Raw genomic sequence first — 60,948 nt, forward strand, 5'->3', positions numbered from 1 at the left:
TTAAAATGAAAGTGTTTATTGAAATATTGAACATTTCAATATCTTATTTTTTCCTAAATTTATTGTAGGCAGATTACATGAAAGGTGACACCCTGATTCTAATGTGTACTGCCTAATAGTTCCTTTGTGCTTTGACACACTGCTGGCAAGATGCCATTGCTGAAACCTTTTAACATTATTTATTGCTAATGGTAATTCAATGTGCACGAAATAATCTGTCAAATGAGTCATAGCCTATGACACATCTTTCAAGAATCTAAATCAAAAGTGAAAGTACACTTTCCCGGTATGTCATCCTCTGGTCAACGTTTTAATTAAATTAGAGCTAAAATAGGTCTTCCAAGAATCTGAATCAAAAGTGAAAGTACACTTTCCCGGTATTTTTTCCTTCAGTCAAACCCTCAAATTCGGACCAAAACAATAGAGATACTAGTATTCGGGCAAAATGAACTTGGCTGAAACCTTTTCACTATGTATTTCCATCACTCTACCCACAGTATTAGATGTAATCCATGTAAAAATGCGTACTGGTTCGTTTTGAACCGTATATTGGCATTATGAATGTGCATGTTATTCAGCTTCGGGCATTTTCGTTTAATTCGGGGGAAAATCAGCCTGCCCCACTACCAAAATGGGAGCCTAAAAATCAGCCTGCCCCACTACCAAAATGGGAGCCAAATTTTATGTAGGCTAAGATGACATAACAAGTCTCACCTATTATGTTTTGAGAAAAAAGTTACATTTTAAGTAGGGGAGGGGAGGTATTAGTAAACTTTCGAAACAAGGTAAACTGTAAATAAAATTAAAATTTAATAAAATACCGATCTTTTCGACAACCATTTATCAAGAGACGATATAAAATTAATATGGATTATCCTTTGGTGTGTCCTACAAAAACATTAAAGGTGCTGTCTCAAAGGTGTATAATGGTGGCTTCGCGCCAAACTGACTGATTAACTTTTACTTTAAAAGTTAAGCATTAATCTTCAACCCACAGAAACTTACAACTTAATAATTTAATTTCTAGTAGAAAAACTAAATTAATTTTGGAAATTTTGCTACTTGCAGAACGTGTTGAAGCGAGTGTCACTCCGTAACGCTATACATTATCAGGTGGATTTTCGATAGATATTCCTGAGTTATTAAAGTTAGTCTCTGGTTATCACATTATAATATCATGTACAAATATGAAATACAAGCTATGAACGGAAATTGTCTAAAGTATATGCTCGATTCGCCGCCTGTGCCGCCATTGCTCGACAAAGCACAAACGATAGCGTGCTGTCAGTTTCAGTTAAAGGGACATACCCTAGTTGTTGAACACTAAGGCATATTTTTGAATATCAGAGCCGTTTTTGATAACTGAAATCACACTTTACTTAGATTTTATTGTTTAGATTATCCATTGTTCAAGTGTTTTTGGTCATCCTGGTGTTTTTAATACCACAAAATGCATTTTGCATATTTTTAAAAACGCACGTGCGTCTGAGAAGTAACAGTTATGGAATCGAGTTTTAGTCTATTTTTAGAGGGTATTTTAACGCTTCAAAGCCACAGACTCCTGTTTCACTCAATTGTAACTTTATCTAAATGTGTTACAGGTTTGTAGATTAACTAAACTGACTGTGCATTTTCGTGGGCTAAAACTAGAGTATGTCCCTTTAACACGTGCATTTGAATCATTTCGTATACCCTCGGCATAATCCCGAATGTTTTCAAATTCTTTTTAAATCACTGGCATGATTTTGCAAGTAAGGTTTTGATTGGTCGAATGAAAGGTCAACTGGACAGGTAACAGTAATTAACCAGTGGAGCTAATTTTAATTAGATTGGCTAAAATCGACAAATTCAAATAAATATTCTTTCGTTTGGAAAGGGAAAAGTTAGTTTATTTTGGTTAACGACTTCAGTGTTAGAGCATATTGATTTAATAATCATCTGTTATTGGATGTTAAACATTTGGTAATTTTGACATATAATCTTAGAGAGAAAACTGGTGCATGTGCAAGGGGAGGGAATTGGGGGATCGAAACCTTTTTAGGTCTAAGTAATGAATATAAATAACATATAGTCTTGATAAATGTTAAGTAAATCGAACACACCACCCTCTTCCTCTACCCCTTGAGCGTTACGTAATTATTAACACCCCCTTACATGTAACGCGTATGCCAAAAGCTGGCCACTGTCAAAATTTGAAGGCAAATTCCCCACCGACCCATGGAAGGTTGTTGTACAATACATCTATGGAAATAAATATGTTTTGGAGATATGAGACGACCCCTCAATAAAGACAGTTAAATTTTTCAAAATCATGTGAGAAGCTCAGCGCCTGCGCAAATCACGTAAAGTCCCAGTTCTACTGGGGTCCCGCTAAATGAAGAAAAACAAAGCTGGCCATTGCGTTTGTAGTTGACCTAGATAATGTAAATAAGCGAGCATTACAAACTATAGCGATGTGGTGGACCTTTGATGTATCAAACAGAACTGGATCATGTATTCTAAATGCTTAAATAATAAAACCATTCCAGGAACTGCAGCTTTAATGCGAAGACTGTACATGAGATCGATTCATTTGTAACTGTTCATCAATGGCGTAGACAGGGAGGGAGGGGGGGGGGGGGGAGGGAGCACGGGAGCATGTTTTTAAAAACTGTATTAAATTTGATAAAATCATACATACATGTACATACATACATACATTGTACATACATACATACAAACATACATATATAGTGTGCGTCCCCCCATATAGGTTGGCCACCCCTACGCCAGTGCTATTCATTACAGATAAAAGTGAAAATAGCAAATATGGTACTTGTAACTATGATATAGCACCTTTAAGAACACTTTAAAAAAACAGAAGGCCAATGTTTTACTATCAATTAAAATATTATTATGCTTTTTTAATTGGGAACTTTTTAACTGGTTGGGACCTGCCTATTATATAAATGATTCTCAAACAAAACAATTCTTAATATATTTTTGGCTGTTGCAGTGTTGGTAATGTTTTTTAGTATCGATATTTATAAAACTGAACAACATACATCAGCGAATGTCCCTGTGACACTACAGAGGGGGAGGGGAGAGGAGGGACCGCCTGCACTGGCAGGTGCAAGGGAGCACCAGCAGCCCGATCAAATCGGTAGCAGGCGGGTGGGGGTGTAGCCCGAGTACTCTGACTGTAAGAGAGCTAGACGGACATTTGGACATAAACACGCTCTCATTACATTAGATCGCCGAGCTTTGCAATTGTTGCGACGGAGTGTCACGAAGCGTAGCTGAATGTGGGTGCTGTCGGGTTTCTTTCTGTAGTAAGTGTATTAGTGATTAATATGTGGATTTTTTTGTATCACTTAACTCGAAAATGATTGATGTAAAGGTATTTGACGTCAAACATAGGATTGTTGTGGTATTAGAGCGGGACTCGTTGCCTACCGTGTGGTAGTCAGGAATTGCCAATAAAAGACATAGGCTGGTCTCTGACTGTAATGAGAGCGTGTTTATGTCCAAATGTCCGTCTAGCTCTCTTACAGTCAGAGTACTCGGGCTAGTGGGGGTGGTGGTGGTGCTATGGAATTTGAATGGAGCAGTTAAATGCCGAAGAGAAAAGTGTGCGCAATTTTGATCGAGGGAATTTGGCGCAATTTTGAACGGTCGGTCGAAAGGTAAATGGCCGAGCGAATATATGTTTTTATATTAGTGAATACCTTGGCCACGGGATCGTAGCCTATAAAAGGTTGCAGAGAAGTAAATTGACCAATCAGCGTCGTGTTGAACAACATATATCAGTGAATGTCACTGTGACACCACAGATGTCTTTTTTTTATTAAAGGGACATTCCTGAGTTTGCTGCATTGTAAGATGTTTCAAACTAATAAAATATTTCTACGATTAAACTTGCATAGTAAATATATTTTCTTGTTTAAGAATATCAGTGTCTGTATATTCAATGTGTTTCTGGTCGTCTTAATATTTGTAAGAAACCCCAACTAGATTTTGTCTTCAAATAATTTCATACGTACGAAAAAGCAATATTTTAGGAAATAAGATGAAATTTAACCTAGTACAAATATTAGAACGATCAAAAACACGATTAATATACAGCCACTAATATTTTATGCATAAAAATATATTTGATATGTAATTACAGTCGTTAAAAAGAGTCTGTTAGTCGATAACATCTTAAAAATTTGCAAAAAAGTCGGGTATGTCCCTTTAATAATATTGAAGTATAGTACTTAGTTTACTTACCTCCATATATCTGGCGTCGTTAAATAAGACATTTCCTTCCATTCTTCCTGGCCACGTCGTGCGACCGATCAACGTAACCGGTAACTATCCCACGTGACCACTGCTGGTTAACACTGTAGACGAATGGGAATGGGAACTATATTAACGTGCCCACGTCCTTTCGGTCCAGGCACGCCCACCTTGGACTCGGTCTCTGACTTCGCCAGTGGCCGATTCCATGGCGGGAAGGTTGTAGACGAGCGGGGAGCGGGAACTATTTGACGTGCCCATATCCACTTAAGGTTCAGGCACGCCCACCCCGGATTTAACCTCTGACCTCGCCAGTGGCCAATTCCGGAGCGGGAAGGTGAGGGGGAAGGGGGAGGGGGAAGTTTTAAAATGAATGGGACAATTTCCAAAAATTAAATTTTTAGATGGTAAGACCGTTTCCTAAAAATAAAATAGGGAGTGGATAATTATTATTTTAATAATTTAGATGCACCAAAAGAAAAAAGAAAAATATAAAAGAATGAATACAGAGTTATAAAATTATTTAGTAGGTGCAATTTTTGATCGGGTTAGTCCAGAAAAATTAACTAATTTACACCAATTTAATATAAATTTACATATATTTACTATTTACTATTAATATTTAGGCCCTGGAGGATAAAGGTTAGCAAGGGGGGGGGGGGGGGGGGGCTTCGCGCCCCAATCCGGTCAGCGCTCTAACAGGCAGGAAAAGACCAGGGTAGCTGGTCCGGATTTCCACGGGGCAGGCGCGCCGGGGGGGGGGGGGGGGGGGCCTCCTACCAGGCAGTACTATCGGTCGAAACGCATACGCCCTACCGCACCCAAAGTTGCACCCTATCACGACGTCCCATCCCCATCCCGTCCACCCCCTAATTATCCATACAGCAAGTTAGGGCTATTCTAAAATGGCTAATGCAAGGTAGGCAGGAAGGGATGATTGGGAAAGGAAGGATGATGATGAATGATGACTAGCCCGCCAGTCGCCGCCCGGATGAAGTCGGTGGAAACGTATCTCTATTGGCCTGACGTCGATGTTGGTTAACTTGATAACTTTAGAGGCGTCTAACAAAGGTCCCCAAGCATTCGTGAGCATAACATCTGAAACAGATGCGTCACCTATACGGATGACTAGACGTCATTGCTATATAAACCTCAGGAACATCCGGGGAACCACTAATCGTTAGACGGATGCCCTGAGTATCAGCCGGTATTCTTCTCTTTTTTTTATTTTTTTTTTATTTGAAATAAAAAGCTGATCAAATTAATAACCTGTTAAAACCTATTTAATAGTTAAACAGAAAATAACATATACATAAAAGAAACATTAAATGTTAAAATGCTAAGAGAAATTTAACTATCTATATAAAACTATTTTAATAATATAAGTTAAAAAACACATAAAATATATAAACTCAATATCTAAAAAGGACATGGAAGGCCATGGACCGCCATCGCGGTCCATACCTTCCTGTCTTCTAATATCTATACATATATAACTATCTAAATATCAATAAATATAAAATCTAATACGCCATCAGGAACGTCGAGTGGGAGGCGGGGGGATTGCCAGATGTCCCCGCAACCATTACCCGCCGAGCCATCAACATACACGCACACATTCTAACACCAGGCTTTTTCGTACAAAAACGACGATTGATTGATTTCAATTTATTTTTGTGCTTATATCCAATTAAGGTTCAAGCACGCTGTCCTGGGCACACATCTCAACTATCTGGGCTGTCTGTCCAGGACAGTGGGTTAGTTGTTAGTTGGTTAGTGGTTAGTGAAAGAGAAGAGGGTGTAATGGCCTTACACCTACCCATTGAGCCCTTAAGAACTCACTCTGGGTTGGAGCCGGCACCGGGCTGCGAACCCTGTACCTACCAGCCTGTAGTCCGATGGCTTAACCACTGCGCCACCGAGGCCGGTAAAAACGACGAGAAGAAATATCCTCACGCGGACGTAATAGTGGTCACTTACCTATGGAGTATTTGGATCCTCTTTTGGATTCCTTTTAAAACTTCAACTTAAAATCTCCAAAGATGAACAAAATTCATCAAATTAGTTAAAGAGACGGATCCAACAAATATAAATATACCCCGCACTTAAAGGGGGCCCAAGAAATATTTTTAAAAAACCCAGAAAAAAATCAGAAAAGCACCAAATTTATCCCTATCACATCAATATCATTAAACCTAAAATTAAAGGTGCTCTATCGGTATTATAATAAATAGCAATCAATACTATATACAGCAGCGCCAGCCGTCTAAGAAGTGTTGACATGAGACTAGACATCCATCTCTGTAGTTTTAATAAAACTAACTAGCGCTTTATCTATTAAATACTTAGCTTCCTTGGGTGTGTGTGTGTGTGTGTGTGTGTGTGTGTGTGTGTGTGTGTGTGTGTGTTAAACATACAGATAGGGTTGAACGGTACTTTAAGTTTATGAAATACACCCCTCAACACTTCACGTTGTTTGTTATATTTATTTCAGTAAAATAGATAATGCCTAGCATTATCCATCCTACTGCAATTAAGACAATTAGGACTGTTTACTTTTCTTAGTCGAACCTTGCTCTTGTTAAGTCCCCAAAATACTCCAAGACGGAGTTTAATAATATATTTACAATCTGCCTTGGCCACGGGATCATAGCCTATATAAGGTTGGAGAGAAGTAAATTGACCAATCAGCGTCGTAGATAGTGCTTTTAAAATACACCCCATGTTTGAATAAAATAATTTATGAGTTTGAAAATAGGTAAGAAATTGGATCTTTGACAGGAATTGCACCTACATTTATGGTGCACAGTTGTGATGAATGAGATCTCACTTTCCATGAGTGATTTGTATATACCGAGTATGAATACATGGCCGGGATGGAGAGACTTCCTAGCAGCCGTGAAATGGCAAATTGGGGGGTGCCTCCAAAAATAAAAGATTATTTCCAGATTTAGGTTGACATCACCCAGTTCAGACACATTTGCTGCACAAAACAAGGACTGGCCATCATCACTACATGTGTGAGTCACCTGGGAAAATTCTCTTTTTCTATTTTTTAAAATTTATGTTAATATGGTGGACAGTATGTTATGATTTACTTCGCTGCTACCATAATATATATATATATATATATATATATATATATATATATATATATATATATATATATATATATATATATATATATATATATATATGTGAATAGTTGATATAGCAGCTATCCGGGTTTATATAAAAAAAAAATTAAAAGTAGGGGAACTCTAATAAGAATTTACTGTTGCCAAAATTGTAAGGTATATTAGCTGTGGGGAATGGTTCTATGATAATAGTGAATTAATTGGGCAAACATTACAACCGGTAGTTCATTATTACAGTAGGTTTTATGACCACCAAAAATCTTGAATGACGATTGGGGTCAGAAGTGAAATTTGAAAGTTGACATTTTTTTATCAGTAGTGGGTGATACCGCCACGATGTCAGACATCCATTCAGTCGACGAGGCATACTGCGTATGAGTCTCCCAATGGCCATTTGAGGGAGTCTGTTCCACTCCTCTTTCAGCGCCTAACCAAGTTCCGCTAACGTGGTCGGCGGTCTTTGGCGTTGACGCACACCTCTCCCTATCATGTCCCAGACGTGTTTAGTGGGGGAAAGGTCTGGGCTCATTGCTGGCCATGGCATTCGATAGAAGTTGTGCTGCTGGAGGTGAGCATTGACGATTAGTGCACGGTGAGCACAAGCATTGTCGTCCTGAAAACAAAACGTCGACCCACATGCCTAGCAAACGGGACGACAAAGTGTTTCAGTATGTTGTCCCGGTAGTACTGTCCAGTGACCCTTCCTTGCACAATATGGAGGGGGTTTCTGTCAGTAATAGTGATACCACCCTAACACCATAACCGATCCACTGCCAAATCTGTCATGAAATCACATTGTGACGTTGGCGTGCCGTTCATTTCGTCGGCGCCGGACCCGACCACGCATGAAGGTTTGCAACAATTTGATTTGCCGTTTGAGCTCGATTTCTTAGATACTGGTTACGGATGAATCGATCCTGTACTCCTGTCGTTGCCCTGGGACGACCTGAACGGGGTCGATCGTCAGCATTTTGGGTTTGTTGCTACCTGTTCCATAGTGTGCTAATTACTTACTTCGAAACATTGAAGGTGTTGGTCACTTCACGCGGACTTCTGCCCGTTTGCAGCATGCCAATTGCTCGTAGACGCTCATCGTGTTGCATACGCCGCATCACAAATTCAAACAATAAAAATGACCAAAAACAAAACAATAACAACTGTATGATCAACAGAATGAAAAAGATTGACAGAAATATGTTCCACAGCGATTAATCAACATTCCTGGAAATTGTCAAAATCGAGAATGGAATGACACCCCACGCACGTGTAACTGCGTGATGCACGTGCAAACTATGGATAGTGTTTCGGTGTGTTGATAAACAGACCTGAACGTTCTTTACTAGGATGTCTGTGGTCAAAACGTATGTTCGGTCTAATAGTTGATATTAACATTAATATTTCAGGTTCCCCTACTTTGTTTTTGAAGAGTATACATACCCAGTCGTCATGCATTATTATGGGCCAATATCAATTTGCTCAGCTGCCACTGCCAATGGATAAATACAATGGATTTACTTTATCAGTAACAATGTTATGACCACCTATATATGGTCATCTATATCAGATGGCGATGGGCCTCTCAACCACTGAAAACATTGTATTGTGTTGCGACTGTCTCCAAAAATAGATACATGTATATGAAGGAAGGACGCATTCAACAAATTTTATTTACGGTTATATGGCATTAGAGATATGGTTAAGGACCACACAGATATTGAGAGAGGAAACCCGTTGTCGTCACTTCATGGGCTACTCTTTTCGATTAGCAGCAAAGGATCTTTTATATGCACCATCCCACAGACAGGGTAGTAGATACCACGACCTTTGATATACCAGTCGTGGTGCAGTGACTGGGACGCGAAATAGCCCAATGGGCCCACGACTGGTATATCAAAGGCCGTGATATGTACTATCCTTTCTGCGGGATGGTGCATATAAAAGATTCCTTGCTACTAATGGAAAAATGTGGAGGGTTTCCTCTCTAAGACTATATGTCAAAATTACTAAATAGTTTACATCCAATAGCCGATGATTATTACATCAATGTGCTCTAGTGGTGTCGTTAAACAAAATAAACTTTAGGTGGGGAGGCGCCCCGCTTCCGCAACATTCTCTGCTCCTGTTAATTATTGTTATGCATTAATATGAATTTGTGTGTTAAAGCACGGGGACGTTTAGATGGGGTGTGGTAGCCGTATACCGGTTTCACCCCTAAAATAGGACCGCCGTGTAGATGACCAGCCCTCATTAGACCAGGCTATATACACGACCGCCGTGTATATAGCCATTTGTACTATGTTAAGTGACAAAGATGGCGGCTTCCATCACAGTTGAATTTATGGAATTCATCTTTGTACGCACTATTTAGCAAGATGTATGTACGGTAGTCGACTGTACGTGAGCGCAAAAAAGATCTCTGCGAGGTACAGCATCGGGTAAATACAAAGAAGTTTGCATTGTTTTTTGTTCTAATTCATTTCATTTTTAATTTATTTCCTTATTTTTATCTATATCCAACCCCATCGGTGGTCCCATTGGGCTATTTCTCGTCACAGCCAGTACACCACGACTGGTGTATCAAAGGCCGTGGGATGTGCTATCCTGTCTGTGGGATGGTGCATATAAAAGATCACTTGCTACTAATAACAAAATCCCCCCCCCCCCCCTGCTGCTGGTGCTTTCTTACACCTGCCAGTACGGGCGGTCCCCTCGCCCACCCACCCCAACACCTTTACTGCCCTGGACAGGGGAGCCACCCAAGGCCGGCACCTGTGCCCATGACAGCTTGCTCTGAATGTGCAAGTAAAACCCTATAACCTGACCTGACTTAATGAAAAATGTGGCGGGTTTCCTCTCTGCTACTATATGTAAAAATCACCAAATGGTTGACATCCAATAGCCGAGGATTAATAAATCAATGTGCTCTAGAGGTGTCGTTAAACAAAGCAAACTATATCCAAGATCATAGACATCAGACGATTCGAACAACTGAAGGGATCAAATATATGTTGTTTAAAGTATAATATTTATATTTTTTAAAAACCATCACCAAAACATTTTGGCCATTATGTAACTTTGATTCAACCCTTTTAAGGAACAACCTTTATTGCAAGCGGCTGGAGCGTGAACGCGCCGGAAGTCATTTAATGGCTGATTGGGGCCGTTTAGCGCTATGGAAGTCAAGGGCAAATAAGTATGTTTCTAATAGAGGCTATACTGCCGACTGAAGACCCATAGCATGAGTCACGAGACAAAGACACTCCCAAGTCGATTATTAACCTGCACTATACATGGATATGTACCAGTCTCGGTGGTGTCGTGGTTGTGCCATGGGACATGAGGCTGGTAGGTACAGGGTTCGCAGCCCGGTACCAGCTCCCACCCAGGTGTAAGACCACCACACCCTCTTCTCTCTCTCTCTCTCTCTCTCTCTCTCTCTCTCTCTCTCTCTCTCTCTCTCTCTCTCTCTCTCTCTCTCTCTAACTAACCATTAACAACTAACAACTAAGCTACTGTCCTAGACAGACAGCCCAAACAGCTGAGGTGTGTGTCCAGGACAGCGTACTTGAACCTTGATTGAATATAAACACGAAAATACGTTGAATACATACATAATGTGGATTGTCCCCCAATATAAAATCCTAGCTACGCCAGTGTGTGTGTGTGGGGCAGGTGGGGTGGGGGTGGGACTAAGTTCCATGGTATTTTTTCATGGAGACCATCCAGTAATACTTCTTATAGTTTATTTAACGACATTTTATTTGCGGTTATATCCAGTAATACATTCCAATATGATCTGAAAAGGGACATTTTGTCCCAAATTTTCAAGATCAAATAAAGGTCACCATTCGTAATTACATTTATGCTGTATATTACATAATGAGTGCCACGTTATATTTCTTACACCAACATATATAGGTTACATTAGGCAATTTTAGTCGTTTGTAAGTGGGTGCGATAGTTTCGTTTTAGAAAAATTATCTAAATATTGTGAATAAATTTCCTCAAACATGCCTCGACTATAGAAGGACACTGTACAATACATCCTTCCTGCAAGGTTTAAAGAGGACTGCCACTCACAGACGCGTTTACTAAACCAAAATTGGAACAGGACAGAGCTAATTGGAATAAATTTAGCTGTGATCACATGCAGTCGTGATTCACCGTCGGTGCTCGCGAAAAGGTGAGCATATCATGCCCTACCGGTGACACCCGTCATGAAAACTGCTACTACAGCTGTCAAGTCCCGTCACATCATCTAAAATTGAAAAATAGTTCAAGAGTTTTACCAAAGATATGAAAAAGGTTTGTTTTGTTATTGTTGTTGTTGTGTCCCCACCCTACCCCTTACCCTGCAGAAAAAAGAGTTCCAATCCAATGGGGGAAATAATTCTGTCCCGGAGCAGACCCCTGGCTATCCAGAGGCCGGCCCTGGGCTAGACATGCTCGAGGCTCTAGTGGCATGGGAGCATGTTAATACCGCACCCGAACCCGGGGGAAATAATGCGGAATATCCATATAAAATGTCAGATCTCTTGTAAAGACGAAGTATTAAGATTAGCAATATTATGTCATAACATCTAATATGTCCAAGTAAGTTCGTAACATAATATATAGGCCTACTGTTTGTCATTCACTTGGGTTGTCAGTCTTCTTGCCACCTTGTAGTGAAAGAAATCGTTTTTCAGTCATGTTTTATTTTAATTTATTCATATTAATTAACACATTGTCAGATTTAAAATATACATGTACACTGAATGTTTAGAGACAACTGAATCTTTAAAATGCCATTTTATCTTCCGAGCAGCCATTCCTGAGATATTAAAACACTGTCTTACATTCAATACTACACACGTTTAGCTTTTGTTTCCAGTCAAATGCACGCCTGATGCCCCTGTGAATGCTTCGTGAGTACCAACATTTGTTTTTTAATGAAAAGGACCCCAGTACGACTCTTTTCCGATTTCAGAAGGATGGTGTTCCATAATTAATTATCACATAGCTGTAGTATTTAAGTTTATTGATGAATGGACTCGATAGAGAAAACTGTTATACGTGCGTAATGAATACATGACAGTGTTTTTGTGTCTCAGAAATGGCTGCTTGAATAATAAAATTTAATTTAAAATATTTTTCAGCTGTCTCTAAGCATTCATTATGATTACTACTGAAAACCATATCAGGACAAATATACTCTTAATATGGTGAGTTGTTCCCCTTTACCAAAGACCAAACGTAACATCTTGTTCACACTGTCTGACAGGTCACCATGAGAAATAATAAACAAATGTAAGTGCTTTTCATTAGAATCACCCAAATTCAAGCACTTTTCAAATCTGTACATGAACCTCGACGAATTTCAAATTCTATGTAATTTAACGGACTTAATTACACTAGGGACGATTTTTAAAAAAGTAATACACCGACAAATTTTTGTGTAACATTAGTCTACAAAATTGCCTTTTTTTCGACTCAATAGAATGCACATTGTATAATAATTGTTGTAATATTAAATTGGATAAAAAGTCCATTCTTTAATGTAAAAGCTTAAAACGTCCATGTAATGATCATGTATTGTTTTCACAGAGTGGTCTTCATTTCAAACAATATTACGATTGGAAAATATTTCCGAACACCATTTATGGAAGACAATATATTTATTAAGTGCTTTGCACATATTTTCTCAGTTGTAATAGTTTGTAAAACAAAGATTTCGTTTTCAAACGTCTTTAAAACGTCATACTTGTGGCTTTCTTAGCCATTTTCATTTCAACTTATTTTTGTGCTTATATCCAATTAAGATTCAAGCACGCTGTCCTGAGTATACACCTCAGCTATCTGGGATGGCTGTCCAGGACAGTGGGTTAGTTGTTAATTGTTAGTGGTTAGTGAGAGAGAAGAAAGTGTAGTGGTCTTACACCTACCCATTAAGTCTTTAAAACTCCTTCTGGGTGGGAGCCGGTACCGAGCTGCGAACCCCATACCTAGCAGCCGATGGCTTAACCACGACGCCACCGAGAGCATCAACAGTCATTTAAGACGTAAGGGGAAGCACTGTTTGTGTACACATTTGTCCTGGTATGCTACCAGTCTGCTATATATCAGAAATTTACATCCTTCTTAGTGCCCATTATTTGCTGGGATAATGGGATGTGAAACATAGGATAAAAATGATGGCTTTTTAACACCTACCATGGTTAGAAAAATTACTATTTCTCAAAAGCAAAATTACCATTTCTCAAAAACTACTTGGAATACAGAGCCCACATTTTAGACTTATTCATCTAGATTGGTACACATTTCAAGTGAATCTGAAACCGAAGTGCATTTGTTGATTTGAAATGGAATTACCCTAAAAAGGTGTACGATATGTTCAATTTATTTCACGGGCTGGGTCAAATAAATATTACTAACAAAAACCAGAAACATGATTTTAAAAAATCCTTCGAAAGCAGCAAAAAACACGTCAGGATAGCGCAAAAGATGGTGCAATATTTTAATTTTCTGAGGGGAGGACAACCAATTCCGCTCCACCCGTCAAAGGGTTCGCGCCTTTTGCGCTCGCCTCGTCAGAATACGCCCTCCACACGAGTTCCGTCTGATTCAAAGTCGACCCCCCCCCCCCCCCCCCCCCCCCCACACTTGACACGTTAGTTACGGGCTTGCTTGACTGTCGAACACGATACTGTTTTCCTTCAGGCTTCTATATTTCTTGTGGTCCTCCTTATGTTCTCTCTCTTTAACATCTCAGACGACGATACTGTTAAAAACCAGCATATTGTAAACACATCACATTAAATCAAGCTCTGTCATCATATTCATAACCTTTTTTGCATTCCCACCACTGATATCGTCTCTTTTTCGAACTTCACAGTCAATTTGGCAAGCAGGTCTGTCAGATTGTGACGTCAATATGCCGCCAGACCGTCCCCCCTGATACTTGTTCGTTTGAGGGACACTGGCTAGAGGTTTCTCTTCAAACAAGTTACTGATCTGATCACGGCGAGATGGTTTTGAATTCCGGAGAACGTTCAGATTGGCTGATGCCATAGTTTCACAACCTGAAAAGATTTGTATCAAATTGTAGCTTCACAACCTGAAATGATTTATATCAAATTGTAGCTTCACAACCTGAAAAGATTTATATCAAATTGTAGTTCTACAAACTGAAAAGATTTATATCAAATTGTAGTTCACAAACTGAAATGATTTATATCAAATTGTAGTTCACAAACTGAAAAGATTTATATCAAATTGTAGCTTCACAACCGGAAAATATTTATAACAAACTGTAACTTCACAACCTGAAAAGATTTATATCAAATTGTAGTTCACAAACTGAAATGATTTATATCAAATTGTAGTTCACAAACTGAAAAGATTTATATCAAATTGTAGCTTCACAACCGGAAAATATTTATAACAAACTGTAACTTCACAACCTGAAAAGATTTATATCAAATTGTAGTTCACAAACTGAAATGATTTATATCAAATTGTAGTTCACAAACTGAAAAGATTTATATCAAATTGTAGCTTCACAACCGGAAAATATTTATAACAAACTGTAACTTCACAACCTGAAAAGATTTATATCAAATTGTAGTTCACAAACTGAAATGATTTATATCAAATTGTAGTTCACAAACTGAAAAGATTTATATCAAATTGTAGCTTCACAACCGGAAAATATTTATAACAAACTGTAACTTCACAACCTGAAAAGATTTATATCAAATTGTAGTTCTACAAACTGAAAAGATTTATATCAAATTGTAGTTCACAAACTGAAATGATTTATATCAAATTGTAGTTCACAAACTGAAAAGATTTATATCAAATTGTAGCTTCACAACCGGAAAATATTTATATCAAATTGTAGTTCTACAAACTGAAAAGATTTATATCAAATTGTAGTTCACAAACTGAAAAGATTTATATCAAATTGTAGCTTCACAACCGGAAAATATTTATAACAAACTGTAACTTCACAACCTGAAAATATTTATATCAAATTGTAGCTTCACAACCTGAAAAGATTGATATCAAATTGTAGTTCACAACCTAAAAAGATTAATATCAAATTGTAGCTTATATCAAATTTGAGCACGCCTTCGGACCCCCCTCTATAGTAAACGTTATAGGAAAGGCACTTGGTGCCTTACATACTAACGAACCTGATCATTGCCCCCACCACCTCTCTCCGAAGTTCTTTTCTGCTTAGTTCTGTGAGAGCATTTAAATTGTGGTTTTAGAACGTTTAGAACTCAAGATATTAGGAAAAACGCCTGATATTACATATATCGCGGCCATCTTGAAATCAATATATATGTTGTAACAAAGGACTGATTTGTTGACTCATAGCAAAACATCTAATGATAGAACATAAAGAAGCAGCAAAAAAAAAGAAAGAAAAAAAGTTGGTGTTTTTATCTGCTCTGTCCCCATCAATTAGTTAAGCTACTGGACTAACCGGAACCGGACAAAGACCTGCAGTCTCAAAGTTGCTTATCTGTAGCTATGCGCCAAAACGTTTGATTTGAAATGTAAATATGATACCTTCAACTATATGGCAATAAAAATTACAGTCAAATAATTTAAATTATTTATAGGTTTATACATTATTATTATCATCATCATCATCATTATTATTATCATCATCATTATGATTATTATTATTATTATTATTATTATTGGACATCACCAGAGGAAGATTGATAATGGCTGCGTTCATAAGAGGCGACCCGCCCCCCTCCCCCTCAACGTTATGCCAGGAGGGTGTGGCCGACACTCAACTGCGCAGAGTTTGGTGATTCATCGCTTTCATAAAACCCCCGAGACCACCGTGGACAATTTATTTTGAGACTCCATCCTCTCAAGAAAGAAGGAAACAAAGAAAATTAATATTTATTTAATGATGCACGCAGATGACATTTATATTTTCGGTTATATTGCGTCAGACATTTGATTAAGGACTACACAGATAATGAGAAAGGTCATCATTCCATGGGCTACTCTTTTCGGTTACAACACTAAATGGATCCCACGGAGAGGATGGTAGATACCACGACCTTTATTATAGTTGTGGAGCCTCGGACAGAAAGAAAAAATGTCCCAGTGAGCCTATCAACGAAGAAAAAGGAAGGAAATGTTTTATTTAACGACGAACTCAACACATTTTATTTACGGTTATATGGCGTCAGACATATGATTAAGGACCACACATATATTGAGAGAGGAAATCCGCTGTCGCCACTTCATGGGCTTTTCAATTAGCAGCAAGGGATCTTTTATATGCAACATCCCACAGACAGGATAGTACATACCACTGCCTTTGTTACACCAGTTGTGGAGCACTGGCTGGAACGAGAAATAGCCCAACGGCTCCACCGACGGGGATCGATCCTAGACCGGCCGCGCATCAAGCGAACACTTTAACACTGGGCTACGTCCCGCCCCGTCCCGCCCCGTCCCGCCCCGTCCCGCCTCGTCCTGCCCCGCCCCGCCCCGCGCATCAACGAAGACTGATCCTAAATCGACCGCGCATCAGGCGAGCGCTTTACCATTAGATTGGAAAGTCCTATCGTCATGGCCACGGTCATCAAATCACCTCCATCATCCTCATTTCACCGCATGTTGTTTCAGTCCACAGTGGTAATTAGGCTTAGACTTGTAGAATTATTTATACGCAGAGAAAAGTAATTATCTACCTCGTAAATAATGCACGTTGTTTACGAAAAAAAAATATTCCACCAGAAGGACGTTAGTATACCAGTTCCCCAACAATGTCAGTACATCTAGCTATACCAGGCGCCTGAAGGTTGACACAATTTGACACCTCCTGCAGGGGTGGATATAGGACATATTTTGCGGGGGTGTTGGACAGGGACTAACGGAGAAAGGGCATATGAATGATTTTATCAAAAGGGTTTTCCAATGAAACAAAATAAGTATTAAAAGAAAAAAAAGGGAAACTTGAATATCTCTAAGGGGGACAGTAGTAGTCGTAGTAGCAGCAGTAGTAGTAGCAGCAGCAGCAGCAGTAACAGTAGTAGTAGTAGTAGTAGTAGTAGTAGTAGTAGTAGTAGTAGTAGTAGTAGTAGTAGTAGTAACAGTAGTAGTAGTAATAGTAGTAGCAGCAGGAGTAATGGCAGTAATATCAATAGTTCAGTAGCAAAGTATATATTTGAAACTCATTTGAATACATCTAAATTTCAAGATGAAAGCGTTTTAAAACAATTTAATTTTTCAGGACCAAACTAAACTGTTTTAACACAAGAAGAGAGGCGGGCTTGAGCTAAAAATATAAATAAATAAGATTATATTTGTCTTTACACCTATGGAAGGAAGGAATGTAATGTTTTATTTCACGACGCACTCAACACATTTAATTTACGGTTATATGGCGTCGGACATATGGTTAAGGACCACACAGATATTGAGTGAGGAAACCCGCTGTCGCCACTTCATGGGCTACTCTTTTCAATTAGCAGCAAGGGATATTTTATATGCACACTCCCACAGACAGGATAGTACATACCACGGCCTTTGTTACACCAGTTGTGGAGCACTGGCTGGAACAAGAAATAGTCCAATAGACCCACCGACAGGAATCGATCCTAGATCGATCGCGCATCAGGCAAGCATTGTACCACTGAGTTACGTCCCGCCCCTCCCATAGATAGGAGTTCATAGATGGCGATGATCCTTCGACTTACTGCACCTCATGCGAGCTGTTATACCATTCAGAAATAGCCCAATGGGCCAACCGACGGAAACACATATGGTACCAATCTCGGCATTACAGTCCTCCGTTAAAAAACAAAAAAGGTAAAATAAAAAAAATAAAAAAAAATAAAAAAGTACAATTTACCCTGATTACATTTTGATATTCAATCTATACTCAACCTTTGGAAGGTTATTTTAACATGAAGCGCGTCAGTGCAAGGTGTGTGTGTGTGTGTGTGTGTGTGTGTGTGTGTGTGTGTGTGTGTGTGTGTGTGTGTGTGTGTGTGTGTGTGTGTGTGTGTGTGTGTTTGGGGGGGGGGGGGGGGGTAGTGGGGTGGTGTTCGACGGTTTTCTTTACTGTAAGATGTTACAGTTCTTGGTTTTGAAACAATATTAAATATTAGCCATAACATTCAATATGAAGACTTAAAAATTAAAAATCTAAACGATGCCTCTGAAATTTCAGACACCTACAAAAGTCTTCAAAATCTTCGAATCAGAAATCGTAGTAACATTTTATACGAAATTTAATCTATACTATAGAGTTAAAATGTGTTGACTTACCTTTGGTTCGCTTCGGGCACGACAGATTAAATGATATTCTCTTGCTATGATCGAAACTGTAAGTTACGAATGAATCGATATTTTCCGCCGACCGACTGACAAGAGTACGGAAGATATTGACGGTGCCCGAGAAATGGTATTACGGAAGCCTCAGTTTAGGACATCATGGTCAGTCGGTTGGGTACTCGCATAAGGTGCTTGCGTCGCAGGATCGAACCACCACGGTGAATCCATTCAACGGATTGGGTTTTTTCTTGTTCTAACCAACGCGCCACAACTGGTCAAAGGCTGTGGTATGTGCTTTTCTGTCTGTGGGAAAGTGCATATAAAAGATCCCTAGCTGCATTAGGAAAAATGTAACGAGTTTTCTCTGATGACTACGTGTTTGAATGACCAAATGTTTGACATCCAATAGCCAATGATTGATTAGTCAATGTGCTTTAGTAGTGTGGCTAAACAAAAACAAACTTAAAAAAAACAACAAAAAAACAAACAAGCAAGCACTCCGTTTTTCGCTAAACGCTTTTGAACGATTTGGACTGGTTCCAAAAGTGATCATTCGATTAAGTGTCAACTTAGCATAAAAACCAGTGTAACAAGCGTTAGCGACACACGATTATCTGAACATACTGGTTGGCAGGAATACACTTCATACAATCACAATAGTGAGCTTATGATGTGTGTGGGTTGTTTTTGTTTGGTTTTTGCTTTGGTCATACATCGATTACCAAGTCATACATGCTCATGTGTACCGAATACATATATACATTGCATTGCTTTGAATCATTACACGGGATAGCAACCGGATACCAGTACCGGATATCGGGTCTGTTTTTGATGCATTACCCCATAATGGCAGATTGGAAACGAGATCTAGAACTGCCCAGACGGCTTCCAGAACCAAAATCGACATTTATCATTCAACGGAATCACAGACAGTTTTCCACTAATGTTCATGCTTATATCCAATGAAGGTTCAAGCACTCTGTCCTGGGCACACATCTCAGCTATCTTGGCTGTCTGTCCAGGACAGTGGGTTTGTGGTTATAGCTGTTAGTGAGAGAGAAGTCGGTGTAGTTATTTTACACCTACACATTAAGCTATTAAAGCTCGCAGTGGGTGGGAGCCGGTGCCAGGATGCGAACCCAATACCTACCAGTCACGACACCTTCGAGACCGGTAGAAATCGCAAAGGTAAATGTCTGGCTTTATATAGGAGATAGGACTTTCTGTTTAGCATTAATCTAATTTAGCAGCTGAAATTAACAACTCTAATTATGGATTTAAAAACAACAACAAACAAACCAAAAAACCCATGAACAAATTTGTAATGTTTGTTTGTTTTTTGTTTGTTTTCCTTCTTTTATTTTGCTGTACGGTATACATGTGTGTATACATGCGCACGAATATATGTCACTCCGATCTGTTGAGAACTAGGACTCGGTGTAAAGCAAATCTTCTGGAGGGACCAATTTTTTGTTACACCCGTCTCCATGACAACAGAAATGACAAATCAAATCTGCCACTGGTCCGTTTGACGCTAAAGAGGTGCACCATTCATTGTCAGAAGATTCCTGGAACCATTCCGTTTTACAAATCGTCAGATTCACACATCTGTAATAGAAAGGGTTTAGTTACTTTGACGACACCGTCACAACCCCAGTATATATATATAGATATCAGAGCCGTATCCAGAAGGTATAACTATAAGGGGGGGGGGGGGGGCTACATAAACGAATCATGACTGATATAGTGGCTTCTCCAACATTACTAACAACCAAAAGGACCTACAGAAGTGCCTAACCTAGCAGGGCTTGAAACAATCCGAGTGGCCAGTGAAGACTCTACTACACATCTTGTTCTGGACAGCCAGTGCACCAAAATAAAGTTTCTTTTGTTTAACGACACCACTAGAGCACATTGATATATTAATCATCGGCTATTGGATGTCAAACATTTGGTAATTCTGACTCGTAGTCAATAGGGGAAACCCGCTACATTTTTTTAATGCAGCAAGGGATCTTTTATAGGCACTTTCCCACAGACAGGAAAGCACATACCACGGCCTTTGACCAGTTGTGTTGCACTGGTTGGAACAAGAAAAAACCCAATAAGTTGAACGGATCGACTGAGTGGTTCGATCCTACGATGCAAGCACCTTAAGAGAGCGCTCAACCGACTGAGCTAAATCCCGCCCCCTCGGGTGCACCACGACTGGTATATCAAAGGCCGTGGCATGGGATGGTGCGTATAAAAGATCCCTTGCTACTAATGGAAAATTGTAGCGGGTTTCCTCTATTAGACTATAATATATGTCAAAATACCAAATGTTTGACATCCAATGGCCGCTGATTAATAAATCAGTGTGCTCTAGTGGTGTTGAACAAAAACAAACATTTCTTTCTACTACCACTGGAGTAGCTTGTGAAAAAGAAAAACAAGAACAAGAAGAAGACAAAGAAGAAAGAAAGAAAAGAAAGAAATGTTTTATTTAACGACGCACTCAACACATTTTATTTACGGTTATATGGCGTCAGACATATAGTTAAGGACCACATAGATATTGAGAGAGAAAACCCGCTGTCACCACTTCATGGGCTACTCTTTTCGATTAGCAGCAAGGGATCTTTTATATGCACCATCCCACAGACAAGGTAGTACATACCACTGCCTTTGTTACACCAGTCGTGGTGCACTGGCTGGATGAATCCAGACCGACCGCGCATCAAGCGAGCGCTTTACCACTGGGCTACGTCCCGCCCCAAGAAAGAAGAAGAAGAAGAAGAAGAAGAAGGGTCTTTCATAACTCATCTTTCCAACTATATGTAAACATATTATAACCGTATCAACAATACACTCGCGGAAAAGGGTTTCTGTGCACCAAATACAATAGCCTAAAACCATCAGCAAACTTTATAAATGGTTGAAGCTTGACAAATATGACGAAACACTAACATTTTACGAATGAATGAATGAATGAATGAATGAATGTTTAACGACACCCCAGCACGAAAAATACATCGGCTATCGGGTGTCAAACTATGGTAATGGAAACAAACAAGGTGATGATCAACATCAACAGAAAAATTCAAGATATAAATAAAAACAGTGTAAAGAGCTGTGCAAAAATACAAATACAAATATCACAGATAGATACTGACTTTTACTCTAAACTTCAATTTGTGCTGTATTGACCATTCTCAAAGAGAATGTTACACCCCTGCACCACGGTGAGGTTACAGCACGCGCAGGGTTCATTTTACGAATGACCAATTAAAAAAAGAAAGAAATTGAAAACGATTTGATGTTTCCTTCATTATTGTTAAATACACATGCATAATAATGTCTGTGCCAAAACACTCCAAAAAGTAAATACTACAAATTAAACCAGAACGGACATCTTGGATTCGATCATGGTGCCATTATGTCAAATTCACCCAAAGACACCACTAAAGAATAGAAAGACCAGACATTACTAAAAATTAAAATTTATAAATAAATGAATATATTATGATTCATGTTGAACAACACGGCAGTAATCATTAAGCTATTGTAAATATGGTGGTATCTGGCTGGCATATCAAACGTCATGGTATTTACTGTTTTGCCCAAGTGAAAGTGCATATAAAAGATTTCTTATTGATTTATTAATATAGGCGTAGACTATGCGGCGACAACAGATCCTCTGTCTCTTTCTCTGTCTCTCTCTGTCTGTCTGTCTCTCTCTCTCTGTCTGTCTCTGTCTGTTTCTGTCTATCTGTCTCTGTCTGTCTGTCTGTCTGTCTGTCTCTCTCTCTCTCTCTCTCTCTCTCTCTCTCTCTCTCTCTCTCTCTCTCTCTCTCTCTCTCTCTCTCTCTCTCTCTCTCTCTCTCTCTCTCTCTCTCTCTCTCTCTCTCTCTCTCTCTACCAAGCGTCAAACTTACCATATAGTATACACCAAATTGACAATATACTAATGCAATTATTTCTAACAATATGAAACTCATTCAATGAATATTTCTGTAACGGAATCATTAGTATCTAGTTTAGATGAAAAATTACAGAGACGGAAAGAGACGGGGGGGGGGGGGGTGGGTAGTTAGAGTGTAAGCCCTCCTCTATTTGTGGACCCGCTTGTATTATGACATATATGTTACCATAACCTTTTGTATACGTCGTAGTTTACGCCGTCAGAGTGGACATACACGTCAGTCATGCAGTATCCCTCCCTACAGAACGAGGCACTCCCTAGCGCTAATTCCTGTACAGAACACCCGCTGTTAGAATCCAGGTCTCCACACTGGTAACACAGTGTCGGAACTGCAATGCATAATAATACATGTCAATGGCGTAGCCAGCATGAGGCCAGATTTATTTTATTTTTTCCATGACACTGATATTTATTTTACAGGTCTGGGTTTTCCTCAGCGTTTTTTTCTCTCTGGCTACACCCAAGCATGTACAGTTATACAATTAGTTAATAAATACATAAATAAATAAATTAATTAATTAAACATAGCACTACACGAAATAATAAATTTACATGTCCACTGAAACATTAATTGAATACAATTCTTTTGGAATCACAAATAGTTAAGGAATACATCAATATAATTCATTGTGGTGTAGTTAAAATTAAGAAAATAAAGCAAAATATAACATAAGGTCAAATTGTTTAGAATATATCTCGTTATTAACGGCTGTCAAATCCTTTATGCGTGATATAATAAATACAAATAACCAAACATTCAATTTAGGCAAAAATCCAATATTTCATCGAAAATTAAATTCTTTCTAAAAGACCAATTGGGAAGTAAAATGTTTTACAAACTACTAAATAAATTATCTATAGTTCCTACATCACAAATGAAATATTCAGCGGAAGGGTGTGATTTTACCTCTTCATTATGGGCGAAATATTATAGTTTACCATTTTGCTCTTTAAAAGACCCAACGCTGTTGTGGTTTCAGTACCAGATTTTACATAGAATTATGCCAAAAAATACCTTTTTACATAAAATAAAACTGATTGATTCTAGTATGTGTAACTTTTGTTCACATGAACCAGAAACACTGCAGCATCTATTTTATGACTGTCCTAAAGTCGTTGAACTCCAGGGAGTATTATAGAAACATGGTTACTACAAAAAGGTGATTATACCCAGTTGAATAGGAACACAGTCTTATTTGGAATTATAAGAACATATATTTGTAAACTGGTTAATTGTTAACGTAAAATATTACATATACAAATCAAAATTACAAAAGAGTACACTAAATGAAACTGGTATCAACAATTTTATTAAAGATAAGTTACAAATAGAAAAATACATATATTATAAAAACGTTTTACATACAGAATTCGACGACAATTGGGGACCATGGTTAAAAGTTCTAGAAGGCCACAACTGAGATACTTAGTACTTTTGTTATGTGTATAATTTTAAGTATGACGCCAGTTTGGAAGTATATCTATAACTTCATTTTAAGTTTTCTCTTTTCAATCTTCTTTTTATTTCCACTTTTGTCACTGCTCCTTTTTTATATACTCTTCAAAAAAAGAAACGCAAAAGGGTACAAATGGGTTATAACTCCGATTTTATGTTTCCTACCGGTTCATGCTTTGTGAATATAAGGTCATTGCATGTCCCAAACACATTCCCACGGTTACATTCGATAAAACGCAGCTACTGTACAATAAAGTTCCAAAATGTGAATATTCGCAAAAACGCAGCCACGTGCAAACCATGTCACCACTGCACGTGCGTTGTCTGCACGTGCAACATGAACACCGACAGTATAAAAGTGCAGGGTGTTCGCTTGCCTGGCCTCTGTATCTGGCCGACAGTTGACAATCCAGGACATGCCACGTCTCAGTGAACCGCAGAGAAACAATGCCATCGGCCGACTAGACGCAGACGAATCCAGAACGGCCGTTGCCAGGGCATTCCATGTATCCCCAAGCACCATCTCCAGACTGTGGGACCGTTACCAGCAACATGGATCAACACGTGACCTCCCTAGATCCGGTCGACCACGGGTCACTACCCCCGGGCAGGACCGCTACATCCGGGTACGCCACCTTCGGGAACGATTGACTACTGCCACCTCCACAGCCACAGCAATACCAGGTTTGCGCAGGATATCCGACCAGACCGTACGGAACCGCCTACGTGAGGTAGGAATTCGTGCCAGACGTCCAGTTCGAGGTGTCATCTTAACACCACAACACCGTCGACTCCGACTGCAGTGGTGCCAGATTCATCGACAATGGCCTCAACTGCGATGGAGACAGGTGTGGTTCAGTGACGAGTCCCGATTTCTGCTCCGACGTCATGATGGAAGATGTCGCGTGTATAGGCGTCGTGGTGAACGTTATGCGGCAAACTGCGTGCAGGAAGTGGACAGATTCGGCGGGGGTAGTGTCATGGTGTGGGCAGCCATCTCACACACTGGCAAAACTGACCTGGTCCACGTGCAGGGCAACCTGAATGCACAGGGCTACATTGACCAGATCCTCCGGCCACACATCGTTCCAGTTATGGCCAACGCCAACGCAGTGTTCCAACATGACAACGCCAGGCCTCACACAGCACGTCTCACAACGGCTTTCCTACAGAACAACAACATTAATGTCCTTCCTTGGCCATCGACATCACCGGATTTGAACCCAATTGAGCATCTATGGGACGAGTTGGACCGACGCCTCCGACAGCGACAACCACAGCCCCAGACCCTGCCCGAGCTGGCAGCAGCCTTGCAGGTCGAGTGGGCCACCATCCCCCGGGACGTCATCCGTACTCTGGTTGCTTCAATGGGCAGGCGGTGCCCGGCAGTTGTCAACACACGCGGACGCCACACCCGGTATTGACTCCAGATGACATTGGCCTTGGTGGTGTGTCCTATCACTTACTCACAATGGACTAGAGTGAATTTTGAACAATCCTGCAACATTTGGTAATTATCGGACTCACCATTCAATAATTAAATCAATTCTCCAAATGTTACGACAATGTGGTTTTGCGTTTCTTCTTTTGAAGAGTATATATTAGTATATTGTTTGCTATGTACTTTGTAAGGTAGTGAAATCAGGGCCCCAACTCTGACACTAAAAAAATAATAATAAAAAAAATAAAATAAATAAAGAAAATAAGTTAAAGTTTGTTTTGTTAACGACTTCCACTAGAGCACATTGATTCATTAATCGTCGGCTATTTGTTCATTAATTCATAGCACTACAGGAAATAATAATTTACATTTTTGAAATTAAAAATAAGATGTTTGTTCTTTGTTTGTTTGTGTTGTTTTAAATATATACATACATACATACATACATACATACATACATGCCTCGATAGCTCAGAGCGCATCGTGGTTAGTTTCGCAATTTGCGGGCGATTCAGTGCCACAGGTTTGAGTCCCAACAACGGCATGAGACAATTTGTGAGGCCAGAAAAGATTTATTTATCCCCTGTGCCAGTGCGTTAATATCTATGTGTGTAACAGTCAACCTCGACATACATACAATATATAGATATTCATACATCAATACATATATACATATATATATATATATATATATATATATACATACATACATATATATATACATACATACATACATACGTATTTAAGATATATAAAGATAAAAGTGATTCGTAATAATAATTCAGCGTTTGATACATCATGCCTAATTACACAATACCAAAATGCATATAATGTTACTGCTTTAACAAAGAACATGTGCTGTACCCCTTGCAATTACTACATATCTGCGCTGTTGACTCAGTTGACAATGTAATTTGGGAACAATTTTCAAGGGACTTAATTCCAGAAAAGATTTCAATTCCTCTCGCACTTACGAAAAGTAATTTGGACTGAAACAGAATACATGCATAAACTGTTTGTTTTAAAGTGATTTTTATTATCATTAGTTTTACTCAAGTAACTTTTCGTCTTTATTACTTGTAAATTATCCGGGTAAATTCCTTTTATGTATTCAGATTGTTTTTGCTATTGGTTTATCTATTTATGCATTCATTCGTTAATTATTATTTTGTTCGTTATTTTGTTCTTTGTTTTATTTACCCTTAATCATTATTTCATCCCCCCTACCCACACTTCGTTTTACCCCAGTCATAGTGTTACCATACTTTTAATCTTTGACCAGTAGTTTGTTCTGCAGCTTTTATCTTACGTTACGTTACTTTATTTGTAGGTTCTTTTCTTATATAGACTTAAGTATATTATTTATTATTTTAGTTACAGCTTTAACTCTATTTTTGCTAGTGGTTTTATGTGCGTGTGTTTTTATTTTTGTCAACATATTTCCCTGATGAAGCCTGAACAGGCAAAAATTTGAATTGAATTATATATATATATATATATATATATATATATATATATATATATATATATATATATATATATATATATATATATATATAGGCAGGACTTTATTTTGGCACTGTCACGTATAAAGAACATTATAAATACTTATCATAAATAGAGTTAGGGTTAGGGTTAGGGTTAGTGACAGTGCCAAAGGAAAGTCCTTCCCCTACGTCCTAAAAAAGATATAATAAAAACTTTTATTTTACGCCGCCCTCATTTTAAAAGAAAAGGATGAAAGTCTAGCATTTAGTTTACTATGTCCTCAAAATATATTTTATAGAACCTGTAAGTTTAAAACACCACGAGGATAGTGTGCGCCAGATATAACGTTAGCAACCTTAGTTGGAGTTATCTCCCCTGATGTAGGGGTGAAAGTAATCGCCCTTGTTTTTCACTCTTCCTTCTCCTTTTGTATTTCTCCAGTAAAGTTGTGTTTTACTTTCTAAGTTTGTGTTTCTGATCAGTAACTATTAGGGCGGCAACTTTTCTCTTAACTGGCGTGGTGGCAGCAGGTATCGAAACCACGCGTCTGAACACAAGCAGACTTTCCCGTAAGCTGTCCTCTATAGTTTTACTACGTCACGTAGCTGATTGGTTGGACGTTTAGCTCGCCTGTAACACACATTCTTTCATCGTAGTTCTACAACACAGCCACACCATGGCACAGACACACCGCGCTCCAAAACAATGGTCTCTAATAAAAGTAGAAACAGTTAATTCATTCGAAAACTGGCGTCAAAATATAAGGTACACGTTGTCACTCGATCCCAACTTCAGCCGTTTCCTGGCCGATGGATATACGTGGGATAAGAAGTCCCGTACAGAACCCACAAGAGGTTTCGCTGACGATGGTGAACATATCCCAGTAAGACAACGTCTTACAGCTCAACAGAAAAGCAACTACTTAAACTTGATGTTGGGACAAATTGCAAATTATTGCCCCATCATATCTCGCAACACCATAATCAAAACATCCACATCTCTACCTTGCATCTGGCAGTCAATATGCCTACAGCGCCTAACTGCATTTGTAGAAGACAATCTACTCACACATGACAGCGGCATCACTCACCATGGTGACCAGGTTGCTGAAGATGAGGAAATGTCTCCATCTCTTGAGAACTTCATTGTTCTCCAGTGGCTGAGACTTACCAATAAAGACCTACATAGACTTGTCAAACAAAGGTATGGCACAGAACTTAGATCAAGAACTTTAGCATCAATCAAGCCAAAAATATCACAAGCTTTGCCGTCATTAATCGATGAATTACGCACGTCTGTAGATGCAAAGGTCATGTGCTCCTCAGCATGGCGGCTGCAACAATTACCCAGACACCAACAGGCTAAGCATTTTACCTCTCGAACTCCATCCAAAGTATGCCCCATATGCAAAGCAGCAGACCGTTCCTATGGTCATTTCCGGAGCCGTTGCAAACACCTTCCTGAAAGTGATCGCAAATTCCTTCTAAAAGCTCGACAAATAATCAACATAGCTGACAACCAGGACTCTGCGGACACTGATGACGACGAACAAAACGAATCGCCATCTGAATCTCACCAGTCTTCTAGTGCTTCTACACTGAAAGTGCAAATCAGACAGTCCCCCTACATAAATATGTTTTACAAACATAACAATGTTCGAGTAACTCTTGACACCGGCGCCACTGGAAACATGGTCAGGTTATCAACTGCACAAGTATTGGGATTCCACATCAAGAAAACCTCACAATCAGCTCACCAAGCAGATGGCTCATCTCCCTTGAATGTGATTGGAGAAACTACTGCCACTTTCTCTCGGGGAGATAAGGAATTCCATTTTGAAGGCTTGATCGTAGAACAACTAGATGTAGGCATACTTGCTGGTACACCATTTATGGAAAATAACGACATCGGCATTCGACCTGCATGGCGTCAGATAAGTCTTAAAGATGGTACACCTGTTCACTATGGCTCTATATCCGAAACAAAGGATCAACACACCATTCGCCGAGCTTGTGTACTCAGAGCACTACCCACTACTACCACAGTGTGGCCCGGTGACTATGTTGAAATACCAGTGCCTGATGACTACGCACTTCAAGATGATTTGTATGCTGTAGAACCACGAACCGATAACATTCATGCTACTCAATCCAAAACATGGCCTCCACACAGTCTCCTCCAAAGTGTATCGGGGAGAATTCGCATACCAAACACAACCGACAGTCCACAACTCCTGAGGAAAAATTAAAATTTTTGCCAAATTCGACCAGTATTCATCCCAGAAGTTGTCAATGTCAGTGACAAACCACATCTCCCCAGAACATATACCAAATCACAGTCATATGGCAAGTTCTCAGACCAAATTCAAATAGACCCTCACCGTATTCTCTCCAGAAATCAGAAAGGAATTCAGTGCTCTGGTTCAGGAATATGATGATGTATTTGTCCCTTCCATAGAATGATATAATGGTGCCAGTTGTCCATTCCAAGCAGTAGTTAACATGGGTCCAGTACAAACTCCTCAGAGGATGGGAAGAGTACCCCAGTACTCCAGAAAGCAACTAGGACAAGGGAGTTTTCAAATGTCCTGAAGATGCAGGTATCAAGGTTGAATACGTTAACCCTTCCTTCCTTGTCAGAAAGCCATCAGGCGGCCATCGCCTGGTCACATCATTCGGTGATGTTGGTCGTTACACCAAACCTCAGCCGTCCCTGTTACCTGATGTAGATTCAACATTAAGACAAATCGGTCATTGGAAATATGTTATCACTACTGATCTGTCCAGCGCTTTCTACCAAATACCACTTGACAAGAATTCCATTAAGTATTGTGGTGTCGCTACTCCGTTTCGCGGTATCCGTGTATACACCCGATCGGCAATGGGTATGCCAGGTTCAGAAACTGCACTAGAGGAAATTATGTGTAGTGTTCTGGGAGATTTATTGACGGAAGGGGTCGTCACTAAACTCGCTAATGACTTGTATTGTGGCGGAAATACCCCTGAAGAATTAATCAACACTTGGCGTCAGTGGTTGACAGCCATTCAACACAACAACTAAAGACTGTCAGCACACAAAATAATTATCACTCCACAATCAACCACAATCCTAGGATGGAATTGGCAACAAGGTTGTATTCAGGCTAGTCCTCACCGCATCGCTACTTTAGCGTCGTGTTCGCCTCCCAACACAGTCTATGGTTTGCACTCATTCATTGGTGCATACAAAATTCTCGCCCGCGTTATACCCTGCTGTTCGAAGATCCTTGCCCCTTTTGACGATATTGTAGCAGGTCGCCAGTCAAAAGATGAAATAGTTTGGAGCAATGACCTTCATGATGCCATTTCTCATGCCCAGACAATGCTCTCGTCAAACAAAGCAATCGTTCTCCCAAACCCAAAAGACCAACTTTGGATTGTTACAAATGGAGCTGTTAAGGATCCAAACATAGGAGCAACCTTGTACGTAACTCGCGTTGTAGGATTCTTCAGCACAAAACTAAGACCACGTCAAGTCACATGGTTACCTTGTGAAGTTGAAGCACTGTCGATTGCCGCTGCCACAAAGCACTTCATTCCTTACATCATCCAGTCCAGTCTGAAACCCATCATCCTCACTGTCACGGGGATCCTATAATACCCGTAACTGAATGAAACACGATTGTCCAAATATCTCTCTTAACTGTATATCTATTAGATCTCTCTGTAACAGGCAGTTATACCCGATGTGGCTCGTCTCTAGGTATGCTCAGAGATAAGATCTTATATAAAGTATATATTATTATAGCACGTTTAGTTCACTAGAAAACACAACTAAAACACAATACACTTTGGAATCTGTATTAACCTACGCTGACAAATGTACTGCCGCAGTAGTTAATTAACAACAACAAATAATAACAACCCAGAACTGATCACTTAATTAGTTAATCTCTAGGTGTCTAGTTTACACAATATGCTAATCACTTCACCGTGACACAACACCCACACGTGTGATAATTGAGAAACGCTTCCAGGAGAACTTAATTAATAAAGGAATTACAACTCTATTCCTAACTGGTTAATTTTTAATTAACCCTTACTACTCGTTCAGTAACGTGTGATAATTGAGAAACGCTCCCAGGAGAACTTAATTAATAAAGGAATTACAACTCTATTCCTAACTGGTTAATGTTTAATTAACCCTTAACTACTCATTCAGTAACCTTGTAATACAGACTTAATACTGGTACCTATCACAATAAAGACAATAACCTACAGTTTACCTAGGTCCTCTAAGATGACTGGCTAAGCTTTATATCTATATATCATAATGGTGAGCCTACAGTATACTGCGTCAGATGACCGGCAGTACCGTTTAAATAATATTGGTATAATACAGTATTAAAATATTTAAAGTCACATCAATCACATCAAGGTTATACACAGAGCAGAAATAAAATTATTTACCAGTCCGGACGGACAGCGATCCCTGGAAGCCTTCCTATGTTTCTCCCCGATATCTCTAAAACCCTAGCTATTTATTTAAAAAATCCGAATATCGCCTGGGGGTACAGGGCGGTACCTCACGTATCAAGTGAATTTCCACAGCGACCAAGACTGCATATCTTTCTCTGATCGTCAGACTTAATGACGCCTAGTCGCCAAATCACGGTTGTAAAAGGTATTACGTAACTACTGGCCACCTGGCCTCCACACCTAGACTAAGTGCATATTGGGATGCACGGTCGCGCGAAGGTATTACGTAACAAGGTGCCCACTTGGGCTAAGTGCATTTGGAACTGCACACGGCCCTCTAAAACAATTAATATCGCCACAGGCGAAAAGAAATTAAGAGTATGTACCGTCACACTCACTGACAACAAACCTTGCGTCCTTGCTTTTGAGAAGTTATGTCATGGCGAATTTTCAGCAAGTCCTCAGGTTTCAACTTTTCTATGTACAGTCAGCAGATTTCAAGCCTCCATCCGTCATCTAGCTGGTAATGCAAATATCCCATCAGACTTTGCTGGCTGAAATACCCCAGGGTGTCACAATGAATCGTGTCAAACATGTGCTTTCATCCAAGAAACTGAAAATTCTGTTGTTCGACACATTCTCATAGATGACATACTATCAGGTAAAACTCGGATACCCTTCACCACGAGATCAACTTGGCACTCACTACAAGAAGAATGCAAGGATTTACGGCGTACCCATTCTCACCAAGGTACTCGCACTTTGAAGAAGCTCACCAACATCAATGATGTTAAACATTACATCAATACGGTAACCATTGCCAAGATGGTCTTCTCGTCGTAAAGCGAACTGATCCACTATTCCCCACACGAGAATATATTGTTGTTCCTCGACAAATTCTAGGTCTTCTCAATGCCTTACATATTCAGTTGAATCACCCATCAGCATTTCAACTGAAGAAGGTAGTTCAAAGATACTTCTTTGCGCTGGACATGGATCGTTCGATTGACTCTGTATCCAACAACTTCCATCAGTGTGCTGATCTGCGCAAGACTCCATCTACCATTGTCGAACAAAGTTCAAGTAATCCACCTGAGACTGTAGGCAGTCTCTTTGCTGCGGATATCCTTAAGAGAGAATGCCAAGTCATCATAGTTGTGAGGGAATGTGTTACATCCTTTACAGTCGCCTGTCTGATTGATAATGAACGTAGTGATGTCATTCAACAGGCATTATTTCGTTTTTGCATAGAATTATGCCCTCTTGATGGACCCCCAGCAGTCATCCGCACAGATCCTGCTCCAGGCTTTCTCGCGCTGGCAAATAACAGTTTCCTACACAAACACAGAATCACTCTTGAAATCGGTAGGGTCAAGAACATCAGCAAAAACCCAGTTGCGGAAAGAGCAATACAAGAATTGGAAAATAAACACCGTCATCATGATCCTACTCGTGGTCCTGTTACTCCTACCGAGTTAGCCATAGCAGTCGCTAGTCTTAATTCCCGCATTCGAAACTGTGGCTTATCATCTCGTGAAATAAGAGACCAATTCACAAGCAGCCAATTCCCCTTTCTGACCAACAACTTATCACAGACCAACACTCCGCCAGATTATCAAACTACCCACACAGTGAATTATCCAAAACTCCTAAAGGAATTCAATCAACCATGCCTTCAGTACACATTGGTGATTTAGTGTATCTATATTGTAACGAAAATAAGACATGTGCATGTAATCGATATCTTGTTGTGAACATTGATGGGCCATGATGCGACATCCGCAAATTTGTTGGATCACAACTTAGAAATAGCTGTTATCGTGTTAAACGTACTGAGTGTTACATAGTACCAAACAAGACTTGTCAAATTCCACAGTGTGCTTCCGGTGACACAGATAATGATGATGAAACACCCCCAGATCCTGACGTTGACACAAATTACGATCACCAAAAGTCCATTTAAAATGTACCTGGTTTCATAGACTGCGTTACAGTTGATGTTGAATATGTGCCTTTTGTTGACTGCGGTACTTCATGAGTTGACTGCGGTACTGTTTTTGTTGACTGCTGCAATGCCGTTTTTGTTGACTGCGGTACTATTTGTGTTGACTGAGGTACTGCTTTTGTTGGCCGTGGTACTGCAGTAGAAATATTTGTTCTCGGCGATTCTGCAGGTAACGTACCAGGCTTTGTTACACCTACGAATTAGAGAAATCAAGGTCTGCCACTCAGAATAGTTATTTCTACACATGAATCAACGAGAATTAAACACATAGTGTGTGTGTGTGTGTGTGTGTGTGTGTGTGGGTGGGTGGATGTGTGTGTGTGTGGGGGGGGTTACATAAAATAATTTGAAAATAATAAATAATAATAATAATAAATAACAATCAAGATGTATTTTAGATTTGGTTGCTGCCAGACTTTTGTTGCACACACACACACACACACACACACACACACACACACACACACACACACAGACAGAGAGAGAGAGAGAGAGAGAGAGAGAGAGAGAGAGAGAGAGAGAGAGAGAGAGAGAGAGAGACACACACACGCACACAGAGAGAGAGAGAGAGAGAGAGAGAGAGAGAGAGAGAGAGAGAGAGAGAGAGAGAGAGACAGACACACAGACACACACACATCAACCTACCTTTTTAATAAATCTAATTACAAAAAAACAAAAACAAATTCAGCTGCAATTAGTTCTAGGTTTAATTGGCCAGACTATCGGATGAGCTTCATACGTCATATTGTTTAATAACATCATCTTTAAGAGCAGCAACATGTTCAGATGCTGTGCTCTATAATATCCCGTTCATTTATCGTTAGATACAGAGAGAGAGAGAGAGAGAGAGAGAGAGAGAGAGAGAGAGAGAGAGAGAGAGAGAGAGAGAGAGAGAGAGAGAGAGAGAGAGAGAGAGAGAGAGAGAGAGAGAGAGAGAGACTAGTTTATTGCCACTATAGCATATTTCGACTAACAGCCATTTTAACAAGTAAAATATAGCTGTCTCTAAACAATGTATTTTATCTCCCAATCATTTGTACGTACGAAACGTATATACATGTATCAGAAAGTACAATGAAATATGAGCTACTGCAAACATTAGCACGACTATACACACATTCAATAATAAATTTAAAACCCCCCCACACAAAACAAATGCATTTAATAAGTAATTTTAGTAATTGTTTTATCAGTGGAAAATGTGTTAGTGGCGCTAAATTCATTGTCCTTCTAAGCGCGGTCGGTGTAGGATCAATCCCCGTTGTTGGACACGTTCGGCTATTTCTCGTTCTAACCAGTTTATCACGACTGTCATATATATCAAAGAAAGAAATGTTTTATTTAACGACGCACATTTTATTTACGGTTATATGGCGTCAGACATATGGCCAAGGACCACACAGATTTTGAGAGCAAACCCGCTGTCGCCACTACATGGGCTACTCTTTCCGATTAGCAGCAAGGGATCTTTTATTTGCGCTTCCCACAGGCAGGATAGCACAAACCATGGCCTTTGTTGAACCAGTTATGGATCACTGGTCGGTGCAAGTGGTTTACACCTACCCATAGAGCCTTGCGGAACACTCACTCAGGGTTTGGAGTTGGTATCTGGATTGAAAATCCCATGCCTTGACTGGGATCCGAACCCAGTACCTACCAGCCTGTAGATCGATGGCCTAACCACGACGCCACCGAGGCCGGTGTCATATATATCAAAGTCCGTCGTATGTGCTATCCTCTCTATGGGATGGTATATATAAGAGATCGCTTGCTACTAATGGAACAAATGTAACGGGTTTCCTCTCTAAAACTATATGTCAAAATTACCAAATGTTTGACATCCAATAGCCGATGATTAATAAATCAATGTGCTCTAGTATTGTCGTTAAACAACAGCAAAATACTTTAACTTTGTCTCATTAAAACTCGAGCTGGTTAAAACGGGCACGTACTGAGCCATTTTCAGGGGATCGGGCGGTCGCGAAAACTCGGTACTCTTGCTAAGGTCTTGGGTGCATTTATTTCATGATTTGTCAGTTACACAAAAAAGAAGTAGGAACAAAAAGTTGTATTCAACGACGCATCATCTTAACTACAGTTCAATGACGTAGGACCTATGGTTAAGGACAACAATTAATTAGAGAGGAAACCCGCTGCTGCCACTACGATAAGATTTTTGTTTTGATTGGTAGCACGGGATCTTTTATATGTATCATTCCAAAGACGGGATTATATACATCACGGCCTGTTACACAAGTTGCGGAGCAGTCTGGAATGAGAAATAGCCACATTTACAGATGACACTACACAGCCACATTTACTACACATGCCTTTCAGTGTCAACTATAAAATGTTTTAATCCAACAAATATGTACTATTTTCTAGATATTCTCTGATTTTACATCTTTCAGTCTAAATAAAGCTGAAAAGCAACGTATTAACCTTCTATCCGAGAATGCTGAGGTATACGACAGGCCCTTCTCTGTGTAAGAGTTGCAGGATGATCGACGTAGGGCCCATCATACATTAGCAGAGCTAGATGAAATACATTATCAGTTACTAAAACACATACCTCAATTATCACTATTGGTTCTTTTAAACCTTTTTAATAAAATCTGATTTTCTGCTGACTATCCTTCTGATTGGAGAAAATCAATTATTAGTCCTATTCTCAAATCTAGTAAGGATCCCACGAACCCTATCAGTTACCGCCCTATTGCGTTGACAAGTTGCATCTGCAAAACCATGGAACGAATGATGGAACATAGACTTGCCTCACATTACTAAGGGGGTGCAAGGTGGCCCCATTCAGTCCATGAACTATAACGTACACTGCGCATGCAGATCCACACGTAGCAAAGTCCAGCTGTCCTAGACAGACTGCCCAGATAGCTGAGACGTGTGTCCAGGACAGCGTGCTTGAACCTTAATAAACACGAAATTAAGTGGAAATGAAATGAATATGGATGGTTTGTTTATGGGTCGGCACGCAAGTCGTACTTGCAGATGCTGGCTTATATACAGAACCAGGGAATTATACGTTGATTTGGTGCTGTTTGAACATCTCTATAAAGCTGGGTCTCGTTCCATGAAGCGATCTTAGCAAAAAGATCACCTTAAGTACATAATGTAGTTATTCACCAAAGGTGATCTTAGCGCGAAGATTGCGTCGTGGAACAGGGCCGAGGTACTTTGATGAACACGAAGCTAGTTTGGGTGCTAGACGTGCAAAACATTCTCTTTACTATGTTATCAAGATTAAACCTTTGCCAAAATACCCTGCACACACAACTATGTGAAGTTGTTTGATTCGAGGCGGAATGCCATCCGAACATTTGGTCTTCGCATTAATCAGTTTTAATTAGTTTCCAACATTGATTTAAGTGACATTTTGGAAAAGCCCTTCATATTTTGTTTTGCCACGTTGGTGTATCAATCCATCCCCAAATAATATGCGATCTTGTGCATGTGAAAAAAACATTGCACAGAGGCAGTTATTTATAAACAACACATGGAAGTACATGACAGGTGCCGTGGTTACACTATGTGACGTCTGCTGCAGATTTTCCATCAAACACAATTTCTGTGAGCTTGCCTGATTCGGCATCCATATTTAATGTTGAAATGTGGGCAATCATTAAAGCCCTGGAAACAATTACGGATTCATGTGCGTAAAAATAGATTATTTTTATAGGCTCACTTTGTGTCTCCAAGCATCACCATGCATAACGCTATAGCATCCCTTGGTTTTATACTTTGCCAATAAAGATGTCATATTGTGTTGGCTACTCAACCATGTTGGCATTAGGGGCAATGAAATGGCTGATTTAGCTGCCAAATCTGCTATGTTAGTGTCCCATACCGTGATTTTTAACCAATATATATATATAAATATATGCGTTACTTGCATTGTTCAGTACACCTACCTACATCGTGTTCATTGACTCCAGCATACTCCATCTGATAACTAACTGGACGTTTCATAATTGGTCTTATTATTCGTTAAACAACAAACAAACAAACACATATAATGTAACCTTAACGTTTATTCACTATAATTATACTGCCTTGCGAACGTGTTTGAACCTTAAGTGGCTAGAACACACGATAATACCCTAGGTTATAATTATATTCTCACCACAGAGTCCACAAAACTGGGGGCACCATGTTGTACTCATTTCTGTGACAGGACTGCAGATGTTTTGAATTTGATTGAGCGATGTACAGTTGACCAAATGGGAGTCGAGACAGGGACCAGACGTTGTCGTGATGGTGTTAATAGAGTATGTGATATCTGTAAGTGAATACTAGTATATCGTACATATTACGCACGAGCTAAGCTATGACAAGAGAAGAAAAGAGGCAGGGGTGAGTCAGAGAGAGAGAGAGAGAGAGAGAGAGAGAGAGAGAGAGAGAGAGAGAGAGAGAGAGAGAGAATGAATGAGAGAGGGAGAGAAAGAAGATAGAGAGCGGAAGAGGGAAAGAAAGAGAAAAAGACAGAAAGATGGAGATGGACAGAGAGAAAGATAGAATGAGAGAGAGATAATGAGAGCGAGTGACCGGGGAGAGAGAGAGAGAGGCAGAGAGAGAGGGGAGAGAAGATGTGGGGATAGACAGAGACTGCGACGAAGAGAGAAAGACTGAAAAACATATATAGCTAGCGATAATGAAAAAGTGGATGAGAGCTAGCGAGAGAGATATACGGAGAGGCTGAAGGAGAAGGAGAAACATACAGAGGCAGAGAGACATGCAGTGGAATGTTGACCGACTGATTCGTTCGTTCTCGATGGACATAATTCACAGCTATGTCGTAAAGGTTCACTAGATCTGTTTGTCTCCCCTTTCTCTCACTCTCTCTCTCTCCCTCCCTCTCTCTCTCTCTCTCTCTCTCTCTCTCTCTCTCTCTCTCTCTCTCTCACACACACACTCTCTCGCTCTCTCTCTCACACACGCACAAGGAAAAAAATAGAGAGACACACACAGAGAGACAACGATAGAGACAAAGATAGAGACAGAGAAAAAGAAAAAGAGACGGTTTGATCAGTTGCGAAGAAAACAAACGAAATTTTGCACTATATTTATGACAGTTGATCACCACAAATTCCACAGAATCGTGGACACATTGTCCTGGTTTGCTCTGTGACGGGGTTGCAGATGTCTAGGATGTCATTCAGCGCGTGACAATCGACGTCGTCGTCATCGAAACACGGAGCTGATGTTGTGCTAACTGACGGGGTTGATGCTGTTGTATTCACCGAGCTTGTGGTCCCTGCGAAGTTAGGTTAAACCATGCTACACTTTACAACACCATGAACTGCTCATCTGTTTGTAAATCTGTTTAAACATTTATGAAAAGAAAAACCTAAAAGCTGCAATGTTGTATATTTATTTTAATATTTATCCATTGAGAATAGACCAGAAACAGTAGTTGTTGTAGATGGTGGTGGTGATGGTGATGGTGTTGTGTTTGTTTGGGGTTATTTTGTTTTTGTTTTGTTTGTTTGTTGTTTTCTTTTTGTTTGTTTGTTTGTTTTTCGTTGTTAAAGTTTTTTGTCTGTTTTTGTTTGTTTGTTTGTTTGTTTTATTGTTATTATTATTATTTTTTATTATTATTATTATTTTTGTTTACTGTCAAAAGCTATCATTCGATATCGTTTGGCTATACTTTTTATTTCGGTCTCCGACGCCATATAACCGTAATTAAATGTGTTGAGTGCGTCGTTAAATAAATCATTTTCTTCCTTTCGGTCACTCGAATGATGTATTTCTCTCCATTTTAAAACCCGAGTAGCGGACCGCTGTCTTGTTGATTCGTGTTACAAAAGTATTTTTGAAAAGACAGGCAACAAACTGGTGCGCTGTTTGAACGAACACAATCTTTTAAAAGCGACACCACATGAGTTTATTAAAGCTGTCGCTGTGTTCCTGACATTACACTCATAGCCATGAGTTTATTAAAGCTGTCGCTGTGTTCCTGCAATTACACTCATAGCCATGAGTTTATTAAAGCTGTCGCTGTGTTCCTGACATTACACTCATAGCCATGAGTTTATTAAAGCTGTCGCTGTGTTCCTGCCATTACACTCATAGCCATGAGTTTATTAAAGCTGTCGCTGTGTTCCTGCCATTACACTCATAGCCATGAGTTTATTGAGCGACAGGAAAATATACGCCAGTGATTGTATTTTGCATTGGTAAATGTTGTTACAGTATGGCGAGACGTAATTGTATATAGAGAGATAGGATGGATAGATGGGATGGATTGCTTCACTGATTGACTGACTGCACTGATGGATAGATGGGATGGATTGCTTCACTGATTGACTGACTGCACTGATGGATAGATGGGATGGATTGCTTCACTGATTGACTGACTGCACTGATGGATAGATGGGATGGATTGCTTCACTGATTGACTGAATGTAGTTATTCACCAAAGGTGATCTTAGCGCGAAGATTGCGTCGTGGAACAGGGCCCAGGTACTTTGATGAACACGAAGCTAGTTTGGGTGCTAGACGTGCAAAACATTCTCTTTACTATGTTATCAAGATTAAACCTTTGCCAAAATACCCTGCACACACAACTATGTGAAGTTGTTTGATTCGAGGCGGAATGCCATCCGAACATTTGGTCTTCGCATTAATCAGTTTTAATTAGTTTCCAACATTGATTTAAGTGACATTTTGGAAAAGCCCTTCATATTTTGTTTTGCCACGTTGGTGTATCAATCCATCCCCAAATAATATGCGATCTTGTGCATGTGAAAAAAACATTGCACAGAGGCAGTTATTTATAAACAACACATGGAAGTACATGACAGGTGCCGTGGTTACACTATGTGACGTCTGCTGCAGATTTTCCACCAAACACAATTTCTGTGAGCTTGCCTGATTCGGCATCCATATTTAATGTTGAAATGTGGGCAATCATTAAAGCCCTGGAAACAATTACGGATTCATGTGCGTAAAAATAGATTATTTTTATAGGCTCACTTTGTGTCTCCAAGCATCACCATGCATAACGCTATAGCATCCCTTGGTTTTATACTTTGCCAATAAAGATGTCATATTGTGTTGGCTACTCAACCATGTTGGCATTAGGGGCAATGAAATGGCTGATTTAGCTGCCAAATCTGCTATGTTAGTGTCCCATACCGTGATTTTTAACCAATATATATATATAAATATATGCGTTACTTGCATTGTTCAGTACACCTACCTACATCGTGTTCAATGACTCCAGCATACTCCATCTGATAACTAACTGGACGTTTCATAATTGGTCTTATTATTCGTTAAACAACAAACAAACAAACACATATAATGTAACCTTAACGTTTATTCACTATAATTATACTGCCTTGCGAACGTGTTTGAACCTTAAGTGGCTAGAACACACGATAATACCCTAGGTTATAATTATATTCTCACCACAGAGTCCACAAAACTGAGGGCACCATGTTGTACTCATTTCTGTGACAGGACTGCAGATGTTTTGAATTTGATTGAGCGATGTACAGTTGACCAAATGGGAGTCGAGACAGGGACCAGACGTTGTCGTGATGGTGTTAATAGAGTATGTGATATCTGTAAGTGAATACTAGTATATCGTACATATTACGCACGAGCTAAGCTATGACAAGAGAAGAAAAGAGGCAGGGGTGAGTCAGAGAGAGAGAGAGAGAGAGAGAGAGAGAGAGAGAGAGAGAGAGAGAGAGAGAGAGAGAGAGAGAGAGAGAGAGAGAGAGAATGAATGAGAGAGGGAGAGAAAGAAGATAGAGAGCGGAAGAGGGAAAGAAAGAGAAAAAGACAGAAAGATGGAGATGGACAGAGAGAAAGATAGAATGAGAGAGAGATAATGAGAGCGAGTGACCGGGGAGAGAGAGAGAGAGGCAGAGAGAGAGGGGAGAGAAGATGTGGGGATAGACAGAGACTGCGACGAAGAGAGAAAGACTGAAAAACATATATAGCTAGCGATAATGAAAAAGTGGATGAGAGCTAGCGAGAGAGATATACGGAGAGGCTGAAGGAGAAGGAGAAACATACAGAGGCAGAGAGACATGCAGTGGAATGTTGACCGACTGATTCGTTCGTTCTCGATGGACATAATTCACAGCTATGTCGTAAAGGTTCACTAGATCTGTTTGTCTCCCCTTTCTCTCACTCTCTCTCTCTCCCTCCCTCCTCTCTCTCTCTCTCTCTCTCTCTCTCTCTCTCTCTCTCTCTCTCTCACACACACACACTCTCTCGCTCTCTCTCTCACACACGCACAAGGAAAAAAATAGAGAGACACACACAGAGAGACAACGATAGAGACAAAGATAGAGACAGAGAAAAAGAAAAAGAGACGGTTTGATCAGTTGCGAAGAAAACAAACGAAATTTTGCACTATATTTATGACAGTTGATCACCACAAATTCCACAGAATCGTGGACACATTGTCCTGGTTTGCTCTGTGACGGGGTTGCAGATGTCTAGGATGTCATTCAGCGCGTGACAATCGACGTCGTCGTCATCGAAACACGGAGCTGATGTTGTGCTAACTGACGGGGTTGATGCTGTTGTATTCACCGAGCTTGTGGTCCCTGCGAAGTTAGGTTAAACCATGCTACACTTTACAACACCATGAACTGCTCATCTGTTTGTAAATCTGTTTAAACATTTATGAAAAGAAAAACCTAAAAGCTGCAATGTTGTATATTTATTTTAATATTTATCCATTGAGAATAGACCAGAAACAGTAGTTGTTGTAGATGGTGGTGGTGATGGTGATGGTGTTGTGTTTGTTTGGGGTTATTTTGTTTTTGTTTTGTTTGTTTGTTGTTTTCTTTTTGTTTGTTTGTTTGTTTTTCGTTGTTAAAGTTTTTTGTCTGTTTTTGTTTGTTTGTTTGTTTGTTTTATTGTTATTATTATTTATTTTTTTTATTATTATTATTTTTGTTTACTGTCAAAAGCTATCATTCGATATCGTTTGGCTATACTTTTTATTTCGGTCTCCGACGCCATATAACCGTAATTAAATGTGTTGAGTGCGTCGTTAAATAAATCATTTTCTTCCTTTCGGTCACTCGAATGATGTATTTCTCTCCATTTTAAAACCCGAGTAGCGGACCGCTGTCTTGTTGATTCGTGTTACAAAAGTATTTTTGAAAAGACAGGCAACAGACTGGTGCGCTGTTTGAACGAACACAATCTTTTAAAAGCGACACCACATGAGTTTATTAAAGCTGTCGCTGTGTTCCTGACATTACACTCATAGCCATGAGTTTATTAAAGCTGTCGCTGTGTTCCTGACATTACACTCATAGCCATGAGTTTATTAAAGCTGTCGCTGTGTTCCTGCAATTACACTCATAGCCATGAGTTTATTAAAGCTGTCGCTGTGTTCCTGACATTACACTCATAGCCATGAGTTTATTAAAGCTGTCGCTGTGTTCCTGCCATTACACTCATAGCCATGAGTTTATTAAAGCTGTCGCTGTGTTCCTGCCATTACACTCATAGCCATGAGTTTATTGAGCGACAGGAAAATATACGCCAGTGATTGTATTTTGCATTGGTAAATGTTGTTACAGTATGGCGAGACGTAATTGTATAGAGAGAGATAGGATGGATAGATGGGATGGATTGCTTCACTGATTGACTGACTGCACTGATGGATAGATGGGATGGATTGCTTCACTGATTGACTGACTGCACTGATGGATAGATGGGATGGATTGCTTCACTGATTGACTGACTGCACTGATGGATAGATGGGATGGATTGCTTCACTGATTGACTGACTGCACTGATGGATAGATGGATGGATAGCTGGATGCATGGATGGATGGATGCACTGATGGATGGAATGATGGATAGCTGGATGCATTGATGGATGGATTGATGGATAGCTGAATGCATGGATGGATGGATATACTGATGGATGGATTGATGGATAGCTGGATGCATGGATGGATGGATGGATGCACTGATGGATGGATTGATAGATAGCTGGATGCATGGATGGATGGATGCATTTATGGATGTATTGATAGATAGCTGGATGCATGGGTGAATGTATGCATTGATGGATGTATTGATAGATAGCTGGATGCATGGGTGAATGTATGCATTGATGGATGTATTGATAGACAGCTGGATGCATGGGTTGATGTATGCATTGATGGATGTATTGATAGACAGCTGGATGCATGGGTTGATGTATGCATTGATGGATGTATTGATAGATAGCTGGATGCATGGGTGAATGTATGCATTGATGGATGTATTGATAGACAGCTGGATGCATGGGTTGATGTATGCATTGATGGATATATTGATACATAGCTGGATGCATGGGTGAATGTATGCATTGATGGATGTATTGATAGACAGCTGGATGCATGGGTTGATGTATGCATTGATGGATGTATTGATAGATAGCTGGATGCATGGGTTGATGTATGCATTGATGGATGTATTGATAGATAGCTGGATGCATGGGTGAATGTATGCATTGATGGATGGATTGATAGACAGCTGTATGCATGGGTTGATGTATGCATTGGTGGATGGATTGATAGACAGCTGGATGCATGGATTGATGTATGCATTGATGGATGTATTGATAGGAAGCTGGATGCATGGGTGGATGTATGCACGCCATTTTACTTACCACAAAGTCCACAAGACCGCGGACAGTACATTGTAGTAGCCAGTCTGATGGGGTTGCATATATTTCCGTGTTCGTTCATGAAGTCCTGGCAATCGACGTGGGGTGAGTCTTCACACGTGGATGTCGTGGACGACGTCGCTGTGGATGTAGACGGGTTATTTAGTGAGTGAGAGTGTGGTGTTACTGGTGTGGTAAATATATAGAGGCCCCACAAACGTCTGTCGCCACAGTCTAGGCCCCCTCCTAACCGTCCTGCACACGCGCCTACAGAACTGGTTATGGTAACGTTACAAAGTGGTTTTGTGTTATTTTGTGTTGCGTTGCGTTGCGTTGCGTTGCGTTGCGTTACCTTGTCTTGTGTTTTATTTTGTTGTTTTGTTGCTTTTGTTTTGTTTTGTTTTGTTTTGTGGTTCTTATTGTTTTCTGTTTTTGTTTTTTAATGGGTGGTGGTGGTGGTAGTGGTATTTCTTTTTGAGGAGGGTACACACGTAATAGCAATGATCGAAAGTTATATAACTTTTACAAGATTTTTGTTTGTTTGTTTGTTTGTTCTACTGAAAACCATGACCTTGCACATAGTTCTGGTTGTGTGTCCTCGATAAAAACAGATGACGTTATTTTGGCAAATCTTTAGGGTCAGTCCTTTTTTTCTAGGTAAGGTCGGGTTCCAGCAAACACACATTCTTTTTTCGGCCTTAAAAAACATATTGAAAAAAACATCTCCTCCTCACCAACCCGCTAACACTCAAATCACATCATTAAAAACTCCCAACAACAACAACACTCCATCTAAAACACCAAACCCCTCCAAAATAAAAACAAAAAACCAACCAAAATGAAACCAAAAACAAAGGAAACCATTATGAACCATACTGACCTATAGTGGGGAGTGGTTGTGATGACGCCGGCGGTGTGACTGTTGACTTCGCAGTCTTCGTGGTGGTTTGTGTGTGTGCTGAGGTCACTGCTGATGACGTTGTCACTTTGACGGTGGTCGTTTCACTGGCGGATGGCACTGTAGTGGAACAATCATTTAAAAACAAACAACAGACAACCTTTGGGAATGGTCGTAACAATGTGTCAGATTGATCAAACAACGGACAACCGATGAAAATGATCATAACAATGTATCAGATTGATCAAACAACGGTCAACCTATGGGAATGATCGTAACAATGTATCAGATTGATCAAACAACGGTCAACCTATGGGAATGATCGTAACAATGTATCAGATTGATCAAACAACGGCCAACCTATGGGAATGATCGTAACAATGTATCAGATTGATCAAACAACGGCCAACCTATGGGAATGATCGTAACAATGTATCAGATTGATCAAACAACGGTCAACCTATGGGAATGATCGTAACAATGTCTCAGATTGATCAAACAACGGTCAACCTATGGAAATGATCGTAACAATGTGTCAGATTGATCAAACAACGGTCAACCTATGGGAATAATCGTAACAATGTGTCAGATTGATCAAACAACGGTCAACCTATGGAAATGATCGTAACAATGTGTCAGAAAGGTTTTTTATTCTATGTTTTATGGTCTCGCAGACATGCATTTTCTCGATATAGAATACAAATAAATCACACAAAGTGCCATACTTTATTGCTGCAGTTACTATCAATTTATCAATAAAATGTTAAACATAGTTGCATTCATTGAACACTATTTTCACTAGAAGAATGCAATGTAAAATAAATAACATGTTATATTACATTGGGAGTATAAATGATTTCAACACACATATTTTTATTCCGATTCCTGAAATTATTTTGTGTAAAAATGAGCCCGTAAAACATAAAATTAAAAATGCCTGGCCTTATAATTATCAAATGTCACAAAACATATATCCCTTACAGACATACATATGAAACGGTAGAACAGTAAGAAAGGGATGTTTATTCACTGAGACCCAGCACAGATTAAACTACAGAGTGGAACATAGAAGAAGAAGAAGAAAAAGAAGAAGAAGAAGAAGAAATATTATAGTATCACATGCTGTTCATAAAATCATAGAATATACATGTAAATATATGTGTATACTTAGTATGTACACAGGTTAAAAGGTACAGCATCCGGCAAACGGACTACGAGACATTGCAAACATTTAAAATTCTAAAATATTTAGAAGCACATTGTGCTAACTTCTAAGTAAAACATAATTTATAATGTGTTTATTATAAAAGGCAATTCAAAGTAACATAGTTATTGCGATTCTTGGTCTGTAATATACGAGGCGTAGGGTATCCAGATGTTGGGAGATAGTTCAAGGTTGCAGTATGGGAATCGATCCTAAGACCCATACCACTTGAGGAAAGTTAAACTACGGCTGTTTGGTGTCTGATTTATGGTCATATCAACTGTTAGTTGAGAAAAAGGAAATCTTCTATCGCCACATGTTATTTCTACCGTAAACCAGCAATGGATCTTTTACATATACTTTCTCATAGGAAGGGCAGTATAGGAAGGACAGTATAGGAAGGGCAGTACATACCACGACCTTTAATATACCAGTCTTGGTATAATGGCTTGGAGAGCGAAAACCCGAGTCCTTCTAGAGGAATAGATCCTGCGACTCATCGCATCTCAAGCGAGCGCTCTACCATGGGGCTACAGCCATGTGAAGAATACTTGAGACCATCTTCACAAGCCACGGTAGCACTCCGTACAGCATGCTGCATTACGACATGCTGTGTTACAAGCCATACGGAATGGTACGTTGGCTTGTGAAGATGACACGAGAGAAACAGTTACCGGAGTAGTCACAGAGATGGCGGTTGCATCCACTGAGCGGACAGCACTGGCTACAGAAGGGAATCACTCTCCTCGTCTTGTTGATGTTCAGCAGAGTACACCGCTAAAACACAATACACACATACAGACAGATGAACTCACATACAGACAGACAGACAGATGTACAGATGCAATGCAGCCTCTAGAGCTACCAGAACATCATTTAAATGGAAAACCTTTCTAGGGATAAATCAAATAAAACTTGCATTTCTATCAATGGGTAAATCAGTGTCATTTATTATTTCAGGACGTTCTTAATTATTTGTTCCGTGTATACATGCATACATACATACATACATACATACATATGTACACACACACACACACACACACACACACACACACACACACACACACACACACACACAAATACATACATACATACATACAGTTGAGTTAAAGAGCATCCTTTTTATGGATGCCTCAATAGCTCAAAAGGTATCATGGCAAGTCTGCAAATTGCTTGCGATTCGGTGCCATAGGTTCGAGTCCCAGCATGGGACAATTTGTGAGGCCAGAAAGGATTTAATTATCCCCTGAGCCAGTGCGATAATATCTATGTATGTAACAGTCAACCTCGACATGTATACAATATAATATAGATATTCATACACCAATACATACTAGCCAGTGCCAGGTCTGCCCACTGTGTCATGCACGTAAGCGGGATCGACCGCGTAACTTGTAGGCCCCATACATATGGTTGAGTTAAAGAGCATCCTTTTCATGGATGCCTCAGTAGCTCAAAAGGTATTGTGGCAAGTCTACAAATTGCGGGCGATTCGGTGCCATAGGTTCGAGTCCCAGCAACGGCATGGGACAATTTGTGAGGCCAGAAAGGATTTAATTATCCACTGCGCCAATGCGATAATATCTATGTATGTAACAGTCAACCTCGACATATATACAATATATAGATATTCATACACCAATACAAACATAGGCCTACATACATACATACATACCGTACCATACACACACATACACGCACGCACATATACATACATACATGCACGTAAGCGGGATCGACCACGTAACTTGTAGATCCCATGCATATAGTTGAGTTAAAGAGCATCCTTTTTATGGATGCCTCAATAGCTCAGAAGGTATCATGGCAAGTCTGCAATTTGCGGGAGATTCGGTGCCATAGGTTCAAGTCCCAGCAACGGCATAGAACAATTTGTGAAGCCAGAAAGGATTTAATTATCCCCTGCGCCAGTGCGTTAATATCTATGTATGTAATCGTCAACCTCGACATACATACAATATATAGATATTCATACATCAATACATACCTATATACATATATACATACATACATACATATACAAATAAATAAATACATAAATAAATAAAGAATTTATGAATGAAGGAATGAGTGAAATGAGCGAGTGAGATAGTAAACCAATCAATCAATCCTGTGTTTATAATTACAATGATGATTATTATTATTGTTTAAAATTGGGTAAAATAGTCGTTTCTCAAAATGAACAGGTAAAAATATTTTGTTTGTTTGTTGTGTTTTCCTCCTCAGATTTGTGAACTAAATTAAAAAGCTGCGTTGTAATTTACCGTCCTAGACTCGCAGCCAAGGCGGTACTTCACCTCGAGGAAATCAGTTAGGTACTCGATGGAAGAACAAATCTGAAATAATACATCATTAGTGACAATTATCATTTCTTAAGTTTACGACTTTCCTACCATGTATAACGTATTGCTAATGTCAACAAGGCTGCTCGGAGGTCTTGAAACAGGCCCGTAGGAATCAGTGTGTGTGTGTGTGGGGTGGTGGTGGTGGTGGGGGGGGGGGGGGAAGTCGGGAGGTGTCTTACTCTATATAAATAAAGCTACAAATGTGGCTTGTGTCCCACATTAGAGACATAGCCCACTCGATCACTAGGGATTGTGTACCCCCCCCCCCCCCCTCCAGATATCGTTCTTAAGGGCCTGTGAAAGTATCTAATATTCACTAGTATTAGGGTTCTTTATTTATAAGAAAAGTTCCGTTATCTTGAATATCGTAAAACGAGATTTTTGATATTAAGGGTTTTTATGGATTTGTTTTTACTGTTGTTAAAAAAGAAGAAGAATTATTTTAAAACACACTGAAACGTTCCCTTCCCTCAACTGGTTTTCAGTTTCTGTAAGGCATCATGTAATAATTGTAGAAATATAATTGCATATAGATGCATCGAATTATAAATATATCAGGCGCGTTTGCAGGTGGTGGATTGTGGGGGTCGGACCCTTTACTATAACAGTATAGACACCCCCTGCACAATTCCCTACACACGCGCCTGTATATTCTTGACATAGCGGATAGTTCGAACATTGTGCTTGTAAAATCGACTAGAGTTTGAATAGAACGCTAATATACTGAGGACCATAAATAACGCAATGGGTATTTCGCTGATATTTTCTTATAGAAATATTATGTCATCAATATTAGACATGCAGACAAATGACATATTGGTAATAACTGTAACTGAAAGAAGATATTGTTCAAATCGGGTTTAAAAAAAAAAAATGTGGTTTTTAACAAAAAACAAAACTGTTGTTGTTTTTTTGCAATAAAACAGCAATTGTTTAACATTACTTACCATGGCATATTAAAAAAGACGAAAAACACAAAAAATGGTTGCTTTTATAGGGAGACGAGAGCAGGTAAAGCACATGCAAAACGATTTTCATATGCAATGCTATGTTGTTGTAATAAACACACCCGTTATGCTTTTTGCTGAAAACTCATTTTATTCCTTTTTTTCTGATTTGAACAAAATCCTCTTTCACTTACAATTGTTACCAATATGTTATTTGTCCGCATACTTAATATATGTGATTTGACATTTCTGTAAGAGATTATTCAGAGATTTACCCATTGCGTTATTTATGCCTCTCAGTATAGTAGTAGTGTTGCACTTGATTACCAAAAATTAAAGAAAGCTACACAGAAACAAGACAAAGCTGTAATTATGATCAATCTTAAGTTTCAGTATTTTATATATTATTGACATTTAAAAAGTTACATTCCTTAATCCATATTGATAACAAATAAATCAACGACACACACACTGACCAGGCGATACCATGCAGGCAGTCGTGGATCACTAATCACTTATAATTGATGGAAATAACATTAGGTTTCCATGGAGAGAGATCGAACTTACTACCTGTCACACCTTAGAGGAACGTTCTACGTACAATTTTAAATATATATATTTTCCGTGTTTATATTAAGGTTCAAGCACAGTGTCCTGGGCACATACTTCAACTATCTCAATCTAGGACAGTGTTAGTGAGTGAAAGGTCCATGTAGTGGCCTTTCATATCACCAATAAACTGTTGGTAAAGCGGTAATGACCAACCCCAAAGCCGATGGTTTAACAACAATACTAATTAAAAACACAGCGTCACTTGACAGGATTCGAACCTACTTCACAAACTCGCATAGCGTTTGATAATCCAGTGACATAATTCACATAAAGTTATAGCTAAATTTTGTTTAACGACAATACTGGAGCACATTGATTTAATAATCATCGGATATTGGATGTCAAACATTTGGTAAGTTATAAAAGAGGAAGAGAGGAAACCTGGCACATGTTTTCATTAGTAGCAAGGGATTTTTATATGCATCATCTCAGAGACAGGATAACACATACCACGGACTTTGATATACCAGTCGTGGTGCGTTGGTTCGAACGAGAAATAGCCCAATGGGCCCACCGACGAGATAGATCCCAAACCAACCGCCCTTTACCACTGGGTTACATCCCGCCCCACTAATTCAGAAATAAATATAAACTTTCTTAGGCTCTCTTTGGTAACATGATACGGGTCTTTTTATATCTCACTGTGAGATCGCAAAGTTACGATAGTTTAGTGAATTAAACCCCGGGGCTTCAACCGCTCGGTCAGCCGGACATGCTCAAAATTTAAGGCCCTGTTAACCATAATTAAGAATATGTACTGTCCAACCCTTGAAAGGCAGTAGTTAACAGTTTTGTATTAATATGTTTAAAAATTATTAAATTGCAGAGAGGCTAATAATATATGCTGCTTTATCGATCGGAGTATGGTATGTGGCGGCAGTGACTTTCCTCCCCCGTCTCTCTCTGTATGTCTGTCTCTCTCTGTCTGTCTGTCTGTCTGTCTGTCTCTCTCTCTCTCTCCTCTCTCTCTCTCTCTCTTCTCTCTCTCTCTCTCTCTCTGTTTTTTCTGTTTCTCTGTCTGTATCTCTCTATGTCTGTCTCTCTTTCTCTCTGTTTTTCTCTGTCTGCACGTCTGTCTCTGTCAGTCTGTTTGTCTCTCTCTGTGTCTGTCTCTCTCTCTGTGTCTCTCTCTCTCTCTCTCTCTCTCTCTCTCTCTCTCTCTCTCTCTCTCTCTCTCTCTCTCTCTCTCTCTCTCTCTCTCTCTCTCTCTCTCTCTCTCTCTATTACGCTCAAGGAAACACTTCGACCTAGTCAATATAATATTAACACTGAGACTGATCTACAAACATACCTCGTTGTGTTGGCAGGTGACTCGCTTGTGACAGTCACCGGGTGTTTGGACCCCATCACACTGATAACACTGAATTTGACTGCTGCTCCCTGAAAACACAACACACCTCAACTCATTTTAAACTACGGCTAGTTGGTGTCGTCTCACATATGGTTATTTTGACGCGCGCGCGCGCGCGCGTGTGTGTGTGTGTGTGTGTGTGTGTGTGTGTGTGTGTGTGTGTGTGTGTGTGTGTGTGTGTGTGTGAGAGAGAGAAAGTATATCTGTCTATCTGTTTGTCTGTCTATGTATGTATGTCTGTATCTATGTATCTGATGTATCTATCTTTATATATACACACACACACACACAGGGGAGAGAGAGAGAGAGGAGGAGAGGAGAGGGAGTGAGAGGGGAGAGGAGAGAGATGGAGAGAGAGGGGGAGAGAGAGAGGAGGAGGAGAGAGAGGTGAGGGGACGGGGCAGTCGAGGGAGAGAGGCGAGGAGAGGGGAGAGGAGTGAGGGAGAGAGAGGGGAGGAGATGGAGGCAGAGATGGGAGAGTTGAGGCAGAAGAGGGAGCGAGGATGAGAGCGAGAGAGAAGAGAGACAGAGAGGAAGAGAAGAGAGGAGGAGGGAGAGGAGAGGAGAGAGAGACATGACAGAGAGAGAGTGAGAGAGGAGAGGGGAGAGGATGCGTGAGGATGGGAAAAGGAAAGAGAGAGAAGGGAGAGAGAGAGGAGAGAGAGAGAGAACCGACAGAGGAGGGAGAGAGAAAGAGAGAGGAGAGGAGAGAGAGACGAGGAGAGAAGGAAGAGAGATTGAGAGGAGAAAAAGGGAAGAGAGGGACCGAGAGAGAGAGAGGAGGGAGAGAGAGAAGACAGGAGAGAGAGAGGGAGAAAGAGAGAGAGAGAGAGGAGAGAGAGAGAAGAAGAGAGAGAGAGGAGAGAGAGATGGAGAGAGAAAGAGGAGGACAGGGAGACAGGAGCGAAAGGGGATACGAGGATAGAGAAGAGAGGGAGAGAGAGAGAGAGAGGAGAAGAGAGAGAGAGGGAAGGAGAGGAGACGAGACAGAGGGGGAGAGGAGAGAGAGAGAGAGCGAGAGAGGACGAGAGAGATGAGCGAAAGAAGGAGGAGAGTGAGAGAGAGAGAGAGAGAGAGAGAGCTACCTAAATATAGCCTACTCCTTACAATAAAGCAGCAAACGATGTTTATGCACTTTCCTATAGATAGAACACGGCGTTTGATATACAAGTTGTTAGGAAAACCTAAATTCGTAGAGGGCGCTCGATCCTGTGACCTATTACACTCCAGGCCTGCGTTCTACCACGCAGCTACATCCATCCCGGAAACACCACAAAGACAAGATAATGTACAGTTAATCCTTGGACGAACCCCACGACATTTGAATTATTCGTGCCATAAAGGGGAACTAAACTAAACATGAAACATTCCATTGATATATTTGGATGTGGTGTTATCTAAAAAAAAACCCAGGCCATTTTAACCCGTTTTTAAATAAAGGTAATTATTCGTGAAAACATTTATCAGAAAATCAGTGTCACTTTAATTTCCATCATTAAGATGTTGTACATATATAATTAAATGTCCGTTATATTCATTACCACATAACGTCATCCCGTTGGTACAGACGTAGCAACGTGAGTTTGTTCATTTCTCCATGAACGAAAAAACTTCGTCATCAGGTAACGTCATTTCTGATATAGGCCAATTATCTTATTCAAAGTTATTAAGCGTTATTGTTTATGGACCAAAAATAATTCAAAATAAAATGTGAACGTTTAATGTTATTATTAGCAAGTATGATTCAAATTTAATTATATGTTTTGTGTGTTATTTCTTTTACGCTCATCTAGGTATGAACAAACAAAATCATCCGCAAACGTATCTGAGAACGGCTTTGCCGATTCATACAGTTAGCGGATGATTGTTTTTCATACCCCGATGAACGTAAAAGAAATAATAGACAATCCTTCGATGTATATTCTTCAGTCACTAACAACTTTTTACGTATATAGTTTATACTTAAACTAAAAGCGACATACCGTTTTTAACACACATATGTTTGTTGCAGAGGTTTTGTCCGCAGCATTCCTGGCAGATGGCAAGGTTGGCCCGTTTAGGATGCACTAGAGCTAAAAACTTACACACCTGAAATATTTCACGAGAAACTTACACACCTGAAAGATTTTACTAGAAACATACACACCTGAAATATTTCACTAGAAGCTTACACACCTGAAATATTTCACTAGATACTTACACACCTGAAAGATTTCACTAGATACTTACACACCTGAAATATTTCACCAGATACTTACACACCTGAAATATTTCACTAGAAACTTACATACCTGAAATATTTCACTAGAAACTTACACACCTGAAATAGTTCACCAGATACTTACACACCTGAAATATTTCACTAGAAATTTACACACCTGAAATAGTTCACCAGATACTTACACACCTGAAATATTTCACTAGAAACTTACACACCTGAAATATTTCACGAGAAACTTACATACCTGAAATATTTCACTAGATACTTACACACCTGAAATAATTCACCAGATACTTACACACCTGAAATAGTTCACCAGATACTTACACACCTGAAATGTTTCACTAGAAACTTACACACCTGAAATATTTCACCAGATACTTACACACCTGAAAGATTTCACTAGAAACTTACACACCTGAAAGATTTCACTAGAAACTTACACACCTGAAATATTTCACTAGATACTTACACACCTGAAAGATTTCACTAAATACTTACACACCTGAAATATTTCACCAGATACTTACACACCTGAAATATTTCACGAGAAACTTACATACCTGAAATATTTCACTAGATACTTACACACCTGAAATAGTTCACCAGATACTTACACACCTGAAATATTTCACTAGAAACTTACACACCTGAAATAGTTCACCATATACTTACACACCTGAAAGATTTTACTAGAAACTTACACACCTGAAATATTTCACTAGAAGCTTACACACCTGAAATATTTCACTAGATACTTACACACCTGAAATATTTCACTAGATACTTACACACCTGAAATAGTTCACCAGATACTTACACACCTGAAATATTTCACTAGAAACTTACACACCTGAAATATTTCACGAGAAACTTACATACCTGAAATATTTCACTAGATACTTACACACCTGAAATAATTCACCAGATACTTACACACCTGAAATAGTTCACCAGATACTTACACACCTGAAATATTTCACTAGATACTTACACACTTGAAATAGTTCACCAGATACTTACACACCTGAAATATTTTACGAGAAACTTACACACCTGAACTATTTTACTAGACACTTACACACCTGAAAGATTTCACGAGAAACTTACACACCTGAAATATTTCACTAGAAACTTACACACCTGAAATAGTTCACCAGAAACTTAAACACCTGAAAGATTTCACTAGCAACTTACACACCTGAAATAGTTCACTAGAAACTTACACACCTGAAATATTTTACTAGAAACTTACATACCTGAAATATTTCACTAGAAACTTACACACCTGAAATATTTCACTTGAAAGTTACACTCCTGAAAGATGTCACTAAAACTTACACACCTGAAATATTTTACTAGAAACTTACACACCTGAAATATTTCACTAGAAACTTGCACACATGAAATATTTTACTAGAAACTTACACACACCTGAAATATTTCACAAGAAACTTGCATACGTGATGACGCCAATGATCATGATGACATTCTATGATGCTTATCATGATGATGATGGTGACGGTGGTGGTGCTGTTGTTGATAATGATGATGATGATGATGATGGAGATGGTGATGACGATGTTGATGCTGATGATGACGACGACGATGATAATGGTAATGATGACGATTATGATGATGGTGGTGGTAGTGCTGATGATGGTTGTGGTGGTGATGATGTTGATGATGATGGTTGTGATGATGATGATGATGATGGTAGTGGTGGTGATAATGATGATGATGGTAGTGATGATGATGACGACACGACGATGATGTCGATAACTACGATGATGATGGTATTGGTGATGATGACAGAGATGGGAATGATGATGATGATGTTGGTGGTGGTGGTGGTGACGATGACGACGGCGATGACGATGATGACGAGAGATGTGATGACGATGGTGATTGTTAAGACAATTCTAGTTCTTTATTAATGGAACAAAGGCTGTATGTGGAATCCATATCCCAGTACCATGCTCTGAGGGAAGGGTTACACTAAGGCATCTATACTGACGTCTGTCTCTTATATAGAAAGAGCCAAGAAAGCACGATATGTTATAACTGGACAGACTGGTTGCATTCGATAATGAATTAAAATGACGGGACTGTCGTCATGAAACGCAAAAACAGAACCGAACAAGAAACGTATTAGTATATTGTTTTAGGATATATAATATGCATTAAGTTAACAAGTATACAAACATGAAGTGCTACAGCTACAACTGTGATTATACCAAGTGATTGGAAACTGTTTCCAATTAGCTACCACATTGGCCTGATATGTTATCTTTGTGTGCGAGTTTTGTGTCTGTGTGTCCAGCTGTTTAAATTATAATTTCCATTTTAGAACGCACCTTCAGTTTTCGACATCCTACATTGTAGAAGACCTTATTGACGTCTCCTACTATTCTCTCGACGAAACATTCCTGTTTATAAAAAAGTTAAAGTCAAAGTTTATTTTGTTTACCAACACCACTAGAGCACATTGGTTTATTATTCGTCGGCTATTGAATGTCAAACATGGGTAATTTTGGACATACAGTCTTGGAGAAAAAAAACCCGCTGCATTTTACCATTAGTAGCAAGGGGATTTTTATATGCACCATCCCAAACAGGATAGCACATACCACGGCCTTTGATGCACTGAAATGGGCTCATGGTGAAGCTCTATCCCAGACCGACCGCGCACATAGTGAGCGCATTACCACTGGGCTATATCCCGCCCCAATGTTAATAAAAAGACAATGACTTAATCCAGATTATATGAAACATATCTTACATGGCGGGTCGCAAGGCTGCTAGGATCCCGTGACTTGAATATCAATCTAATTAAAATTAGCTCCACTATTACATGTGGATCTAACACCAGCCAGTTGGAGCTCATGTCCACCAATCAAAACCTTACTTGCAGAATCCTGCCAGTGATTTAAAAATGATTTGAAAACATTCCGAATTATTCTGAGATAATACGACATGTTTCGTGTGAATTACGAATGCCTTAAAACATGTTTTATTTTATAAAATAAATAATTTGTAATGTAAAACTGAAGACTGATTTAGTTAGTTTTTTTTTATAAATAAATAAATAATTTTTAATGTAAAATTGAAGACTGATAACCCACCCCGTACGTATTGGTATGGTTCGTTGTACTGCGGCCACTAAAATAGACTCGCCCGATATTTTTAGAATTTGTATGCTCCCAAATAACGTTATAAAAGGCGAAGTGTGATTGGTCAATATTTAAATTATTATTTACAGACGAAATGTTACCTGGACATTGGAGACTACGCAGTGTTGTTAGCAATCCGATTAAAATTAGTTCTACTGGTCTAAATACGGCATTCGTAATTCACACGAAACATATCGTATACCCTCAGGATAATTCGGAATGTTTTCAAATTATTTTTAAATCACTGGCAGGATTCTGCAAGTAAGGTTTTGATTGGTGGACATGAGCTCCAACTGGCTGGTGTTAGGTTAGATCCACATGTAATAGTGGAGCTAATTTTAATTAGATTGTTGAAATATACACTGCATCAATGACGTAGCCGGGGGGGGGGGGGGGGGGGGGATTGCTATCTCTCCATTCACACCTCTTCAATCCACCTTTAATATTTGCTTTTCGCACCATAATAGACAGTGTGGTTGGCCCCGAATATAATTAAAATCCTGGTTACGGCAATTCACTTTTAGTCTCTAAAAGTAACTAACTTTAAAGGGCCTAGCAACGTTAAAATACCATTATATTTGTGTTATTCCATTCTTATTATTATTTGTAATTCTTTTTTTTTATGTGAGTATACTTGTAAAATAGGTACGAACTTTGAATGTCAACACAAAAATTAACAACTACAATAAATAAAGTATTAGGTGGATTTAAGTTGATACACTAGAACATTTTATAAAGTTGTATTTGCGTACTTTCCTACCTCGTCCACTGCGCATTCAACTTCCTTTTCACAAACTGTTGGGTTTACAATACCAGTGCACGAGAAACACCGTAAACCTTATATGAAAAAAAAATATATATATAACAATACCAAAAACACGAAACTTTGAACAGTTTTACATGTACATTCATAGGCTTAAAATGTTTTTGTTGTTAAAACCTTTTGAATTGTTTTTCTCTACGGCTATGAAAGATTTAATCGATTCCAGTAGTTTAAAAAAAAAAAATTAACAGTGCCTTTTAACGAGCCATGCCCTCCGTGCCTCTGTAAGTGTATATATATATATATATATATATATATATATATATATATATATATATATATATATATATATATATATATATATATATATATATATAAACCTTAGTGTCAGCAATTATCACTGGCCATTGAAAAACTCGTATTTCACACTTTTATTTATAAATTTGTAAACTAACATGATGGCAGTCTTATCTTCCATGGTACCATATTTCACAATAATTCTCAAAATCTATCAGACAAAATATGTTGGTGAAATACGTTAACTGGATTATTAATTTTTGGCGAGCGAAAGAGACAAGACAGTGAGACATACATACATACATACATACATAGAGACACACAGAGAGATGACTACTCCATTCAACACTAGTTCACAGTAGGTCGACTTACCGTCTGTACCATGCAGAAATGCAGCCAGAAGTAGAACTGAAAATAACACGAGTTAATCATATATATATATATATATATATTTTAATTTTCCTTTCTTCTTTTTTCCCCCATTACTTTCTTTAGCGAGTTCAGTGACACTATATTGAAAAATATCACAGAAAAAACCTTAATTTGAATGATATATATATATATATATATATTCTAAAAAGTACTGCAAACACTTACGAGTGGCATGCATTGTCAATACACATTTTCGATGTTTTGATTGACAGACGATAACTTACACAAACACACATACACACACACACAGACACACACACACTTACACACACACACACACACAAATATTTACACACACACACACACTTACACACACACTTACACACACACACACACACACACACACACACACACACACACACACACATGTAAATGGGGCGTACCGGGGACATGGTATTTTTTAATACAAATTGGGGACATTTTTAATTGAACGTTTTTTCTTTATCCATTTGCATTTCTGGGAAGTGACTGGTGTTGGGAATTATTTGGAAGCCTCATTTTATGAAATTTGTAATAAAATAGTGTTTGAGGATTTTTACTAACAAACTGGGGACACACATATGCATACACACCTTGTGAAAAATACCATCAGACAGGGGACATTTTAGAACTAATATAGTTGATACGTCTTCAGTAATTCATTTGTTAGTACATGTCATGTGCTGATCCAGGTTTTTTGTACGGGGGCTCCATGAGTTGTGGCTGTTTACAAGTTGGGCCCCTCTTCTTTAGATGAAAAAAAGTCCGATACATTTAGACTTCTTGTATACGTGAGAATTTTAGATGCAGCATAGAGCTGAGGACAGTTGAACTCCTACTGGTCATATTATATTATATATATGCATGTATGTATATATATATATACACATACACACACACACACAGACACACACACACACACCCACACCCAAACACAGACACACACGCACACACACACACACGCGCGTAAGCACACACCCACACACACACACACAGACACACCCACACACACACCCACACACAGACACACACACACACACACACACACACACACACACACACACACACGCCGACGCCTATGCTTGTACCACTCCTCTATTTAACATTGCATGGCACGATAAGGAAGTTTGGCGTAGTCAGTAGAATGGTTTAATTAGAGTACGGTTATCAGGCGCGGATTTAGTGGGGGGCCCAAGGGGCCCGGGACCCCCCTATTTTTGGGGTCAAGTTATTATTTATTTTTAACTATAGCATACACTAGAGTGGAATTACACAAAAATGCACTTATTTCCCAAGAGTCTTTAAATTATATTATATGGTCCTACAAGTTTTCGTTGATTTCGACAGAGGAATTACTTACCAATATCATCGACGATTTTACGTGACCTGAAATTGATTATACACACACTAGTACTAGTACACCAGTTGCAGAAAGAAAGAAATGTTTTGTTTAACAATATACTCAACACATTTTATTTACGTTTATATAGCGTCAGAAATATGGTTATGGACCACAAAACAATGAAAAAGGAAACTCGCTGCCGCGACTCCAGGGGCTACTCTTTCAGATTAGCAGCAAGATATTACATACCATGGCTGTTGATACACATTGGCCCAGTTGTTCAAAGCAATGTATATTACTGAAACAACTGTTTCGATATTTCTTCCCATTTACCGGCAGCCGCAGTCAACGGAAAACCAGCCTAATATGGGAAGGAGAGATGACCACTTTAACTTTAAAAAAAAGAAGAGACCAGAGTTTATGAAATTTTGAAGATAACAAAAACAATATGACAATACCAAAAACATACGTTAATATAGCTATTTTGTTACTTAGATGCGAGGAAATCGCGTTTCAGACCACTTAAATTTCAAAATTTCACGGTGTAAATGTTATATTTATTTATGCAGTTCAACAATTATTGCTGTAAATGAATGTTTTAAAAATGAGGAAACGACCTTCCTGAAAATTTAGTAAACAACCGTCATGCGCAGAACACATTTCCTACTAACCTGTTAACCCACTGTCGTGCGCAGAATTAATTTCTTAGTGACTTGATAACACATAGCAACGCTAAGGTCATCGAGTTAGCATTTCAGTCCTGGACAGGAGATCTGGCGCAAATCAGAACTCGTGACCAGGATGGACGTGCCTGAACCTTCAGTGGACATGGGCACGTTAATAGAGTTTTCCTTCCTTCCTTCAAGCTAGCAAGTTCAACGAATGTGTTATCACACAGTACTAGTGACATAATAACACTTCGAATTATCTTGCAGGGGTTAACGGGTCACAGGAAGAATGGTTGCATGATAAAGATATTTATTGCACCTAAGCATGGCACAGAAATAAATAGGCTAACTCGAGATTGCAACTTTAAATAATAGACTGAAGGAAAACCATACATGGAACTTATTGAAACGTGTTAACATTTTTTTTTTTTTTTTTTTTTTTTTTTTAATCTTTCATTTTGTCCTGGTAGGTCTAAAACATTTTAGTATTTGTTCTTGCTTAATATCACAATGTGGAAAGTATGTGCATTCAACA

General features: G+C 39.3%; 2 protein-coding genes across 4 annotated transcripts; both read right to left on the minus strand.

The window, feature by feature from the left end:
* Positions 1 to 20,056: 20,056 nt before the first annotated feature.
* On the minus strand, positions 20,057 to 40,783 carry LOC121383808 (mucin-5AC-like). Its single transcript, XM_041513906.1, has 6 exons — positions 40,726 to 40,783; positions 38,602 to 38,775; positions 37,645 to 37,800; positions 33,472 to 33,699; positions 22,832 to 22,988; positions 20,057 to 20,303 (listed from the first exon to the last, which is right to left on the minus strand). Exons 1-6 carry the CDS (start codon positions 40,781 to 40,783, stop codon positions 20,123 to 20,125), a joined length of 954 nt encoding a protein of 317 aa, XP_041369840.1. The 3' UTR covers positions 20,057 to 20,122.
* An 89-nt stretch (positions 40,784 to 40,872) lies between these two features.
* On the minus strand, positions 40,873 to 59,920 carry LOC121384298 (mucin-5AC-like). Of its 3 annotated transcripts, XM_041514619.1 has the most exons (12): positions 59,764 to 59,920; positions 58,365 to 58,400; positions 57,693 to 57,769; positions 56,117 to 56,188; positions 53,521 to 53,626; positions 51,479 to 51,567; positions 48,548 to 48,619; positions 46,937 to 47,039; positions 45,041 to 45,178; positions 44,164 to 44,301; positions 41,918 to 42,091; positions 40,873 to 41,093 (listed from the first exon to the last, which is right to left on the minus strand). In XM_041514619.1, exons 5-12 carry the CDS (start codon positions 53,534 to 53,536, stop codon positions 40,915 to 40,917), a joined length of 909 nt encoding a protein of 302 aa, XP_041370553.1. In that variant the 5' UTR covers positions 53,537 to 53,626; positions 56,117 to 56,188; positions 57,693 to 57,769; positions 58,365 to 58,400; positions 59,764 to 59,920; the 3' UTR covers positions 40,873 to 40,914. The 3 variants fall into 3 exon arrangements, with proteins under 3 accessions (XP_041370553.1, XP_041370552.1, XP_041370554.1); XM_041514618.1 differs by lacking the exon at positions 56,117 to 56,188 and having other exon boundaries at positions 57,685 to 57,769; XM_041514620.1 differs by lacking the exons at positions 53,521 to 53,626; positions 56,117 to 56,188; positions 57,693 to 57,769; positions 58,365 to 58,400; positions 59,764 to 59,920 and adding an exon at positions 53,080 to 53,222.
* Between the last annotated feature and the right edge of the window lie 1,028 nt (positions 59,921 to 60,948).

This window comes from Gigantopelta aegis, chromosome 10 (assembly GCF_016097555.1).
Source record: "Gigantopelta aegis isolate Gae_Host chromosome 10, Gae_host_genome, whole genome shotgun sequence".
NCBI lineage: Eukaryota > Metazoa > Mollusca > Gastropoda > Neomphalida > Peltospiridae > Gigantopelta > Gigantopelta aegis.

Bases quoted from the DNA above. Each gene is read 5' to 3' on its own strand.
- LOC121383808 (XM_041513906.1), bottom strand. From the start codon at position 40,783: ATGAAACGTCCAGTTAGTTATCAGATGGAGTATGCTGGAGTCATTGAA. The intron at 38,776-40,725 runs GTAGGTGTACTG...CTAACTTCGCAG, and splicing joins AGTCATTGAACACGATGTAG to GGACCACAAGCTCGGTGAAT. The intron at 20,304-22,831 runs GTTATGGTAACA...TTTCTATTACAG, and splicing joins AACTACGACGTATACAAAAG to ATGTGTGAATCTGACGATTT.
- LOC121384298 (XM_041514618.1), bottom strand. From the start codon at position 57,708: ATGCGCAGTGGACGAGGTAGGAAA. The intron at 51,568-53,520 runs GTATGTCGCTTT...TTGTGTTTTCAG, and splicing joins ACATATGTGTGTTAAAAACG to GGAGCAGCAGTCAAATTCAG. The intron at 45,179-46,936 runs GTAACTGTTTCT...GTTCCACTACAG, and splicing joins CCATCTCTGTGACTACTCCG to TGCCATCCGCCAGTGAAACG.